We start from the raw sequence: 71,754 nt of genomic DNA, 5'->3' as shown, positions 1-71,754 counted from the left end.
TTATTTTTTAAAGATATTTTATTTATATAATAGAGTTTATGACATTGGTTTCTAGACACTAGACGGTGAGTCATCATATATGTGTGAAAATGATCATGTCGCACATACGAGATGCGTTGAGATGCGTTTAGAGTATATATGTAGCATAGTGTTCTGCGAGTGGTGCCGAAATGTACAAGGTGCCGGTGCTTGGGGTTTCAAGTTTGTAGTGCAGGCAGGATTGAGGCTTCTCGCAGGTGATTTTGCACTCCTGCCAGACAAAGGCTCTCCCTTTGGAAAGTAATCCATAGTATGGAAATTTTATTATACCCCACCTGAGTACCTGGCCTGGCCATATGCATGCAAAACTGACCAGAGGTGCCGGCCTTGAATGGACGAAGAAAAGAAATAAGGAAAACGATGAAACTTTGTCCATATAGTTACTATATATATATATATATATATAACTCTCTCTCGTCTTCGCCGCTGCTCCCCCCTGGCTTCCTCATTCCCTCCCTAGCTAGTCTCTCTCTTCCGCTCCTCTTCCCGCAGGCCGCGTACGGACGCCAGCGGCGATCAAGTGCGCGCGCGCGATGGCCATGGAGCTCCCTCTCTTCCTCGGGGACGGCCCGGACGCCGCGCTCTTCTCCTCCCTCTGGCCCTCCTTCCTCGACGACCTGCAGCAGCCCCCGCAAGAGGTACTCTCTTCTGTTCTTTTCTTCTTTTTTTTTTCTTTAGCCGGCCATCATTCTCTCTCTAGATTACTCCCTGTGCCGCCGCCGCATTTCTCTGTCCTTCTTCTTGGCCGGTAGCCGGCGGCCGTCACGGGACGGGGTGGGGCGACGCCGCTGCGGCACGGCCGCCGCAGGGGATCTCACCTCCCCGCACCGCCCCACCCCGCGTCGCATTTACTAGTGCTAGCTACCGCGGTCAAAGGCGGGTTAGGCAGGCCGCCGGCGAATTAGGAGGCGGTGCTGCTGCGCTCCGCCTCCATCCGCGCGCACGACTTGACGCTTGTTTAGCGTGGTGGAATTCTTCTCCTCCCTCCCTAATCTCTCTCTTTGTGTGTGTCTCTGTCTCTGTATGTCTCGCATGGTCTTGCATGTTCGGCTCGCCTCTTGGAAAAACCGCGTCTTCTTCCTCCTCTGACTTGTCCTTCCGTCTGGTTCGTTTCACATTTACTCTGTTGTTTTTTTTTCTTTTCCAACCGAAAGAAAAAGAAAAGAGGGAGAGAAAGAAACAAAAAGCTTGGCACTGGTGTTCAATGATGGTGTGTGTTCTGCCTTGGGCCCCCGCGTGTGATTGTGATTCGAGACGTTATTTTTTCCTCCTTTTTTGAGCGAAGCATGCCTGTTTTGCTACAAAAGAAAAGGTTATGTTTTTTTTGGGGGGTAAGGGTGGAGAAGAGGATGAGGAGCCCAGCACCAGCATGGGGCAGCATGGCCGCATGGGGTGGATTTGGACTCCCACAAGTCTCCAACGGACTTGAGTAGCCGTGGTGGTTGTATGGCGCAATCATTTGCAGGAATCCAAATCATTCGATCGTGCTGCCATGTAGTATGTCTCTGTTCACCCCACCACCTTGTGTTCCGCGACGCCTCGTTCCCTCTGTTGGCAATCTCCAAGCGGCCATGGAGACACTACTAGATTTTCGATTGTTTTTTTAACGCTGCAAACTGTTTGTGCACTCGCAGCAGAGCGTGGCGGAGCTGAAGCAGGCGCTGCTGGCGACGACGCTGGAGCTGGAGGCGGCGAGGGAGGAGCTGAGGCGCAAGGAGCAGAGCATCGCCAAGCTGGCCGGCCTGGTCCGCGAGGTGGCCAGGGAGCGCGACGACGCGCGGGACCAGCTGCAGAGCCTCCGCCTCCTGGCCGCGCAGGCGGCGGCGGCGGCGCCGCCGCTCGTCACGTCCAGCGTCACCGACTCCGACGGCAGCCTCGCCTCGTCCCCCGCCGACCCCTTCTTCGACCCCGTCACCTCCGCCGACCGGCGCTGCAAGCTCAGCCCCGCCACGCCCCCCGCGCCGCCGCCCAAGCCGGTGCAGCAGCGCCACTGCCAGCCCGGAGCCTGCGGCCGCGGGTCGGCGCCGGCGGCAGACGCCGTGCTCGAGACGCTCGCCAGCAAGCGGCCCCTTCCGCAGAGGGGCCGCCTGCTGGCCGCCGTCATGGAGGCGGGGCCCCTGCTGCAGAATCTGCTCGTCGCCGGGCAGCTACCGCGGTGGCGCAACCCGCCCACGGTTCGCGCCCCGGACACGACGCTGCCGCTAGGCGCCGCCACGCTGGCCTCCACCGCCTGCATGAAGCGGCCGGTGGCGGCGGCGGCCATGTCCGTGCTGCCCGCCGCCAGCTGCCCGCCGGCTTTCATAGCCAAGCGGCAGAGGCTGCTGCACTGACAGCCCCTGGCCCACTCGGCAGTGACGGCGGGATCGACCGCCGTTGATGATGATGGTGATGAGTGCAACGTTTCGACGAGAAAGCCATGGTGGAGGTTTGGCTGCTAACTGCACAGTTGCGTTGCTAAGTATAGTCAGTCAGGCGCTGAATTACGATAATGTGATCCATGTGAATAGTAGCAGGGTTCGTTTTATCACACTTGCTCGTTTTCTTCTTCTTCTTCCTCCCCTATTCTCTTCCATTTTACATTTTTGGGCGTGTCGGTGTGGTCTTTAAAGGCTGTGTTGATAGCTTGACATGAGAGTATGATTAGAGCCAGCATTTCTTGCTTTGTGGTGAGGGTCTTGCATTGGCTCAGCTGGTTTTCATGCCCACAGCAGATGTCTTGGCTTCGAGCCAGCAAATTTTATCCATGTATCTATATCCTCTACTGGAGAGCATGTTCTTGAAATGTTCTCTGCAAATCAATGTATGCTATATACCACAGTATGTCGGGGCGTTCCAAACCAAAGAAACTGCACATGACAGTGGATAAATTAATAAAGCAATTAGCCTAGACGAAAACCTGGCAGTATACTGGCCTTGCTCATCGGCATCTGCTTAGCAAATACACTAGAAAACATAAGTGCCACGACAGGTGCCAAATTAAGCTTGGTGGTTGAAGTGCTCCATTGACGAAGAAAACAAAGAATATATATTCAAACAAGCAGGCAGAAGAGACAAATGTTTTATCCTTTGGCAAAGCTCGTCCTCGAGACACGAAGCCTGTTCCCGCCTAATTATCCTACGTACTACGTAATAACTGGGCAGAACATGGGCGCCGGATTCATGACGCATATCTCTACTACTACTTAAATTTATAGTGTAGGTGTCCACACAACAGATTGGCGCACGGTTCTGCCGTTCTCTGTTCTCTCCCACGTAGTGCAGGGAATCTGGGCCGGGCTTTTCGGGACAGCACGAGCACGGCCCGAAAATAAGAGCCCAAAGCACGGCCCGACACGAAATAATATGGGCCAGGCTAGCACGGCCCGAAGTCGGGCCTGGGCCGGGCCTCAAATTCCGACCCGTCGGGCCCCCAGCACGGCACGCACAGATGGGCCGGGCTTGGGCCGGCACGGCCCAATTGAGCCCAATCTATTTAATTTCTTTAATTTAATAAGATATCGACTGTATATTGTTGTTATATTTGGAGTTTATGTGGTTAAATGATGTTATAATTGTTTAATATCTTTAATTTAGTAAGTTATGAATTTTATATGATTATAATATTTTGATTTTATGTGGTCAAATATACGGGCCGGGCTTGGGCCGGCACGGCCCAACGAAGGCACGACGTGGTTTAGGGCCGGGCTGGGCCACTGTTTTTACACTTCGGGCTGGCACGGCACGGCCCAAAAATTGTTTGGGCTTTTCTGGCCCGAACCCGTTTGGCACGAAGCACGATGGGCTTGGGCCGGGCTGGCCCGGCCCGGCCCTGATGTGCACCCGTTGGGTGATTGCCCGATCTTTCGATGAGAGGGTGTGGAATAACTCGATTGGGGGAGGAGACGACGTTCACGGCCCGACTACAGCCTTCCAAAGACGCTGCGCCTTAGCAACCGATACACCACCTCCTATGGCTGTCACGATCTTGTGGAGCGTGACACCCTGGCCACTAGGGCACTCGTCCTGCAAGCAATCGAAGAACTAGCAAGAACAAGTAGAACAAGTACTGAATTACCAGATCTAAATGTAGGTTTAAAGATCAAACTACAATATGGTGGGGTTCCGAAGACAAGAAGACGGGCGGCTGAACTAGCACGCGCGCTTGCAAGCAAGTAGCGAGAGCTAAACTTGATCTAAACAAAACCCGCTGTTCTTGGTGGCGGCTAGGGGGTTTATAAACATGGGAGGACGACCACAAGGGTATTGGGGTCGTGCTGCAACCCTAGGATGCGTCCCTAATGGACCTAACTTGATACACGACCCATTGGGCCAAAATAGGGTGACGCAGCACCATGGGCAGAAAAGGCAGGAAATGTCTCGGTAAGAAAACAATGATTACGGCGGCCTCAGAACAGATATGACTATAATTCCGGATCCATATGAAAGTAGACTTGATAAGCTTTCCATGTTGTGCTTGAACATTCCAATCCGAGCCCGCATCTGACCGTGGTGACCGTCACAAGTTGGTGTTCTTCTGCAGTCCGAATCCAGCATGTTCAAATCCTTTTCCCTTTCGGTCTTCTCCCTGATTCCTAAGCAAAACAAGAGTGCACGGGTCTCCATGGTCTAAATATGATGGACATGAACTCAAGAGTGTAATCACCTGATGGTTGAGTTGACGAGCACGAGCGCGAGTAATGGGACCAGAAATTGGTACTTGTATTGGTATAGATGCATCAGTAGTGTGGATGTCTTCATCATTCTCCCCTTCTTGCATTTGAGTCGTCCTCGACTCAAGCTCAACTTCCTCTCCCAAGTAGGGCTTTAAATCTGCAATGTTAAATGTGGGGCTAACCCCAAAGTCTGCAGGCAGATCTAGCCTATATGCATTGTCGTTAATTTTCTCTAGCACTTTAAACGGTCCATCGGCTCGAGGCAACAATTTAGATTTTCGTAATTCAGGAAACCTTTCCTTTCTCAAATGCAACCAAACTAAATCTCCAGGTTCAAAATTTATTTCCTTTCTACCTTTATCACTAGCAAACTTATATCTAGCATTCATACGCTCTATGTTTTCTTTAGTAGTTTCGTGCAGTTTTAACATCAATTCAGCACGCCTAGTAGCATCAAAATTTAGTTTTTCAGAAGATGGCAAAGGCATTAAATCAATAGGAGCACGAGGTAACAAACCATATACAATCTGAAATGGGCACATCTTTGTAGTAGAATGCAATGATCGATTATAAGCAAATTCAATATGAGGCAAACAGTCCTCCCACATCTTAATATTCTTCTTTAGAACTGCCCTTAACATAGTAGACAAAGTTCTATTCACAACTTCAGTTTGACCATCAGTTTGAGGATGACATGTAGTAGAAAATAAAAGCTTAGTCCCCAATTTTGCCCACAAAGTCCTCCAAAAATGACTAAGAAATTTAGCATCACGATCAGAAACGATTGTGTTGGGCACACCATGCAAGCGAACAATTTCACGAAAGAACAAATCAGCAATATGAGTAGCATCGTCAGTTTTATGACATGGTATGAAATGTGCCATCTTAGAAAATCTATCAACAACCACAAACACACTATCACGTCCCTTCCTAGTCCTAGGCAATCCCAGCACAAAATCCATAGAAATATCTTCCCAAGGAGCACTAGGAACGGGTAGAGGCAAATACAAACCGTGTGGATTTAACCGTGACTTCGCCTTTTGGCATGTCGTGCAACGAGCAACCAATCTCACCACATCTCTTCTCATCTTGGGCCAAAAGAAATGACCAGCAAGTATGTCCTCCGTTTTCTTTGCTCCAAAATGTCCCATTAAGCCACCTCCATGTGCTTCCTGTAACAACAACAAACGAACGGAGCTAGCTGGAATGCATAGCTTGTTAGCTCTAAACACAAACCCATCACTAACGATATATTTGTTCCATCCTTTCCCATCTTTACAATGCAGCAACACATCTTTAAAATCAGCATCATGAACATATTGGTCTTTAATCGTCTCTAATCCAAAGATTTTGTAGTCAAGTTGATTCAGCAAAGTATATCTCCTAGACAAAGCGTCAGCAATGATATTCTCTTTTCCTTTCTTGTGCTTAATAACATAAGGAAACGATTCGATAAATTCAACCCACTTAGCATGTCTACGGTTCAGTTTTCCTTGACTACGAATATGTTTCAAAGATTCATGATCAGAATGAATAACAAACTCTTTGGGCCACAAATAATGCTGCCATGTTTCTAATGTTCGCACAAGAGCATATAATTCCTTATCATAAGTAGAATAATTTAGAACAGACCCACTCAATTTTTCACTAAAATATGCAACAGGTTTGCCTTCTTGTAACAAAACACCACCCAATCCAATTCCACTAGCATCACATTCAAGCTCAAAAGTCTTATTAAAATCAGGAAGTTGGAGGAGAGGTGCATGTGTCAACTTATCTTTCAGCACGTTGAAAGCGTGCTCTTGTACTTTGCCCCAACTAAAATGCACTCCCTTCTTCGTAAGCTCATTCAAAGGTGCAGCAATGGTGCTAAAGTCCTTCACAAAACGGCGATAGAAGCCAGCAAGTCCTAGGAAACTCCGCACCTGTGTGATAGTCTTTGGCATAGGCCATCCATGTATCGCTTCTACCTTGGCTTGATCAACCTCAATTCCCTGTGGAGTCACAACATAACCAAGAAACGAAACTCGATCGGTGCAAAATGTGCACTTCTCAAGGTTACCAAATAAACGTGCATCTCGTAAAGCATTAAAAACAGCACGCATGTGATCAACATGTTCATCCATAGATTTGCTGTAGATCAATATGTCATCAAAGTATACTACCACAAATTTTCCAATGAAGGCACGCAAAACCTCGTTCATTAATCTCATGAAAGTGCTAGGTGCATTAGTTAACCCAAAAGGCATGACTAACCACTCATACAATCCGAACTTAGTTTTGAAAGCAGTTTTCCATTCATCTCCCAATTTCATACGAATCTGGTGGTACCCACTACGCAAATCAACTTTAGAAAAGACAATGGCACCACTCAATTCATCAAGCATATCATCTAAACGTGGAATAGGGTGTCGATAACGTATCGTGATATTATTAATAGCCCTACAATCAACACACATACGCCATGTTCCATCTTTTTTAGGCACTAAAATAACCGGAACAGCACACGGACTAAGAGACTCACGCACGTAACCTTTATCGAGTAGTTCTTGCACTTGTCGCTGAATTTCTTTTGTTTCCTCTGGATTTGTCCTATATGGCGCACGATTCGGCAAAGATGCACCAGGAATAAGATCAATTTGGTGCTCAATCCCTCGTATAGGTGGCAGCCCCTCTGGTATCTCACTTGGAAATACATCAGAATACTCCTGCAAAATGTTAGTAATAACAGGAGGCAAAGAATGCTGCATATCTTGAATTGAAATCAAAGCATCCTTGCATACCAAGGCGTAGGCAACAGTAGTGGAAGCAAATAATTCATTAACATCAGTTTTTGTTGCAAGCAAGCAATGTCCTTTCAATTTTATCCCATCTTTGTTATTACCAACAGCTTTAATATTCTTGTTGTTCTCAGTTTTAGCTTTGGTAGCTTTAGCAACATCATCACGCACAATAGCCTCAGGGGACATGGGAAGCAAAATAATTTTCTTATCATGGTGTATGAGAGAATATTGATTTGATCTACCATGATGCATACAATCTGAATCAAATTGCCATGGTCTACCTAGCAGAATATTACAAGCATCCATAGGCACAACATCACAGTCAACAACATCACGATATGAACCAATAGCAAAATTAATTCGTACCAACTTGGTTACCTTGACCTTACCACTATTGTTGAGCCATTGAATGTGATATGGATGTGGGTGCGGTTTGGTCGTAAGTGCAAGCTTCTCCACCATGTCGCTGCTAGCCAAGTTGTTGCAGCTACCTCCATCAATGATCAAACGACATGAACGCTCCTTAATGACACACTTTGTTTGAAACAATGTATGTCGCTGATTCTGCTCTGCCTTCTCCATTTGTGCACTAAGCACACGCTGTACAATGAGGCTCTCATAATGCTCTGCATCATCTGCACCAATCTGTTCTTCGGGTGGTTCCTTAGTGCCTGCATCATCAGCCGCAAGCAAAGCAAGTGTAGCTTCATCCAAATCACTAGCAGAAGAATACCCACCATCGTCTTTTACCACCAAAACACGCTGATTAGGACAATCACGCTGCACGTGTCCATAGCCCTTGCATCGATAACACAGAACATCTCTTGTTCTACCCGTGGAGGCTACTGAAGAGGCACTACCTGCTGGTTTCTGGGCAGATTTGGTTGCTGAATTTGTGGAAGATGCACGTGGTTTGTCGCCGGAGGAAGGCGGGGGTGCTGGTCGACTTGGCGAGGGAGTTGGTGCTAGTGTACGACCGGTCATGGACGTAGTCGTGCGCTGTTGCCATGGTGTAGATTTTCCTGCAGAAACATTAGACCTTGCACTAGCACGTCGTCCCTGCACTTCCCTTTCAGCTTTGCAAGCAAGATGAAACAATCGGGTTACATTAGCATAATCTTTATAAGCAAGGATGTCCTGAATTTCCCTATTTAACCCGCCCAAAAATCTAGCCATAGCAGATTCCTCACCCTCCTCTATGTTACAACGCAGCATACCCATTTGTAATTCCTGATAATATTCTTCTACACTTTTAGTACCCTGTCTCAATTGTTGCAACTTGTTTAACATATCACGTGCATAATAAGAAGGAACAAATCTAGCCCGCATGACCCGTTTCAACGCATCCCAAGTTTGTGGCATGTTATTAGGATTCTTCTTACCATGTTCTATCCACCAAACAGAAGCAAATTCAGTAAACTCACTAGTAGCAGCTCTAACCCGCGCATTCTCAGGAAATTCATGGCATGCAAACTTTTGATCAACCGCAATCTCCCAAGTAATGTAAGCATCAGGGTCATATTTACCATCAAAAGGAGGTATTTTAAATTTAACCTTACTAAAAGCATCATCATTACCATGTACCTCACGTCGGCGAAAACCACCCATACCTCTACGGTTAGTACGTAGTCGCCGGCGATTAGGTGCTTCTTGGTCATCTTGTTCAGTATCAGCAACATAGTCATCCCAGTTACCTTCGGCGCCCTCATCACGCCCACCATTGGTATTAGCATGCATCTCATCAAATCGCCTCAAGAGTGCGACAAGGCTCTTGTCAATATGAGCAACTGTCATTTCCACATTTGCAAGTTTGGTGTTTGTGTCGATCTGTGTGGCCTCCAATTGCCCCATCTTTTCATTCGTCACCTGCATGTCATTATCAAGACCTTCCGTGTGCGTTTTCACCAGCCTTACAAAGTGTTGTATGATACCCTTGGTGCGAGGAGAGTGTGGCATATTACGAGAAGCATCATCAACCTCCAATCCTGCCATGGTTAGATGAACAGAGGCAACAAGAAAAAAAATGTGAAGGAATAAAAACTCTACAACTATTAGGATGTAGCTACTGCAAGGCGCTCACTCTCAACCTGCCACACAAGCTCTTACCAATTCTTACCTTGCACAACAGGAGGGGTCAGCAACCAACAAGTCTGCAACCGTGGAATAAGTGTATCGGTGCCGCAGCAACACGACCTGTCAAACTGTAGTCGAAATATGTAGAGTTGTAGGTGGGCTGAAGCAAGGAATACACTAGTACCACGTTAGTTACAAAAGCAAGCTGAATAATCGTTCAACGGTGGTACTGTACTGGTCCTAGGCTAAACCAGGCTAGAGACGTGAGCCTAGGCACAAAGGTAGTCACTGAAAAAGAACAACTAGCACAGCACAAAGAGAAACAACAGATTTAGAGATTCAGCCCCCTTCTTCTTCTTTTCCTTTTTTTTCTTTTCTATTCTTTTTTTTTCTTCTTCTTCTGTTTTTTTTTGCAGGGGCCTAAACCCTTTTTTTTCACTATGACAACCCAAACAATAAAGATATTGCTAACAACCCCTTTAAATCAGATTTAACAAATCTTGTTAATATAGGAAGTCCAGAAATCTCTACGATGATTGCGGAGCGCTCAGAACGAATTTTGAGATAAGGTCAGATCCGTTGGAAAGAAGATAAGATAAGCTTTCCAGATTGTATTTAAACTTCCAAATCGGATATGATATGTATCCGTGGTGGCAAAAACGAACCAGAGATGTTTTTGGTGATGGTGGATTTCGTGGTGACCAAAACGTGGTAGAACTCAAAACTCTAAAGGAATAAACTAAGACCAGCAACTCGACACAACCGATGCAACCAAAAACTCAACAAGCCCTAACTAAGTAGTACTAGTAAATGCTCAATGGTTTATAGGATTGCGGTAAAACTAATCTACTATTTTTTGGCTTTTTCTGGACTATAGGAGATAAGAAAACAGCGAAGAAAAGTAAATCTCTCACCGATAAACCTTGCTCTGATTACCAACTGATGTGCACCCGTTGGGTGATTGCCCGATCTTTCGATGAGAGGGTGTGGAATAACTCGATTGGGGGAGGAGACGACGTTCACGGCCCGACTACAGCCTTCCAAAGACGCTGCGCCTTAGCAACCGATACACCACCTCCTATGGCTGTCACGATCTTGTGGAGCGTGACACCCTGGCCACTAGGGCACTCGTCCTGCAAGCAATCGAAGAACTAGCAAGAACAAGTAGAACAAGTACTGAATTACCAGATCTAAATGTAGGTTTAAAGATCAAACTACAATATGGTGGGGTTCCGAAGACAAGAAGACGGGCGGCTGAACTAGCACGCGCGCTTGCAAGCAAGTAGCGAGAGCTAAACTTGATCTAAACAAAACCCGCTGTTCTTGGTGGCGGCTAGGGGGTTTATAAACATGGGAGGACGACCACAAGGGTATTGGGGTCGTGCTGCAACCCTAGGATGCGTCCCTAATGGACCTAACTTGATACACGACCCATTGGGCCAAAATAGGGTGACGCAGCACCATGGGCAGAAAAGGCAGGAAATGTCTCGGTAAGAAAACAATGATTACGGCGGCCTCAGAACAGATATGACTATAATTCCGGATCCATATGAAAGTAGACTTGATAAGCTTTCCATGTTGTGCTTGAACATTCCAATCCGAGCCCGCATCTGACCGTGGTGACCGTCACAAGTTGGTGTTCTTCTGCAGTCCGAATCCAGCATGTTCAAATCCTTTTCCCTTTCGGTCTTCTCCCTGATTCCTAAGCAAAACAAGAGTGCACGGGTCTCCATGGTCTAAATATGATGGACATGAACTCAAGAGTGTAATCACCTGATGGTTGAGTTGACGAGCACGAGCGCGAGTAATGGGACCAGAAATTGGTACTTGTATTGGTATAGATGCATCAGTAGTGTGGATGTCTTCATCAGGCCCAATTCCCAGCACTACTCCCACGCACGCGCATGGAAGGCACCTTCTCCGCCGCCCCGGATCTCGCCCTAGCGGATCTCGCGCCAGCCCCCGCCCTACCCCCGCCTGCCCCCACTCTTCCCCCGCCGCCTCGCCGCGGATCTCGCCCCCCGCGGATCTCGCGCTAGCCACACAACCGCGCACCCTCCCACGCGCGATGGAAGCAGCCCACTTCGAAGTGCAGCAGCGGGCAAAACCAGGCACCCGCCCGATCCGATTAGGCTTCTGTCTCACCCATCTCGCCCCGCCTCCGCGGAGAGATCTAGCGGTGGAGGCGATGCCACTGGACGACGGCGCGGAGGCGGCGGACTTCGTGCTGCTGGACGAGCTCCTGGCGGCGCTGCCGCGGGACCCCTACGAGCAGCTGGCCTCGACGAAGAGGAGCTCCCCACTGACGATGAGACGGTCGGCTTCGAAGGGATCGTAATCTCCGGAGTTGTGCTGACGTGCATGGTGACCAGCCCTGGATCTTCGGCCTCCTCGACCTCATCCCTCGCCTCCACGCTGCCGTCAAGCGCATCCTTGGCACGTTTGCTTCAGCCGCCAGGTGCTAATCCCATACATGTCCATACGCGCATCTCCCATTCCTGCATATTCGTTGGTCAGTTGTTGGTTCTCTTGTTTTGCCTTGATATCATCTGTGCTTTGACTCTGATCTAGGGTAGGTAAACTGCCAACCCAAAACCAAACATGAACCTACGTAGGCAGGGAATCACTCAAGCAAAGCCCTTAAGTTAGCAGTCCTTAACAGTCCTCTTACAGTTTCTTCTCCAGTCCTGGATTGTTTCAGCAACTAAAGTCAGTGTGGTTTCTGCTTTGTCTACAGGAATGCTATGGCTTAATGCCCTAATCTTTATATTCCTCTTCTTATATCTGCACTTCCATGGACACTAGGTGACACTAAATTCACAAGATGTCTTCATTGATATAAGAAACCCTGATGCACAAAACTTGGAACTCGATAGATATTTGTGCTCTAATTTTATTATTGCATTTACATTTTTTGGTTATAGTATTAACGTCTAATATCAAAGGACTGCTATTGTGGGGGGCTCTAATGGCATTTCTTATATTGACAACATCCTACTTTTGTTGATGGTGAACAGTACTAAATCTCGTTATTGTGTCTTTTCTCTCAGATTAATGTATTTACTTGATTTCAATACTGAAAACATTGATGGACAGAAACTCATATTGTACTTAAAACAAGGTATTGAAATGGCATGCTTGACGCCAATGTGTTCAGTGTGCCATGTGCTTGTTTTCCTATAACTTAAACCATTGATGGACAGAAACTCATATTTCACTATAAGAGGCATGTAGTGTTGGTTGCTCTAAAATAACACGCATAACCAGATTTTGGGGGGAGCTTCTAATTACTGATTAGTTCACGTTTCTTGATTTTATTGTGTGCTGTTTCGTACATCTGTTCCTAGGTATTCCAGTTTTTTCTCATATAGAAGAACTACTAAAACATATAAGAACTCCAACGGGATAAACTGATTATTGCAAGGTAAAATTGCAGTATGTGGTTCTGAAATCTGGACCTCTTATATATATTTTTCTGTACAGGAGACTTGGGTTTCATGCATTAAAATCTGTTATGTTTTGTTTTCGCAGGTTTATGCTGATGGAGATAGCTCAGTGTCGACATATGAAAGGCGGGCAAGCCTTAGGGAATTCTATGGTAGTCTCTTGCCTATATGGGCGTGTTGTAACCCCTGCATCAATCTGCTTTGGACTGGAATTCTCATAAGCATTCTTCCATTGCAGCAGTTCTCTATCCGATTCTGCAGCAGCTTGAGAGTAGTTTGATCGAGAGCGACCTGAAAGGGAAGGGCCGATGCAAGGATATAGTGAGTAGGAGGAGGATGGAGGATTGGAAAAAGGTAATTACCTCTCACAATTTTCATTATCTGTATGTGAATTTGGACAGACTATGCAATTTGGATATGGATTTCGAGTCTAATTAAAGTGCTACATTTTAGTTATTTAATGTGTAGCCGATAAATTAATACTACAATATTTGCAGAACTCCACGCATGCCACACGCAACACCTCCTACGACAGTGTAGGAAACGGGTGACGCCTAAGAGGGGGGGTGAATTAGGAATTCTAAAACTTTTACTAAACTAGGCCACAATTAAATCCCTAGAGCAAAACCTATGCAAGTAATCAAACTAGAATGTGCAAACTAGGTTTTGTCTAAGTGTTGCTATCTCTACCGCAAAGGCTAAGTTTCAATCTACACTAAATAAGTATGACTGCAAGATTGAAACTTAAATGCTTAATGTAAATGCGGAATGTAAAGAGCTAAGTAGAGAAGCAAACTCTCGTGGATGACGCCGGTATTTTTACCGAGGTATCCGGAACCATGCAAGGTCCCGACTAATCCTCGTTGGTGCCCCTACGCAAAGGGAAGCCCACGCGAGGGCCAAGCACCTCGGTCGAGTAACTCCGTAGAGAGCCGCGGGCCTTCTCCACGCGCAAGTGGTGCTCCGCTTCCGGCTCCTCTCGGACGCTCCCCGCCGTCTCCACTATCGAGCTTCCGGCCGAAACGCCGCGGGCCTCGTTCCCTCCGGTACACGGTGGCGGCCGTGACACAAACGCGGTTGTCACGGTCTCGCAAGACTCTCGCCCCACTCGGTACACTTACAACGACTCACGCAAGAGCCGAGGGGTTGTGTGGTTTTACAAAACTCACTCAACTAACTAGGGTTCACCTAGAGCAAGCGCTAAAGCGGTCTAACTAACCTAAGCACTTCGCAAAGCACCTACGCTAATCACCGAGTGATTCTATTAAGCACTTGGGTATTTGAGCTCTTGGAAATATGCACTATGTGTCTTGGTATGTTGCTTGGGCTCTCACACTTGAGAATGGCCGGTTGGGGTGGTATTTATAGCCTCCACACCCCCAACTAGCCGTTGGACAGAAAGCAGCAGCTTTCTGTCGTCGGGTGCACCGGACAGTCCGGTGCACCACCGGACACTGCACAGTAGATGTCCGGTGCACGCCACGTCAGCCGACCGTTGGCGCCTGTAGCAGTCGACCGTTGGATCCGACCGTTGCCGTCTGCCTGTTGGCACACCGAACAGTCCGGTGCACACCGGACAGTCCGGTGCTACAGCCAGAGAGTGCCTGTCTGCGGCCTCTCTGCGCAGACTGTCCGGTGCCTCACCGGACAGTCCGGTGCACACCGGACACCAATGTCCGGTGCGCCACCAGGCGCTAGCTGACAGCCCTTATATTGGATTTCTTCGCTGATTTCTTTGGGCTTCTTTGTTCTTGAGTATTGGACTCCTATGCATCTTTTTATGTCTTCTTTTGAGGTGTTGCATCCTCATTGCCTTGGTCCAATTCTCTTTGCATCCTGTGAACTACAAACACAAACACTAGAAAACTTATTAGTTCACGGATTGTGTTGTTCATCAAACACCAAAACTCAATTAGCCAAAAGGCCCGGGGTCCATTTTCCTTACAATCTCCCCCTTTTTGGTGATTGATGACAACACAACCAAAGCAAGCAAATAATACAAGTATTTGAGTGAAAATATGCAATCTACTTGCTAAGATGCATGATTGTCCCCACAATGTGATATTATGGACTTAAGCCTCCCCCTAACTCCATAATTCACTTACTTCCTATTTTTGGACCAAATAACCAAAACCACTTGAAAAAGTCATTTGGAGATATAAAATTTTAAATTAGTGGTGTTTGGTGTTTGATATGTTTTCATTGCTTTGGTCCCTAAACTTCTCCCCCTTTGGCATCAACCACCGAAAAGGAAGACATTAAAAGCATGTAGGAAGTAAATAAAAGCTTGCCCTCATCAAGAATTGTATCAAATGATATCACCAGAAGGATATTAAATTAAACTGTGTGAATGATACCACTTGAAGGAGTCCTCAAAAGATTACTCCCCCTAAATGAGTTGTCTCCTTTAGAAAGAGTTTTTCTCCCCCTTTAGAGATGAAGAAATACTCCCCTTGACAGAGATCCTCTACTTAGGAAAAAGCATGTGAAAATTAGAGGTGCAAGTCATGATTTGAAAAGACTAACTTCCCTTATGCATAGGTAATAGAATATGAGTTAACTACTTATGCATTTTTAGCAACATGGAAGCATATGATATGAAATATAGTCTAATCAAATATTGGAGAAGACATGTAAATGATACTGAATGTAGTCTCAAAAGATACCAATTGAAGATCAATGGCGAGCTTGAGAGACATGAGAGTTCTTGGAGATTTTGCAGTGGAAGATTGTTGTCTTTCTCCGGAGACCTTATTTTCCTTACAATAAGACTATCACATGAAATAGACTTGAAAATGTGTTAGTCTCAAAGTGTTAGATTATAGAGTAACCTCCCCCTAAAGGTGTGCATACAAGTTTTGAATACTTGTAGGAGACATGCACTTTGATTTGATATCAAGAGGGGCAAATTATCCATAATCCAAACTTTGGCACATATAAGTTAAATGATACACTTTGTAGAAATCAAAATTTTCAATTGATGCATCATTTACTATGGAGTGATATAGAAGCTATGTGCCGTGCTTAAATAAACATTTTAAGCCATGTAGGTTTGCTTAAGTATATGAATTTAAAAACAAGCAATCCTACCATATGATTTACCTAGTATGATTTTAAACAAAAATACATAACAAATATAATACTAGGCAAGAAAGGTAAACTAGATAAAAGATAAATAGATACGCATATCTAAAAACGAGAAGTATAATAAAACTAGTTACCTTAGTCATGGGTGGGAAATTTGGGTCCACAATTTTTACTAATCCACTTGGCAATAAACTTGATCCAATATGATGTATCCCATGATATACATCCCAATTTTGCCAAGTCTCCAAATTTCCCGAGGACCTTCGGTCCACTCACTTCCCTTTTGGGATCCAAACCTTCTTGGTGCTTTTCATGGTTGAAATTATCTCCTTTGGCACCCAGATGCGTTTGGCCCCCTTTCCTTTGTTGGCTTGCTTGTTGGCCTTGATTGCTATCACCTTTCCGTTCTTTTTCTTCTTGATCAAATATGGTGTAGCATCCTTTTTGTTCACCTTTTTGATGTAGGTGTTAGAGATTTTGCTTGATGGCTTTTGCTTGAGCTTTCGCCTTTGTTTATCCCCGATCATCGCCTTGCATTGGAAAGACTTGTGGCCTTCCATGTGGCATAGTCTACAAATCACAGTTTCTCCCTCCATAGGCTTGTTCACTCCCGCAGTGGTGTTATCCTGTGAAGGTCGGATTTGTTTGGCTTTGCCTTTCTTGTCATACAAAGCCTTGCCAAGGCGAGCCACTTCTTGCTTTAATTGTTCATTTTCCTTTGCAACCTCATCCGAACATGTCTTTACAACAATATTCTCAACAACGACTTGGTTGCAGGGGTTAGAATCATCAATTAAATCAAAGCAGGAAGTAGAAGCATCTTTCTTAATTATTTCAGGTATTTCAACTAAAGATGCTGCTGGGGTGCTACCAATGTTTTCTAGCTTAGTAGTTAGCTCATTATTGTGTATGCTAAGAATTTCCATTTTCTCTAGCAAATTTTCAATAGCTTCTTGGGAGCTAGCTAACTTAGCCTTAAGTTTTTCATTCTTTTTAATAAGGCTATCATCGGTAGCAGTGGATGGAGCACTAGATTCTAATAGCTCAATTTTAGTTGATAGCTCACTATTTAAGTTTGCAAAAGTTTCAAATTTTTCTAGCAAACCTTTGTAATCATTTTGAGAGCTAACCAACTTATTTTTCAAAGTTTTAAGTTGAGCTTTTTGCTTAGTGCAAACATCCTGGAAAAATTCTACGGCTTCCGCAAGCTCATCTAGAGAGGGCTTTCCCTCACCTTCATCATTACTACTACTTTCATCACTAGAGGATGGAATGCTTTTGTTACCTCTTGCCATAAGGCATTTGTGTGATGACCGTGATGATCGTGACGAGGACCGGTGGCTGCGTGTCCTTGGAGGTTCATCTTCACTTGAAGAATCATCCCAAGTTCTAACACTTGTTAGCGCCTTGCCTTTGCTCCTCTCCTTTTTGGGTTTGGCCATATTTGGACAGTTGTCCCTGAAGTGACCCTTCTCCCCACATGCGAAGCATCCTGTCTTCCTTTGCTTTTTCCTGTCAATGTTAAAGAGAAGATCCTCGACCTGCAGGGGCACACCCATTAGATTAATCTTGCGGATCATCCCCATTACCTTTCCGACGCGTCGGATCGTTTCTTCGTCCTCGGAGGATGATGTGCATGGTTGATTATCTTCATCATCATCACTTTCTTCTTCTTCCTCTTCTTCACTTGAGGAGCTTGGAGTGGGAGCCTTCTTTTTGCCCTTCCTTTCATCACATGCAAAAGCATATGGTCTTGAGGAAGTTGGCTCCTCTCCCCGACTCATTTTTCGCGACATCTCAAAGGCCGCGATTTTCCCAATCACAATGGTCGGGGTCATGTTGCTTAAGTCCTCCATGTTGTGAAGGATGGTGATGATGCTCCCATATCTTTGTTGTGGTAGCAGGGAGATAATCTTCCTCACAATGTCCGCATCACCTAGCTTATTAATGCCAATAGAATTGAGCTCATTGATAATTAGATTCAAGCGAGAATACATGTCTCTAACAAGCTCATCATCTTTCATAGCAAAAGAATTATACTCATTTAAGACTAGGCAATGTTTTTGCTCACGGACATTGGATGTGCCGTCATGGAGCTCATGCAATTTTAGCCAAATCTCATTAGCAGTTTTTAGGGTAAATACTTGATTGAAAATATCCATGCTAAGAGATTCATACAAGCAATTTTTGGCTCTAGCATTTAAATGAATTTCTTTTTCTTCACTCGTGGTGGGTTTCTCGGGATTCTTGAGGGGTTTCATCCCGTCACGAGTGACTCTCCAAACACCTAGATCAACGGCCTCTAGGTAACAAGCCATTCTAGCACTATAATATGGGAAGTTAGTGCCGTCGAAGTGTGGTGGCCTATGGGTATCCATCCCTTCCTCTAAAAAGCGTCGGCTCTTTTAGCGGTGAAGCTAAAGCGTTTCAAATGAGCCAAACCGGCCTCTGATACCACTTGTAGGAAACGGGTGACGCCTAAGAGGGGGGGGGTGAATTAGGAATTCTAAAACTTTTACTAAACTAGGCCACAATTAAATCCCTAGAGCAAAACCTATGCAAGTAATCAAACTAGAATGTGCAAACTAGGTTTTGTCTAAGTGTTGCTATCTCTACCGCAAAGGCTAAGTTTCAATCTACACTAAATAAGTATGACTGCAAGATTGAAACTTAAATGCTTAATGTAAATGCGGAATGTAAAGAGCTAAGTAGAGAAGCAAACTCTCGTGGATGACGCCGGTATTTTTACCGAGGTATCCGGAACCACGCAAGGTCCCCGACTAATCCTCGTTGGTGCCCCTACGCAAAGGGAAGCCCACGCGAGGGCCAAGCACCTCGGTCGAGTAACTCCGTAGAGAGCCGCGGGCCTTCTCCACGCGCAAGTGGTGCTCCGCTTCCGGCTCCTCTCGGACGCTCCCCGCCGTCTCCACTATCGAGCTTCCGGCCGAAACGCCGCGGGCCTCGTTCCCTCCGGTACACGGTGGCGGCCGTGACACAAACGCGGTTGTCACGGTCTCGCAAGACTCTCGCCCCACTCGGTACACTTACAACGACTCACGCAAGAGCCGAGGGGTTGTGTGGTTTTACAAAACTCACTCAACTAACTAGGGTTCACCTAGAGCAAGCGTTAAAGCGGTCTAACTAACCTAAGCACTTCGCAAAGCACCTACGCTAATCACCGAGTGATTCTATTAAGCACTTGGGTGTTTGAGCTCTTGGAAATATGCACTATGTGTCTTGGTATGTTGCTTGGGCTCTCACACTTGAGAATGGCCGGTTGGGGTGGTATTTATAGCCTCCACACCCCCAACTAGCCGTTGGACAGAAAGCAGCAGCTTTCTATCGTCGGGTGCACCGGACAGTCCGGTGCACCACCGGACACTGCACAGTAGATGTCCGGTGCACGCCACGTCAGCCGACCGTTGGCGCCTGTAGCAGTCGACCGTTGGATCCGACCGTTGCCGTCTGCCCGTTGGCACACCGGACAGTCCGGTGCTACAGCCAGAGAGCGCCTGTCTGCGGCCTCTCTGCGCAGACTGTCCGGTGCCTCACCGGACAGTCCGGTGCACACCGGACACCAATGTCCGGTGCGCCACCAGGCGCTGGCTGACAGCCCTTATATTGGATTTCTTCGCTGATTTCTTCGGGCTTCTTTGTTCTTGAGTATTGGACTCCTATGCATCTTTTTATGTCTTCTTTTGAGGTGTTGCATCCTCATTGCCTTGGTCCAATTCTCTTTGCATCCTGTGAACTACAAACACAAACACTAGAAAACTTATTAGTTCACGGATTGTGTTGTTCATCAAACACCAAAACTCAATTAGCCAAAAGGCCCGGGGTCCATTTTCCTTACAGACAGCTTCCGGCCGCACAACACGACCGACAGCAGCGAACCAAACTGGATCTCTGAACAACAACAACCATTCAGCGTTGGTCCCTGTGAAGCCCGCGCCGAAACGCCGTGGCAGGAAACCGAAACGCATTGTGCACAAACAGCTGGACATCCCAGATATCTGCGACCGGCTTACATCGTCTGTGGCATGCGAAGAAATATTGTACTGTGAGGTAATGGTCTGCTATGACTATGATCAGAACTCCCTTCTCTTGAAACAGTGTAGTCGTGGCGAACAATCTGAAGTTTAAGACGCATGCACCATGTAATGATCCATCTAATCTTGCAGGAAGTGAAGAACCAGTCCGTTTCTGAAATCGATGCCCTGTACGACGAGATAAGGCCTGCGGTTGAAGAGCACGAGAGGGACAGCCAAGATAGCGTCTCCACAAGCCTCGCGGAGAAGTGGATCGAGGCTAGCTGCCGCAAGTATAAGGCCGAATTCGACCTGTATGCTGCAGTACTCAAGAACGTTGCCTCCACTCCGCTACGGTCGAAGGATGATGTGGCCCCAAGAGTGCAGAACGGGTTGAAGTACCTGGAGAACGGTTCATGATTTTTTTAGCTAGAAGCGTGAAATATTACGTATGCCTTCAATTTGTAGTATAAGGATTGCATTTTTTTAACTGTGGTTAGTCTTGTATTTAGGTAGAGGCATTGTAAGGATACATGATTTTAAATAGTGTGGAATCATGTCAAACGCACATTTGATCTCGTTCTCGTGTATATGCTGTTTTTCTTGATCAATAGAACTTTATATCTATGACCATATTATGACTGGAATATTTTTTTGAGAACCAAGTCACAATTTATTACATCCATAAAATTTCAATTAAGTACGGAAAATGTTTGTGCTGATAGAGTGCTAACAGCTTGTGATATTGTAATATAGGGGGATACTTTACGACGATGGAGAACAGAACCATACATCATGATCACAGGAAGTGGAAGGTAATAGTTTGCACAGTAATTAATGATATTCAATAGGACGAATATGCATGATATCTCCTTATTGACTTTCTTGACAAAAAATGAAATATGCATTTCAGGTGGGTCCCACCTCCTTTGTCATCCAACAGAAGCCCTGAACGTGAAAATGAATCCACATTTGCTGTTGGTAGAAGTAGGGTAAGTAACTGTTATATGTAAGCAGAGCATTAAATTGTTGTTCTGTTGATGCCAAAAGGCTGTTCTGTTAGAACACTATTTTTTTTATCTATACACCTAGTCACCCACATTGATACCAGTTAATAGCTTACTGATTATGTGTCAGCAACAATGAGCCTATGTAATATATAGTTAATGGATTCATGTGCCACAGACTCGTAGTTGACTGACTGGATGTTTGGAAGACAACCTTTGTGTTGACTGATAATATCTGATTTATTTTATATAAGAGGTCTCTTGTGAAGACAAATCTACTGTGGCACATAATATCTGATTTGTTTGGAAGACAACCCTTGTGAAGACAAATCTACTGTGTTTAGGCTTTTCATTTCCACATGATGTCTCTTCTGTAATCCCCATTGCATGAATACTCATTGTTCATTGTCTTGTATTTCAGATTGTTGAGGTTGTTACAGAATACTTACACTCAAGGAGACCTCGATTCCAACAAAGGTTGCTCGGCCTATGCAACAAAGGTGTCTGACATTCTTCATAATAGTAGCGCTCCTGTGAAGAACGCATCTGCATTCCAAACGAAGTTTGAAGCTTGTTTGCCAGATGTTATGGAAAACTTCAATGACTTGTATCACTGGAAGGATTACCGCTGAAGGTGATTTATGCTGCGCCATTTGTTGAATACTGGAGCTTATTTTTTATTCTTGATGCTCTTACATCCCCACCTGGGCCCCGACGTCGCCACCCCGCCCTGCAGGCCCAGGGTTAGGCTCGACCCCGCCTCGTTGTGGGGCCTGCCGCACCTCTGGACGCTCTCCATCTTCGGCTGTTTTCGGTGCCGCCCGCGCTGTTCACGTCATCGTCCTCGCTCGAGCAGATCGTGCTCAGGTCCAACCCCAGCCTCACCTCCTCCGTACCGGCGACGTTGGTTATCATTGTTTTTGAGAAAAAAATGGCGTATTAGTATTGACACATCACGTATCTATATGAAGTCTTATAATTGATTAATAACATCTTGTTGATCACAGGTGTAGCTATTAGACAATATATGGGTTTGATATATGAGCTTATATGGTGTTTAGTTGCTTCTACTTTGTTCTAATTGATGAATAAAAAATGAATGGGTCTTTCTCCTTTTCCTTCTGTCGGGAGAGCACATTTCATGAAATGATCCAAGATTAATTATTATTAATGCTTTTATCAACGGTGTTCGTGTACCGTCGCAACGCACGGGCAACTAACTAGTATACGTATATATCCCAACGGACCTTTTCAAGGAACCCGCAATCCTTGACCATGCCAATTCTTTTTTCAGAGAGACTCCTCCCCTAACTGCTGTGCTGTCCTATGCTGCTACTACTAACAGCTACTGATCTCGGTAGATTAGCCCTCTAAATTAAGCTAGGTCTCACTCTCACATTAGCTGATAGGCCTGTTTATTTCTATAGTGCTAAAGTTTAGCATCTACTAAATAACACATTCCACCACTACAGCCTGCCATGCATATCGGAGGCCGGAGTCCTTAGCAAAATGTACCAGATAACTAGGGACGTTAGATCAAAGATGAGTTTATGATTTAATATGTACACCATGTGCACTAAATTTTAGGGAAAAAAATGCATCTCTAAACTTTAGCAAGTATACAAAACTTCAGCGAGTACAACGTTTTGAGACTTGCAAGCCAAAACGTACGGACGGCAGCATGTCGTGGAACAGAATATACTGATACTCTGATAACCTGACACGAGAGCAAACCATACAAAAACAAAAAAACATACTAGACTTGCACGTACTGGAAGTGCACTGCAAGCACGGCATGCACTCAGCGTTTTTTCCTCCTTCCCTGAAACGAGCAAGCACCGTCCATATGCATCTCGTTACAGATCTAGGCAAAACTATATTTAACCTAGCTAGCTAGTTTGCTCATCACCCTTTTGCTTTTCATTATAAAGGGCAAACGTATGTAGAGGGAATCTACTTAATCACAAGTTTGAGTTATCATGTCGCCACTAAACGGCACTTTCTGCATCATTAACCTGGTCGCCAACGTACGTGATGATCCGCACGCCTGTAGATGGAACAATCATGCGAAAGGGCGCAGCGTCAGGAAGAGCGCACGCTCGCTGCTCCGGCTGGCACGTGCTCATGAGTGGAGTTTTCGTCAACTCCAGCGCGCGCCATTTGCGTGAGCGATGAGATGCACGCAGTTGTATAGCAGCGTTCTTGCTGGCAGTGCCTGAGAAGGCCAGGCCAGGTAGGCTGGAACTGGAGCCAAGTTCTGTGCAGTGCAGCTAGCCCCTAGCCTCGTGAAGCTTAAGCGCTCCCCGAGTACGAACAAACCTGTTTCGACACGAGGCGCATGCAGAATGTACGCTGAGTGCAAAAGGATGCGAAAAAAATACTGGAGAGAGAGATCAGGAACTGCAGCCTGCAGGTTCAGCACAGTTGGTCCATAGCATAGCCTGTAGCCGCAGAATTCCAGGTCTCGGTGTTTCTATTCTAGCATTGTTATTAGTAAACACAAGGAGTGGAGTCGTCATTCAGTTCAACACACATGCGAAAATGGAACGGAACGGAGCGCAGATGGATTCAGGATTCGCCTCGCCTCGCCTCGCCAGAAAGCGGAGGCTGCGGGGTGCCACAAGAGAAAGCGGTGACAGTATCCCCACTCAGGCCAACCCCAAATAGACAGTCTACTCTTGTTGTTTGGCAGGGCTTCAGAACAGAATTTAAAGGAGGAGTTGATAAAAGTCTATCAAACACCGTAACTTCAGAGTTATAAATTCTATAGAGTTTTTTGAGGTAGTAAAGATGTTTCGGAGCACATCTTTTGCTACTGCAAAAACTCTAAAAAAAGGAACCCATGTGTGGAGTTTAGAGTTATTTACCCGTCACTACAATGGGTTATGAGAAAACAATTTAAACTATAGAGCAGAGCTGCTCTACCCAGATTTTGAGTCGAGCCGCTCTGAGGTGGAGCAGAGCCACGTCAAACACGTCATAAATCTAACCTCGTGCGCACGTCATTAGGGTCTATTTGGTTCGTTGCCTGTTGCCTCAACTGTGACGGTTTGCCACACTTAAAGCAACTTCAACATATTGGCTAAAAAGACTAGCCAGATTTAATGATTTAGCTACTCTCAAAAATCAATTTTGCTGAAAAAATGTAGGCTAATCTAATAGACTTGGTAAACCTACAGACTAAATGCATAATGAAGCAGATTATCCAAAAATAGAGAGCAAAAGTGGAGAGATAGAGAGCACTAATTTTGAAGTACTATTTATAATGTCTATTGGAGAAACTTTTTTCATTTTAATATTAGCTAAATTTATCTTTTTTCAAAACCATATAGTTAGTCTTTTGTAGTTACTCTAAGGTTATGTAAGTTTGATCTTGTTTATAGTTATAATTATGGCAAGATTTTTTTTATATGTATGCCCACTCGATAAAGTTTGTGAAAGTGTGGTCGATTTTAGGCCCCGTTTGATTTGAGGTAATTAAAGTTTAGCCACTTTTAGTCCTAGAAAAGCAAATATGATTATTAAAGTGAGGTGACTAAACTTTAGTTTTTTGGTCACCGAGGGAATAACTAAAAGAGATTAAAGTATGATTTTTACCTTATTTGACCTTTTCAATTTCTTATTGTACCAAACATTCACTAATTAATAGAAGTAATATAGTCATTGTTCACCGTAATTAATGTTCTTTAGTCTGATTTAGTCACTGTAACCAAACATGATACTTTAGCGACTAAACTTTAGTCAATAACTAAACAGTGACTTAGGCCCCGTTTGGTTATGGGTGACTAAAGTTTAGTGACTAAAGTTTAGTCACTTTTAGTCCCTAAATAAGCAAACATGGTGACTAAAGTGGGATGACTAAATTTTAGTTCTTTAGTCACCAAGGGGTGACTAAAAGGGACTAAAGTAGTATTTTACCTTATTTGTCCTCTCCACATCCTTCTTATAGCAAACATCCATTAATTAATAGGGGTAAAACAGTCATTATTCACAGCAATTAATGCTCTTTAGTCCGGTTTAGTCACTGGAACTAAACAGAGTACTTTAGCGACTAAACTTTAGTCACTAAAATTTAGTCTAGTGACTAAAGGAACCAAACAGGGCCTTACTTAGACATGCTACTTAGGGGGTGTTTGGTTTCCACCTCCTAAATTTTAGTGATTAAAGTTTAGTCACTTTTAGTCCCTAAACTACCAAATGGTATGCCTAAACGAGGCATCCCAAATAGAAATTTTAGGGACTAAAGTTTAGTCCCTAAAATTTAGTTGAGTGACTAAAGTAACCAAACACCCCCTTATAATTTGAGGGTCTAGTAATATTAGACGACAAGTGTGACAGAAATTGTGCGACAACTTTTGGCAAGTATACACCAAACTGGCCCTGTGTCTTGTGCACGCCTGCACTCCTCGGCGAACCCCACCGGCCGCGCGTGCGCCCCATCCACCACCGACCGGGCCCGTCGCTGCAACAAAGGCGTTCAGTTTCGTTCCGTTTGGGTTGGTCTGTTTAGTGCGGCGGCGACAGCGACAGCGGAGGAGAGCGGGGACGGGAGGGGCCATGGCGGACGCGGCGGCGGACAGGGAGAGGGACAAGGGCAAGGACGACCGCCGCCGCTGGGCGGCTCGCTGCGGTTTCGCCGTCCTCGGCATCATGAGCACCCTCCTCGTCTACGGCGTCCTGCAGGTGGGTTGGGTTGCCATTGCCACCATCCTTCTTCGCCACTTCCCCCCTCGCTGTCCTATACCTACACTCATTCCGGCCCGAATCCTCCGCACACGCCATTGGACATGGCATCCACGAGGTGGGATCGCTGCGTGCCGTCTCTTATAGTGCTCCGGCCGATTCCACGGGGGCGCTGCGGATTCTGGTGATCAGCTTTCTCGCGAATTTCGCATTCCGTATCAAGCGCCTCGATACATTCTGGTTCCTTCTCCACACTGCGTGTGCTGACGACTCGAGTCTACTTACTACATCGTGTTCTCGTGTCGATGATGCTGTACAGGAGAAGATCATGAGGGTTCCGTACGGAGCGGACAAGGAGTTCTTCAGATACTCGCTATTCCTTGTTTTCTGCAACCGTATCACCACATCCATGGTGTCTGCAATGGTGTTACTGGTACGATGGTGACCCCTGTTCAGGTTACCCTCTCCGACTCGTCTGGATCTGCGGGCCTGTTGATCTCTTTATTTGTAATCCTGTGCAGGCAAGTAAGAAATCCTTGGACCCTGTGGCTCCTCTACACAAATATGGCGTTGTCTCCATATCAAACATACTGACCACAACCTGCCAGTATGAGGTTGGACTGGTCTCTGCCCTTTTGGTTCTTCTGCCATTGTGTTGTTTCGTGTTACTATGTAAAGTACCTTTTTCCAGGCCCTCAAGTATGTCAGCTTCCCTGTCCAAACACTTGCTAAATGTGCCAAGATGATACCTGTCATGGTAATCTTTTCTGCTATGCAGCAACCAGTGTTCAAACCATCTTTTTCCACTCTTTTCTAGCCTGCCACGGAAGCATCTGTGTCGTTCATGTTATAATGGTTCTTGGTTGAGCATTGGCTGTTGATCGAAGCAATTACACTGTCAGATGTTAAAATAATATGTGTAGTATTTTTTATATAATATGCATGTGACTATGCGAGGACGATTGCATCTGATTTAGTGCTGCTCATTTAAGTAATGCTGATGATTGATTGAAGCAATTACACTCTATGTCTGTGTATATTCTAGTTCGGTGCCAATAGTCACCGGAACTGATGTCTTTGGATCAGATTCTAAATACATAAAGGGATAATGTTTGGTAAGATGTATGTGAGAATTATTGTACGGCATGTCGACATGAATCTGGTGGTCCCAGTAATGTGCATATTACATGTTTAAATTTATTTCCTTGATAATCAAGATCAGTGTCGTCTTATAGATGTTATCTTTTTTTTATTGATTGGTAGATCTGGGGCACAATAATAATGAGAAAGAAGTATGGTGGAAAAGATTACTTCTTTGCTGTCATCGTGACTCTGGGCTGCGCATTGTTCATTCTATATCCGGTAATTTTACATTTCCAACTCTCTCCTCTTCATTATTGAGTATCATGTGTTTGCATCATCCTAAGAATCGTCTACTACTATAGAAAAAGAACTAGAGTGCATATAGCTTTTTCAATTAGTATTGATCTTGCATTACATTTTAAGTAGAACAAGGGTATGTTTGGTTGGACGGTGGCTGTGAAAAAAGCTGTTGTAGGCTGTGACTGTGAAAAAAACTGCTATGACTGTGAGTTGTTAAAAAGCTAAAAACCATTTGGTGGAAACAACTAAAAGCCACTGAAAGTTATTCCATATATATTTTCATAGTTCCATTCGAAAGCCGTTAAAAGCAGGTCCAGAGTTGCTTTCAATTTTACACTGTGAGAAAGTCGGCTTTTAGAAAAAGTTGCTTCCTAGATCTAGATCCTTGGTTTGGCTTTTAGGTGGCAAAAGCTAAAGCCAAAAGTGAAACCAAACACACCCCAAGTATAGCACAAATGCTAGGGCTTAACTAGTACATGATGGAGATATGGTTTTATCTTCCAAAAACATATTGGTTGATTAAAGTATTTCCACATGAGCATATGTAGGTTCCTCAGCCACTCCCCGACAACGAGGAATCCACATTGTTACTGTGCTTCAAGTAGCAGCCAACAAGAGGCTAATCAGCTAGATTTTCCTTCACTTAACCAGCATAGCAAATTGAGAAGGATTGAAGGAACCCCAGATGCTGACCTGAAGTCCGAGTCATCTGATGAGATAATGAGTCATAGGGCAATCAGCAAATCGTGCAAGCCACGAGTCCACAAAGGCAAAGGAACACCTGTGCATTTTTCTCACTGTGTTGTGGCCATGCACATCCTGCTGGGCGTATGGATTTGCTGAATTGCGGCTCATAGCCTCACACCTCATGTGTTGTGGACAGACCTAGTGTTTGGCTCAAATGAATGTGGGGACTGGGGAGATGGGGAAGAGGGACAGAGCCGCTGCCATTATGATTGTGTATTGCTAGAGATACGAGAGAGGCACACTGCGTGCTGGTGGGTGGCCTGTGTCCTGTGGGCTGCTGGTTCAAGTGGGACACGGGGAGGGTATTGGCCATTGGGGCAGTTCGCTTAGGCTTGTGTTAGGCTAAATTCTAACTCAGAAGAACAAGATTTGTCTCAAGATAACATATACATTTATATACTTGGTATACACCTATTCTTTTGCCAAAATAGTTGGGTATTTCTGAAGCTATTCATTTTCCTTCTGTCCTTCATTCATGCAGGCAATGATGGATGTGAGCCCATTTAATAAAGGCAGAGAAAGCACTATTTGGGGTGTTTCACTCATGTTTGGTTATCTTGGGTACGACTCTCTGCTACTTCTTTCCATGCCAAAGAAAACAACAAATAACATTCGTGAGTCCTGATGGCTGATGCACCTCATGAAATTCTGTAATAACTCAGATTTGTGCATCTTTACAATTCCTGGAAACCTATTTAATTTTCCATTATCGTTGCTGAATTATTCCAGATGGATTAAGTGATGTTGTGATTCTAGAGCTATACTCTTTATCTGACACTAATACATGTGTAGGTATGATTGTATATTTGTATGAAGCTTTAGAAAAATGGCTACAGAAAAGATAGAAATACCTGAGTTAATTTCAGAAGCTTTCTACCGTATGATTGGTAGTAAAATACTTGAAAATTTCCCAATAAGGGCTTGCACTACTATTCGTATATGTGTAGATCATACAGACAACTAGTGGCCGATAAACTCACAGGTTTGTTACATTGTTTCAGTCATGTTTGACACTGCAAAAACTACAAAATCTGACCCCATCTTCTTGTGTTCTGGATGTCCAGTTTTGATGGGTTCACAAGCACGTTCCAAGATAAACTCTTCAAAGGGTATGACATGGAAATACACAACCAAATATTCTACACGACAGTGTGCTCTTGTCTTCTTAGTTTAAGTGGTATGAATTATGATCTATGTGCTACAACCAAAGTTTGACTTAATTTTGTACTGGGCCCAATGTGCTGAAATTTGATTTGTAGTTCTGGACTTCCACTAATTCAGTTTTTTGCTACACTATATCAACATTATTAACAGTTGTGATGATTGTGCTTTTACATCTCTGTTATTTTTTCCTTTTACAGGGCTGATTCTCCAGAATCATCTGATTCCAGCTGTGGATTTTATGTTTCATCACCCAGATTGCTTCTCTGATGTTCTAATCCTGTCCAGCGTAAGACTTACCTCCTCATCTTTTAATATGCACTATTGCTTGCTCCTTGTTTCAGAATGTGTCGGCTCAGAATGTAAAGCAAAATCACTTGCGTGTAGATGCAAGTGTTCGATGCAGGGTTAGTATGACAAACAGACATCAACATCAACATCATCATAGCCTTTTAGTCCCAAGCAAGTTGAGGTAGGTTAGATTTGAAACCCAACAAGATGTCACCAAAAGAGAAAGAGAGAGAAAGGGGAGGAGAAAAAGCTTTTGAGAGCACTAAAAGGGAAAAGGCCTAATCACGGTTCGGGCACGTGGATAGCTTCTTTCCAAGCACTTCTATCCAAACACAACTCCATTGGGATATTCCATTCCTTTAAGTCCCTTTTAATTGCTTCCTCCTAGGTTCAAGCACGTGGATAACTTCTTTCCCAACACTTCTATCCAAACACTCCATTGGGATGTTCCATTCCTTCAAGTCTCTTTTAATTGCTTCCTCCTATGTCAAGTTTGGTTGTCCTCTAGCTCTCTTCACATTATTGACTCGTCTTATGATGCCTTTGTGCACCGGTGCCTCTGGGGGTCTTCGGTGGACATGCCCAAACCATCTCAACTGGTGTTGAATAAGCTTTTCTTCAATTGCCGCTACTCCTAGCCGATCGTGTATGTCATCGTTTCTCACTAGGTCCAATCTTGTGTGCCCGCATATCCAACGCAACATACACATCTCTGCGACACTTAGTTGTTGGATATGTCGTCTCTTAGTAGGCCAGCACTCAGCCCCATATAACATAGCAGACCTAATCGCCGTTTTGTAGAACTTGCCTTTCAACTTATGTGGCACTCTCTTGTCGCATAGGACTTTCGATGCTTGACGCCATTTTATCCACCCCGCTTTGATCCTACGGCTAACATCTTCATCAATTGTCACACCCGGATTTTAGGGGTCCAAAACCCGGGCGCGAACATAATCACCAGGTGTGCTGGGACCAAGTCTCACACATATGATGAATCATGGCACAGGATCGAATGTCACATCTTTACTATATAATAAGAGTTCTGTACAAAATAGATAATTACATTATAAGGAGACAACGGTCCAGCAACCCAAAGTTGACTGGGAGACGACGGCCTAGATCTCTCACGAACTCATCGCAGCATCCTCCATGCGCCTCATCTTGCGGTACCTGTTCTTGACCTGTGGGGGGGGGTGTGAGACAGCAAGAGTGAGCTCACATACGTTCATCGCTCAACAAGTTGTGGGGAATAATGTGCATGAACTCGCCAAAGGTGGGAGCTCACGTGAAGTGTAAGGCTTACCAAAGAGGATGGTTAGAGCCGAGCATCGCTTTTAAAGTTGGTCAAAATTTTATTAGCAGTTACTAAGTATAAGTAAATACCAACCCAATTAAGTAGTAGAACAAAAGTAACATCATCACCTGCGATGCAATGCATATGACAAATTGAATTTAAGTTCCATAATTTAATCATGTGAGGGTCCGAGCTGCTCATGACCGTGAGCACGGCTAGTATACCAGTTTTACACTCTGCAGAGGTTGCGCATCTTTACCCACAAGTCATGTTACCCATCTGCCAAGGGATCGCGACTTCCCATACACCTCTACCGAGGAGGCGAGGCAGGGTAACACTACGAGGCCTTTACAAAGTTCCACTAGCTTCAGAAAACCCGCTACAGTTTATAGGAAGCTCCAATGCAGGAATCCCTTGCAGGACCGCCATCGCAGCAAAATCCTCCCGAGGGCCTCCCTACACTGACCACTCCCCTACTGCCCTTGCCCCTTTCGGGTAAGGTAGTCTTCCACTAGCTTTCCTAATTAATCGGCCAAGGGCGTCCCATTAAACCCTTGTGGTAGCACTGTTTTCCCGGGTGGTTCTCCATGTTCCAATTAACATAATGATCTTATCATGAACAGTAATAATGAACAGATAATAACAGTGTGATCATGAATAATGTATCTTCATACCCAAAACCACATAAAAGCACTAGCAAGTACTACCCCAAAAAGTTCAGTGGTAAACAAGGTATAAAGATAATCAAACTAGGGTAACCTATTGGGTCCCATCAAAATTAACCTATGCAGATCATTATGATTAATTAGAACATGAGTGGGTAAAAGAAGTGATCAAGGGCACAACTTGCCTGGGACTTGAGATTCCAGGTACCAGGATGATCTTCAGATGACTCGTGACCTCACGCTAGTCGTAGCAATACAAACAAACATGGTATATGCAAAATTAACATTACATCAAACATGTAAATAAAATGTACAGTAATAAACTAGACATTAAAATATGATTACAGGAACTGGAATCATTAAATTTGGAGTTATATATTTTAAGTTATGGATTTTCTAATGTTTTATGTGCTTAATACAAGATTAAGTGCTAGATAAATTTTAAATCATCTTTCATGTTAAAACAGAGGCACTAATGGTTAGGCAATAATATTATAAAAATTTAGGAACTGGAATGGGTCAATTTGGAGTTCATATGCATTTTCTGTGAATTAAACAAGTTTCTGCCATTAATTAATATTAAAAATCTATTTATAAATTCATTTCTCTGGTTTTTCTGTTCTCTGGACTAGGCCTCAAATACCAGAAAGAGCAGGGGCGCCTGGGTAAAAGTTTCTGAGACACAGGCAACTAAGGACGGACTGCGGGTTGGTTTCCTAATTTTAGGAGGGCTCTTATGCAAAGTCGCCACAGTGAAAGGGTATGGTAGATTTCTGGCCACTGGATCACCACCGGACGGTCAGGATTAGATCCCAAACCTATGTGAACCGGTATACACGACTACCGTGAGATCAAGGATGTATGGACCGGATTTAATGAATCGGTCTTCCACCGGGACCACACGATCTCATCAAACGGCCCACATTCGATCTCGCGAAGGGGGTACACTCATCTAATCCCAGCCGCAGAATTAAGATCCAACGCCAGAGGAATCTCCCCCAACCTCCCGATGGAGCCGCGCAGAGGCGCCACCGCACGGCGGAGCTCTTCGCCGGCCACCCGAATGCGACCAATCCCGACTATCAATGCGAGTACGTTTGCGCGCAAAACGAAATTGAGGACAATGTGATCATGTAGAAGGTACCTCACGACAGATGGTCACGGCGGGGGAGCCGACCACGGCACGGGGCGGAATCTGCCCAAAGTTGGCACGGCGGCGAGCAATTCGTCACAAAGCAGTCGCCAATCGGGTCAGCCAATGGGATCATGCGCATCAGCGTTCCACTGCAAAGATCCGCGACCGCTACCCGAGGCCGAATCGACGACCAGGCCGCGAATCCCCCCTGGTGGCGGCGGCACTCAGCACACTCTCCCTCACTCGGTTCACGGGAATAGCTAGGGGACGGAGTAATACGCGGCGATTGAGTCCCTGGAAGGCATTTATACTCCACGCGGACGAGTCGGGGAAGAGGTTGTGGTCGCCGGACCCGCGATTTTGGCGGGCGCGATCCACCAGGCTCGGCAGAGCTGTTGCGCCAGGTTGCTCGGGGAAGACGGAGTCGGATCCAACGGACCCACCTGGCGGCGAGTTAACGCGAACAGAGGCAATGCGCGCGTGTGGAAGCCAGCGGCTGACATGCGGGCCCCACCGGTTAGTGAAAGGAGGAGTTGGGTGCGGGATTGAGCTGGGCCGCACGGGATGAATGCCCTGGTGGGCCAAATGGGGGATCTGCAGCCCGGTAAGTTCTCCTTTTCTTTTTCTTTTATCTTTTTTTTTCTTTCTATTTTCTTCATTTCTACGGTTTAGTTTGAATTCGAATTTAAATTCGTATTTGTGCCAAATTCCTTCTCATTTATTTGTGTGAGGTTAACTTACAATTTTAGAGATATAATTTAGACATGATATATACATTTTATATCATTTCTCTCCTTCCCATTTTATAAAACCCTAATTTTAATTTAGGGTTTGGTTTAACTTCTAGCATTTATTATCTTATTATCCTTATTATTTTTATTTAATGCACAAACATGTAAAACTCCAACATGATGCATTTTAGTTCATTTTAGAATCATTGGTTTTAATTAATCTCTCAATTATATGGGTGCTCTTTTTATGATGCAAATAAGACACATAAAATGAGGAATTCACTCTCTATTCTGTGTATACAAATTTGAGTATTACAAATCCTACCCCCCTTAAAAATAATCTCGTCCTCGAGATTTAGGAAGAAAGGGGATCCAACAAGTTTGGTTTGTAGTCTATGCTTTAGTTTCTAGTTGGTTTTAATACCAAAAGATTTGTTTTTTTTAATATCACAAATTATCATGTGATTAGGAAAGCATGGGTATATATATAGCTACTTTATTATGTAGGATAAAAGATGTATCCAAAGCATGGATAGGTTTGGATAGGGTAAGGAAGGACTCCATCCTAGATTGTGGATCTTGACTCATCTTGGTGATCCTGCTTGATCCTTGAAGACTTGAGTTGGTGCTTATCCTTTCTTGATGAGGTTGATCATCTTCGATCTTCGTTCTTGAAGTTGTTATCCAAATTAGGGACATGTAGTTAGGATAATATGGTTAACAGGCTGGTGGCATAAGATAAGTGTATTATGGCAACATCTAGGATGGGAGGGATGGTCACCATGAATATGCTGGTAAGTTATTTGTTCATGGGTGGTTTGGTTTGATGTATTAATTTAAGTTAAAACATGGCCCGCAGGGTCTAATCCATTTCACTAGTATTAACTAGTCCGTTAAGTAACTCACTTTAGATTAGACCATATTAGATTGGATGGGATCTAGATTAGATTGGTATGACTAGATTAGACTAGATAATATCTAATTACTTTGCATTAGATCATGGTTGTTTAAACTAGGGTGGATAAGTATGCTTATTAGGATAAGATGGATCCATAAAGATAAGATAGAATCTTTTGAGATCAGTTAGACCTATTAGGATGGGATAAAATCTTTTCCAGATAAGATGAGTCTATTGAGATAAGAGAGTATCTTTTAAGATGAGATGGATCTATTAGACTTGATATATTTTTGTGGGGGATATTCTAAGTTGGCTAGTTATTTTATCAACCTTTTTTTTTGCTATATGCATATACAGATGTAATTGTGGACATTACTCCACAACTCATTACACTCAATCAAAGATCTAAATCAGACAAGTATCATAAGAACAAACATTCAAGTTCAGAGATATCAAAAAAAAAAATAGTTTTGTTTTTGTTCCTAAGATTAGGTCTCCTATTCCTAAAAGTCACTTTAGGCACAGGATTTCAAAGTGTGAAATCCACATTTGTCTTTAGAAAGAAAAGGTAAGAATAATCAGAGTAGAGCGGAAATAGATGAGATAAGATTAAGAAAAGTTTAGAAAGAATCAGAGTAGCAAAGGTAAGTAGACAATGATTGTCCAGTTCTATCTAGGTTTCGTCCTACAGTCAACATTCCTCTGATACCACTTCTGTCACACCCGGATTTTAGGGGTCCAAAACCCGGACGCGAACATAATCACCAGGTGTGCTGGGACCAAGTCTCACACATATGATGAATCATGGCACAGGATCGAATGTCACATCTTTACTATATAATAAGAGTTCTGTACAAAATAGATAATTACATTATAAGGAGACAACGGTCCAGCAACCCAAAGTTGACTGGGAGACGACGGCCTAGATCTCTCACGAACTCATCGCAGCATCCTCCATGCGCCTCATCTTGCGGTACCTGTTCTTGACCTGTGGGGGGGGTGTGAGACAGCAAGAGTGAGCTCACATACGTTCATCGCTCAACAAGTTGTGGGGAATAATGTGCATGAACTCGCCAAAGGTGGGAGCTCACGTGAAGTGTAAGGCTTACCAAAGAGGATGGTTAGAGCCGAGCATCGCTTTTAAAGTTGGTCAAAATTTTATTAGCAGTTACTAAGTATAAGTAAATACCAACCCAATTAAGTAGTAGAACAAAAGTAACATCATCACCTGCGATGCAATGCATATGACAAATTGAATTTAAGTTCCATAATTTAATCATGTGAGGGTCCGAGCTGCTCATGACCGTGAGCACGGCTAGTATACCAGTTTTACACTCTGCAGAGGTTGCGCATCTTTACCCACAAGTCATGTTACCCATCTGCCAAGGGATCGCGACTTCCCATACACCTCTACCGAGGAGGCGAGGCAGGGTAACACTACGAGGCCTTTACAAAGTTCCACTAGCTTCAGAAAACCCGCTACAGTTTATAGGAAGCTCCAATGCAGGAATCCCTTGCAGGACCGCCATCGCAGCAAAATCCTCCCGAGGGCCTCCCTACACTGACCACTCCCCTACTGCCCTTGCCCCTTTCGGGTAAGGTAGTCTTCCACTAGCTTTCCTAATTAATCGGCCAAGGGCGTCCCATTAAACCCTTGTGGTAGCACTGTTTTCCCGGGTGGTTCTCCATGTTCCAATTAACATAATGATCTTATCATGAACAGTAATAATGAACAGATAATAACAGTGTGATCATGAATAATGTATCTTCATACCCAAAACCACATAAAAGCACTAGCAAGTACTACCCCAAAAAGTTCAGTGGTAAACAAGGTATAAAGATAATCAAACTAGGGTAACCTATTGGGTCCCATCAAAATTAACCTATGCAGATCATTATGATTAATTAGAACATGAGTGGGTAAAAGAAGTGATCAAGGGCACAACTTGCCTGGGACTTGAGATTCCAGGTACCAGGATGATCTTCAGATGACTCGTGACCTCACGCTAGTCGTAGCAATACAAACAAACATGGTATATGCAAAATTAACATTACATCAAACATGTAAATAAAATGTACAGTAATAAACTAGACATTAAAATATGATTACAGGAACTGGAATCATTAAATTTGGAGTTATATATTTTAAGTTATGGATTTTCTAATGTTTTATGTGCTTAATACAAGATTAAGTGCTAGATAAATTTTAAATCATCTTTCATGTTAAAACAGAGGCACTAATGGTTAGGCAATAATATTATAAAAATTTAGGAACTGGAATGGGTCAATTTGGAGTTCATATGCATTTTCTGTGAATTAAACAAGTTTCTGCCATTAATTAATATTAAAAATCTATTTATAAATTCATTTCTCTGGTTTTTCTGTTCTCTGGACTAGGCCTCAAATACCAGAAAGAGCAGGGGCGCCTGGGTAAAAGTTTCTGAGACACAGGCAACCACAGGACGGACTGCGGGTTGGTTTCCTAATTTTAGGAGGGCTCTTATGCAAAGTCGCCACAGTGAAAGGGTATGGTAGATTTCTGGCCACTGGATCACCACCGGACGGTCAGGATTAGATCCCAAACCTATGTGAACCGGTATACACGACTACCGTGAGATCAAGGATGTATGGACCGGATTTAATGAATCGGTCTTCCACCGGGACCACACGATCTCATCAAACGGCCCACATTCGATCTCGCGAAGGGGGTACACTCATCTAATCCCAGCCGCTGAATTAAGATCCAACGCCAGAGGAATCTCCCCCAAGCTCTCGATGGAGCCGCGCAGAGGCGCCACCGCACGGCGGAGCTCTTCGCCGGCCACCCGAATGCGACCAATCCCGACTATCAATGCGAGTACGTTTGCGCGCAAAACGAAATTGAGGACAATGTGATCATGTAGAAGGTACCTCACGACAGATGGTCACGGCGGGGGAGCCGACCACGGCACGGGGCGGAATCTGCCCAAAGTTGGCACGGCGGCGAGCAATTCGTCGCAAAGCAGTCGCCAATCGGGTCAGCCAATGGGATCATGCGCATCAGCGTTCCACTGCAAAGATCCGCGACCGCTACCCGAGGCCGAATCGACGACCAGGCCGCGAATCCCCCCTGGTGGCGGCGACACTCAGCACACACTCCCTCACTCGGTTCACGGGAATAGCTAGGGGACGGAGTAATACGCGGCGATTGAGTCCCTGGAAGGCATTTATACTCCACGCGGACGAGTCGGGGAAGAGGTTGTGGTCGCCGGACCCGCGATTTTGGCGGGCGCGATCCACCAGGCTCGGCAGAGCTGTTGCGCCAGGTTGCTCGGGGAAGACGGAGTCGGATCCAGCGGACCCACCTGGCAGCGAGTTAACGCGAACAGAGGCAATGCGCGCGTGTGGAAGCCAGCGGCTGACATGCGGGCCCCACCGGTTAGTGAAAGGAGGAGTTGGGTGCGGGATTGAGCTGGGCCGCACAGGATGAATGCCCTGGTGGGCCAAATGGGGGATCTGCAGCCCGGTAAGTTCTCCTTTTCTTTTTCTTTTATCTTTTTTTTTCTTTCTATTTTCTTCATTTCTACGGTTTAGTTTGAATTCGAATTTAAATTCGTATTTGTGCCAAATTCCTTCTCATTTATTTGTGTGAGGTTAACTTACAATTTTAGAGATATAATTTAGACATGATATATACATTTTATATCATTTCTCTCCTTCCCATTTTATAAAACCCTAATTTTAATTTAGGGTTTGGTTTAACTTCTAGCATTTATTATCTTATTATCCTTATTATTTTTATTTAATGCACAAACATGTAAAACTCCAACATGATGCATTTTAGTTCATTTTAGAATCATTGGTTTTAATTAATCACTCTCAATTATATGGGTGCTCTTTTTATGATGCAAATAAGACACATAAAATGAGGAATTCACTCTCTATTCTGTGTATACAAATTTGAGTATTACATCAATATCATTATCTCTCTTTAGCATCGATCCCAAATAGCAGAAGGTGTCCTTTGGTACTACCTGGCCTCCCAAGTTTACATCTTCATCCTCACTAATTGTAGTACCAAAGTCACATCTCATATACTCAGTTTTGGTTCTGCTAATTCTAAATCCTTTTGACTCTAGGGTATGATGCCATAACTCTAGCTTTCTATTTACTCCTTCCCGACTTCCATCTATTAAAACTACATCGTCAGCGAAAAACATACACAAAGGGATATCTCCTTGTATATCCCTCGTGACCTCATCTATCACTAAGGCAAATAGATAAGGGCTCAAAGCTGAACCTTGATGTAGTCCTATGTTAATCGGGAAAACATTTGTATCACCATCAGTTGTTCGGACGCTAGTCACAACCTTGTCATACATGTCTTTGATGAGCGTAACATATTTTGTTAGGACTTTATGCTTATCCAATGCCCACCATATGAGATTCCTAGGTATTTTATCATAGTCATTTCCAAGTCGATAAAAACCATGTGCAAATCCTTCTACTCCTTATATCGCTCCATGACCTGTCTTATTAAGAAAATTGCTTCCATGGTTGACCTTCCAAGCATGAATCCAAATTGGTTCATGGTGATATGCGTCATTCCTCTCAGGCGATGGTCAATAACTCTCTCCCATAGCTTCATAGTGTGGCTCATGAGCTTAATCCCTCGATAGTTGGTACAACTTTGAATATCTCCCTTGTTCTTGAAGATTGGTACTAATGTACTCCTCTCATCGGACATCCTGTTTGATCGAAAAATATGGTTGAACAACTTGGTTAGCTAAACGATAGCACTATCTCCAATGCATTTCCACACCTCTATTGGGATACCATCTGGGCCCATCGCCTTGCCCCCTTTCATCAACTTTAAAGCTTCTTACAATCCTTATATGTTGGGACACAGCACTCTCTGCAGGTATCACCTTACGATCCAAACATGCTTGTTTATCTTCTCTCCTTGTGAGAACGAAGTCGATCTGGCTCGAACGATGACCGCTGCTAAAAGTCACCAAACGAGAATCTCTCTTTCTGAAGAAAGTGTTGGCTATCTGTCATGTACGGTCAACCGTATATCCGTAGGGGGAGGCGCGCGCGGGACATTCGCCGCGCTGAGGAACGCGCCGACCACGTAGCAAGGGATCGCGCAGATCAGGAAAGGGCGCCAGTGATTGGCGGTTAGAAGGAAAGGGCTAGGAAGGAAACTAAGATTTGGCCAGGTCCTATAATCAAGGAGAGCTTCTCCATTTGCTCTGGCCGCCGGCCTTATAAATGGATTGTAACCGGACCCTTGAAGGCAAGCAATAATCAGTTGTCTCTCACCTTTCTACCTTTGTTAAGCCTGCGGTTGGGAGGCATAATCCCCACCGGAGAAGACGGCTGACGGCTACGAGCTGCGTAGCCGCGGTTCGGCGAGTCAAGGGTACACAACCCTTGATAGCTTGGTATCCCGAGTCAGGCGCTTCTCGCTCGACCACTCCCGGTCCACCGTGCCCCCCACCACCAACGCTCTGCCGCCAACAGCCGCTCCACCGTCACCCACTTCGCCACCCGCAACCACCACCATGGCCGAGCCCACCCTTGCCGACGTGATCCAGATGATGAAGGACATGCAAGCCGACATAGCCGGGCTGAAGGAGAAGTCCGACGCATCGTCGTCCAGCGGCGGCCGCACCGACGCTCCCCGCGACCTTGATCGTCCACCAAAGTTCCAGAAATTGGACTTCCCACGGTACGATGGCAAGTCAGATCCTCTCCTCTTCGTCAACCGGTGTGAATCATACTTTCGCCAACAACGTACCATGGGGGAAGAAAGGGTGTGGATGGCCTCGTATAATCTCGAGGGCATCGCACAACATTGGTTCATCCAACTCTAGGAGGACGAAGGGATGCCTCCGTGGGGTCGCTTCAAGGAGTTGCTCCACCTACAGTTCGGCCCTGCTCTTCGGTCGGCGTCGTTGTTCGAACTCGCCGAGTGCCGCCGCACCGGATTCGTTGAGGACTACTCCAACCGGTTCTAGGAGCTGCTCTCACGAGCGGGAAGGCTGGACGAGTCCCAGCATGTCCAACTCTTCACCGGGGGGCTCCTGCCGCCGCTCAGTCACGCGGTGCGGATCCACAACCCGGAGACGCTGGCGGCCGCCATGAGTTTGGCGCGTCAGGTTGAGTTAATGGAACTCGATCGACAGCCTCCGACTCCGGCCCGGCCAGCACCGCGAGGCCTACTACCGGCACCAAAGCAGGCGCTTCCGGCGCCCCAGTAGCAGCTTGCCCTCCCCGCGCCGCCGGTGGGCGCACCTCAGGGCCGCGGCGAAGGCAACAACAGGCGGTTGTCGATGGAGGAAATGGCGGATCGGCGCCGCCAGGGCCTCTGCTTTAACTGTAATGAGAAGTATACCCGTGGCCACAATCGTTTCTGCAAGTGGATTTTCTTCATCGACGGCGTGAAGGTCGATGACGCAGCAGACACGGCAGAGACAACCGGGGCAGATACGCCCTGTTTCTCCTTGCAGGCGGTGGCTGGGGTCGCAACAGCCAACACGATGCAGATCGCCGTCACCCTCGGCCCGGTGTCTCTGGTCGCGCTGCTAGACTCGGGCAGTACCCACAACTTCATCTCCGCAACAGCGGCGCATCGCTCCGGCCTCCCCATCCAACGTCGACCACGCCTCACGACAATGGTGGCCAATGGCGAGCGGATCACCTTAGCCGGCGTCCTCCGCAACGCGCCGCTCCACGTCGACGGAGAAGTCTTCCCGGCCGATCTCTTCGTGATGCCCTTGGCTGGGTACGATGTCGTCCTCGGCACCCGCTGGCTCGGCGCGCTGGGACCAATTGTGTGGGACCTCGCAGCTCGCCGCATGACGTTCCAACGAAGGGGTCGCTCCACCACCTGGGCAAGCGCTCCAGGCAACAAAGGGCCGGCGGTGCGCACCACGACCGCGGGCGACGCGCTACGGGAGGCTCTCCTGGACGCGTTTGAGGGGGGTCTTTGCGGCTCCTACGGGCTTGCCCCCCAAGCGGACCCACGATCATCGCATTCTCCTTAAACCGGACGCGCAACCGGTGCCGACCGCCCCTACCGGTACCCGACGGCCCACAAGGATGAGCTGGAGCGGCAGTGTGCGACCATGATTGACCAGGGGATTGTGCGTCGCAGCGACTCCTCGTTCTCGTCGCCTGTCCTCTTGGTCAAGAAGCCCGATGGGTCATGGCGCTTCTGCGTCGACTATCGAGCCTTGAACGCCCTCACCGTCAAGGACGCGTTTCCGATTCTGGTGGTGGAGGAACTCCTCGACGAGCTCCATGACGCCAAGTTCTTCACCAAGCTTGATCTCAGGTCGGGATATCACCAGGTGCGCATGCGGCCGGAAGATGTACACAAGACCGCGTTCCGCACCCACGACGGCTTGTACGAGTTCCTGGTGATGGCGTTCGGGCTCTGCAACGCCTCCGCCACGTTCCAAGCTCTGATGAACAACGTGCTCCGGTCGTTCCTACGCCGATTCGTGCTGGTATTTTTTGATGATATTCTAATTTACAGCAAGACATGGGCAGATCATGTTCGCCACCTCCGGACGGTCCTCGACGAGCTACGCCGCTACCAGCTCTTCTTCAAGCGCTCTAAGTGCTCTTTTGGCGCGCCCTCTGTCGCCTACCTCGGCCACATCATCTCAGCAGCAGGCGTGGCCATGGACCCGGCCAAGGTAGCGGCCATTCACGACTGGCCACCACCTCGCTCCGTCCGGGCCATGCGGGGCTTCCTAGGCCTCGCAGGATACTACCGCCGATTTGTGAACAACTACGACACGATGGCTGCCCTCACAACCCTCCTCAAGAAGGACGACTTCCTCTAGGATGACGCGACGAAGGTCGCCTTTACGGCGCTCAAGGCTGCCGTCACCTCTGCCCCCGTCCTCGCCATGCCAGACTTCACCAAGTTATTCGTTGTCGAGTGCGACGTGTCGTTGTCCGGGTTTGGCGCAGTACTTGTCCAGGAAGGACACCTAGTGGCCTTCTTCAGCCGACCGGTCGCGCCTAGACATCGGGCGCTCGCAGCCGACGAGCGCGAGCTCATCGACTTGGTCCAGGCGGTCAGGCACTGGCGGCCCTATCTGTTGGGGCGACACTTCATCGTCAAGACTGATCACTTTAGCCTCAAGTACCTCCTCGACCAGCGGCTCGCCACGATACCTCAACATCACTGGGTTGGCAAGCTCTTGGGCTTCGACTTCGAGGTTGAGTACCGCTCTGGCGCCACGAACACCGTCGCCGACACCCTGTCCAAACGGGACACCGAGGAGGGCGGGCTGCTGGCTGTAACAGCACCCCACTTCAACTTCATCGAGCGTCTACGTCAGGCCCAAGCCACTAACCCGGCCCTCGTCGCCATCTACGATGAGATTCGCGCAGGCACGCGCAAGGCGCCCTGGTCCATGGTGGGCGGCATGGTCGCCATGGAGGGTTGCCTCTACATACCAGTCGACTCACCCCTTCTGCAGGAGATCATGGCCGCGGTACACAATGATGGCCACGAGGGCGTCCACCGTACCCTGCATCGACTTCGGCACGACTTCCATTTCGCGGCCATGCGTCGTATTGTGCAGGAGTTCATCCAGGCCTACAACACGTGCCAGAGATACAAGTCGGACCACCTACGTCCGACCGGCCTCCTCCAGCCTCTCCCGATTCCCTCCGGAGTGTGGTCAGACATCGGCATCGACTTCATCGAGGCGTTGCCTCGGGTGCACGACAAGACGGTCATCCTCACCGTCGTCGACCACTTCAGCAAATACTGCCACTTCATCCCACTGGCGCACCCCTACACAACGGAGTCAGTGGCGCAAGCTTTCTTCGCTGAGGTGGTTCGCCTTCATGGCGTGCTGCAGACCATCGTCTCGGACCGCGACCCGGTCTTCACTTCGTCATTCTGGAAAGAGCTGATGACACTCACCGGCTCGAAGCTGTACATGTCCTCCGCCTTCCACCCACAGTCAGACGGCCAGTCAGAGGCCGCCAACCGCGTCATCGCCATGTACCTTCGATGCTTCACCAGCGATCGCCCCCGACAGTGGCTTCGGTGGCTTCCCTGGGCGGAGTACATTTACAACACCGCCTACCGATCTTCACTCCACGCGACGCCGTTCAGGGTGGTGTACGGCCGTGACCCGCCTTCCATCCGCTCCTACGAACCCGGCGAGACGCGGGTGGTAGCAGTGGCGCAAGAGATGGAGGAACGAGCCGCCTTCCTCGACGACGTCCGCTATCGACTACAGCAAGCCCAGGATTCCAAAAACGTGCCTATGACCAGCACCATCGAAAGGTGGTCTACCAAGTGGGCGACTGGGCGTTCCACCGTCTCCGTCAACGGTCGGCAACGTCGCTGCCACGAACGCCTACTGGGAAGCTAAAGCCCCGCTACGTTGGCCCCTACCGCGTCCAGGAAGTCATCAACGAGGCAACAGTGGGCTACAGCTTCCTGCGGGCGCCAGGCTCCATGACATCTTCCACGTGGGTGTCCTCAAGAAATTCGTGGGCACACCGCCCGCAGAGCCACCAGTGCTGCCAGCAACTCTCAATGGCGCGGTGGTGTCCGCCCCTAGTCGCATCCTTGCTGGTCGGTTGGCCCGTGACGTCCGTCAAGTGCTGGTCCAGTGGCAAGATGAGCAGGCTGCGTCCGCGACGTGGGAGGACCTCGACGACTTCTGCGCCCGCTTTCCCCAACTTTCAGCTCGAGGACGAGCTGGCCTTCGAGGCCGGGAGAGATGTCATGTACGGTCAACCGTATATCCGTAGGGGGAGGCGCGCGCGGGACATTCGCCGCTCTGAGGAACGCGCCGACCGCGCAGCAAGGGATCGCGCAGATCAGGAAAGGGCGCCAGTGATTGGCGGCTAGAAGGAAAGGGCTAGGAAGGAAACTAAGATTTGGTCAGGTCCTATAATCAAGGAAGCTTCTCCATTTGCTCTGGCCGTCGGCCTTATAAATGGATTGTAACCGGACCTTTGAAGCCAAGCAATAATCTCTCACCTTTCTACCTCTGTTAAGTCTACGGTTGGGAGGCAACCGGAGATTATGCCTCCCAACCGCAGGCTTAACAGAGGTAGAAAGAAGATTATTGCTTGCCTTCAAAGGTCCGGTTACAATCCATTTATAAGGCCTGCGGCCAGAGCAAATGGAGAAGCTCTCCTTGATTATAGAACCTGACCAAATCTTAGTTTCCTTCCTAGCCCTTTCCTTCTAGCCGCCAATCACTGGCGCCCTTTCCTGATCTGCGCGATCCCTTGCTGCGTGGTCGACGCGTTCCTCAGCGTGGCGAATGTCCCGCGCGCGCCTCCCCCTACGGATATACGGTTGACCGTACATGACAACCCAATCCTTACTCACTTGACACCGCATCCAGATCACGACACGGAGCGCCACCAAGGGGGTGGCGGCCCGGCCGTTGCCCATTTAACAGCATACCCGGGTTTCGATATGGCGCGTCGCTAAGAGGGTTACGCTCCAACGGTTTTCTATTGGGTTTCATCTCCATTTGATTGGCTAAGTTTTTATAGCTGGCTCGCCACGCCTAACGCAACCCTCCTCCTTGTACCTGGACTTGGGACCAGGCTATGTTGCACCCACATTTGCCGAGACAACATAGGCGGAGTTTAGCATGACAAACAGAAACGATATATATATATATATATATATATATATATATATATATATATATATATATATATATATATAGTGAGAGAGAGAGAGGGGGAGGGAGGGAGGGAGACAGGCAGACATTGTGAAAATTTCAGCAGTGGAAAAGGTATCTATGAAATATAACTCTTTTGGGTTGTCAAATGTTTTGGTTTTCCTCTCCTGTGCCTACAAAGTGAAGCTACTATTTTTTGTTTTAATACGTATGCATCTTACCCTTTCTCTGTGGGATTTACATTACGTACTATTCCAGGTTGCAACAGCTAGTCAGTTCTTTATATCCTACACCATTCGAACATTTGGGGCTCTCACATTTGCTACCATAATGACAACTAGACAGGTGGATATGGGCATCCTCAGTGTGATATTTCTCGCATACATAATATTCAACCTCTTTTTTTCTGATAATAGTTGTCTATCTATACATTGTTGTAGCTGGTAAGTATATTGCTGTCCTGCATCTGGTTTGCACATCCTCTCAGCTGGATGCAGTGGGTTGGCGCAGTAAGTCATCATCTACCTCCATCTCACCAGTCACCTCACAGTATCACCTGCTTCCATTTCAACCATGAATAAAAACAACAAATGCTCCGTGTTGCCAGGCCATTGTTTTCGGAGCTATATACGCAAAGAGCTTCTTGAGGAGTAAACCGCAGAAGACAGCAGTGGCAAGCCTGCCGCATGGCTCTAGCCCGAACCCTGCTAACAGTAGTTGACGATTGATGACATGATAACATTAGGAAACAATGGACTTGTTGCGGTACCGGGACGAAGATCAATGGCGCCATAGCGCCATGGTGAGGTAACTGGACAAATGGGTTCCAGATGTAGCTGTGTAAACTGCTCCTGACCTGGAGGTGATGGAGGTGATCTCCCTTTTTAGTGGAAAAAAACCAAGGTAGTCCTGATGTTAGTTTAGTATCCACTATCCAGAGACCAATTTTTCAGCCATCCCAGGCTGTGCTATGTTTTTTTTCTCGAACTCGCAAGAGAATTAAGTGTCAAAATAATAAGAGAAGGAAAAGAGTACAAAAAACAGGGGTAAACCCTGCCACACTAGAGATTACATTATTACAGCTCTAAACACGCAAGAGACAACTCCATGAGCTCTCTGGCACCTGCAGCACTTCACATAGTAAACTCTATGGAGATGAACTGTAGCGCCAAATTAACTGTAGGTTGAAGTCCATTAAAAAGGCAACTATTTCTAAGCTTCCATAGCTTCTAAGCAAGAAGAATAATAATAGAATCCATTCCTTTCCTTTCTTCTTTAGGAATCTTCTTCATTGTTCTGCTCCACCAGAATGAAAAATAGTCATCCGTGGGCTGTGGCACCAAAGATAAGGGACCCAACTTCTGAACGGCAGCAGCCCACACTTGTCTATCAAAGACACAAGAAAGCAGAACATGTTGGATAGTTTCAGCTTTCTGATCATAAAAAGGACATGCCGAAGGGTGGGGAACACCTCGTTTTGCAAGTCTATCAGCTGTCCAATATTTATTTTTTTATCACCATTCACGTAAAAAACTTTATTTTGGGGGGGGGGGGGTGCCCAGGTTTTCCAAACCATTTTCCAAGGAGCAAAATTGATTGCTCCCTGGAAAAATGTCGTATATGCTGAGTGGCTTAAATATGTTCCATATTGATCAAGTCTCTATCGATGTTGATCTTCAACCTCGGGCTGTAGCACAAAGTCATTTAGGATTTCCTACAACTGAAGATATTCTTGAATCATCTGGATTGTGAGGACGCCCCTAATATCCCTCACCCAATTCCTTTCTATAAGGCCTTGAGCAATTGTTCTTTTATTACCGATTCTTGTTGGAATTATTTTGGAGAGATTTGGAGTTAACACTTGTATGGATTGCTCTCCCAGTCAGCTGTCTTTCCAAAACGAAGTGTTGTTGTCCCCATTGCCAACCAAGGTCTCAACCATAGTCACAATGTTCTCGGGTCGATTGGGTCGAGAAACAGGGTCACAGGTCATGGGTCGACACTTGAAAAAAATATGGTACAAGGGGGTATACCTTTATGGCTTTATGGGACGTGAATCGTGAGTTTTGTACGTGAACCCAAGTCTAATGTGTCGATGATCCCTGATCGATTCCAAGGGTCGAGGGTGGTGTTCCAAAATCCCAAGGACCATATATGCTATGCCCCAGCGGCCTAGCTTAATACCAACTTAACAAAACCTAACACCAGCCCAATATCGACCCACTATAGCAATGAAACCGTATACTTCTGCTCTAGACCCACATAGGAGCCATAGAGCTCACGAGGCAGAAGCACCACCGCCCAACCAAGGACCTTTGCAACCTGTAGGAGGAGCGCCGACGCAGGAAGCCAGAGCGCCACCTCTTGCTGGCCACAGGAGGATCCTCATTCGCGCACCATACATGTCGCCCCGCCATCATCTGCGTAGCCTTGCCCCAATCCGCGCCACCCTGCTCCAACCTGCATGATCCTCCTCTATTACAAACGAGCATGAGTCGTTGTTCCCATCTGCATTGGTACAACGATTCCCTAGCGTTCGGGACGATGACCCATGGTAACCCCGACCCACGATTTGGGACGCCGATTGCAGGTAACGGAATACGGCATCGACCCTGTTTCTTGTGACTATGGTCTCAACTGCCACATGGAAGAAAGCCTTTTCCTTTTTTGAAACAGGAATTGGCAGCCCTGCCCAAGGTCTATGAGCATCATTTTTTCCAGCCAAAGCCATCTAATCCTTGGGGACCAGCCCATAACTTGGAGGTTAGGTATGAGGCCACCAAACTGCAAGGGTCTTGTAATTTTATCCCATGCCAATAAACACTTGGGCAAATAGACTCTTCTTTTGTCGATGCTTTGATGACCCATGTAGGCAACTCCAAAGCAAGCATTTGGTGAATTGGTATTGCAGAAAATATATCTTTTACTACAGCTAATCTTCCTGCCTTATCCATAAGTGTTGCTTTCCAATGTGGAAGGTTACTAGCCACCTTATCGATCAACACCTGCCAATCTGCCTTACTTGGCTTTCTTGGTGTTAGAGAAAGACCCAGGTATTTGCAAAGGAAGTCTTTCACTTCACAAGAGAGAACATTAGTCACCAAATTAGATTCTTCAGAAGAGCATCTAATTGAGATGACAGAACTCTTCTCAATGTTAGTAACTAGGCCTGAAGCTTTTCCAAAGACACTCAACAAGGCCTTTAAAGATATTGAGCTCCCTCTCATTTGGCTTGAGGAAACAAATGACATCATCTGCATGCATGGAGAACCTATGCTGCATCTGCTGGGTGGGGAGAGGTTGGATGAAACCTTGACCAGCAGAAAATCTGACTAAAGAATTCAATACCTCCATCACCAAAATGAATAGCATAGGAGAGAGTGGATCTCTCTGCCTAAGTCCTCTTTGATGGCTAATTGAACTTCCAGTCTCCCCATTGACTAGCACCTTGGGTAGTTGCTGTGGATAGTAAAATGCAGATCATGTTTTGCCACTTAGATCCAAAGCCAATATGTTCCATAAATTCAGTAAGAAAGGGCCATGAAACTGAGTAAAATGCCTTTGAAATGTCCAATTTTAGTAGACAGTAGGAGTCTCTCTTCTACTGCAGACATCTAGCCATTTGCTGTACTAACAGAAAATTATCATGGATCTTGCTCTCTTTCACAAAAGCACTCTGATTAATGGATATTAATCCAGGCAGCACTGCAGCTAGATGATTAGCCATCGCCTTAGCGATTGTGTTGGAATAAGTCTCGTGGTCTGTGGGAAGGACAACAGCAGTCCTTGACGGTTTTTGACTGCAGGGATAGCAGCATCTCAGTCTTTTTGACTGCAAGGACAACGTGGGACAGCAGCAGCAGCATGTCAGTCTTTTGACTGCAAGGACAGCGTGCTGCAGGCATCTCCTTTTCGTTTTTCTAGCTTTTGGAGGACAACAACTTGCTGCAGTTTTCTTTTGACTAGAGTACAACAACACCTAGTGGTTAGTGCAGTTTGTAGGACAGGTAGTGCAGCTTGTAGGACAGCATATTCGCATCTCTAGGAAGCATATGCTGCAGCCCCTTGGACTATAAATATGTATCCCAACCCTTAGACGGGTATGACATCGTGTATTGTTTGAGAAAATAAACAGAGAATCGCCCCAACCCATAGTGTCATCCTCTGGATGAGAGTAAGAGTCCCGTTGCTTACAATTGGTATCAAAGTCAAGTTATCTTGTAGCCTAAACATCTTTTGCTCATCTCCTTCCCACGCCTCTCCCTATACTCTGTCGGAAGCAAGAGCTCCAATTGTTGCTTCCTCTCCTGCTCGGACGAGCAGCCTTTCGTCTGAGACAACCTCTTCCACACGCAGCGACCCCTCTATAGCACACCATGTCCCTACGCTCGGTCACTTCGAGTGTGCGGCGCCAGCAGGAAGCCGAGGTCGTCGCGACACAAGAACGCGAGCGAGCAGCAGCAGCGGCAACGGCGAGGGCAGCACGACTGGTGGCGGCGGAACTGGCAGCAGCGAGAGCGGAAGTAGAAGCAACGGAGGCGGCGGATGCTGCACGTGCGACGGTGGCAGAGCTCGAGGCTCTGCTTGGCAGTAGCGTCGACAGCTCAGTTTCCGGCGACGGCAGCACCAACGACGAGCTCAGGCTGGCAAGGGAGGCAGCGCAAGAGCAGGCGGCTCAATGGGCAGTCGCGCACCCCCATGGGGATTCGCGCGGCGGCAGGCTAGATAGGCACAGACGCGTCGACGACAGCCCAGATGGGCGAGGACGCGCCGACGGTGCTCCCGGTGGCGGCGGCCGGGTCGATGGAGATCGCGGCCTCTACAGGCGGCGCAACTCTCCCTCCCCGGATCGGTACCATGGTCACCGTGGGGTCCAGGTCGTTGTCAGGGACATCGGTCCCGGCGGTGGGTGGCCTACCCTCACCAAGACCAACCACGTCGAGTGGGCCGCGGTGATGAGGGTACGGCTCCAGGTTCGCCACATGTGGGAAGCAGTTCGGTACGGCGACATCGACTACTACGAGGATCGACGAGCGCTAGATGCCCTCATTGCTGCAGTCCCGCCCGAGATGCAGTTTTCGCTTTCTCAGAAGCGGACTGCCAAGGAAGCCTGGGACGCCATCGCTGCGACCCGCATCGGCAACGACCGTGCCCGCAAGACCACACTGCATGCACTTCGCAAGGAGTGGGAGAACTTGGCCTTCAAGTCAGGTGAGGATGTTGATGACTTTGCTCTTTGCCTCAACACTTTGTTGTAGAAAATGGTGCAGTTCGGCGACGACACCTACGATGAGGAGAGAGCCGCCGAGAAGCTCTTCCGTTGCATCCCTGAGAAGTACAAGCAGATCGCTCGCTCAATCGAGTCTCTGCTAGACGTCTCCACGATGACGATCGAAGAAGCGATTGGTCGTCTCAAGGTCGTCGACGAAGATGAACCATAGGCCCTCTCTGGGCCTATCACCATCGGCGGGAAGCTACATCTCACTCGGGAGCAGTGGGAGGCCTGCCAAGGTGACAAGAAGAAGGGGGGGTCCTCGACACGGGGCCACAAACGCGACAAGCCGCGCGGAGGCGCCCAGGCCGAGGCGCGAGGACAAGCTGAGGGTGGTGGCCGTGGAGGCGCCCAAGCCGGTGCCGTCGGCAACAAGAAGCCGACACGAGATGACGGTTGTCACAACTGTGGCAAGCTTGGCCACTGGGCCAGGGAATGTCGACAGCCACGACGTGGCCAGGGCAACGTCGCACAGGCGGAGGCGGAGTAGGAAGCTCTGCTTCTAGCACACGCAAGCATCGAGATATCTCCAGCGTCACCGGCCGCAGCAGCACTCCTCCACCTTGATGAGTCGAAAGCACGCGCTTTCCTTGGCGACGGCTACAACAACGACATGATCGAAGGATGGTGTTGTTTGTCACTTGTTCTCAAATGTTGTGAATCAAGAATAAGACAACACAATTGTTAAGTATTAAGGACCTTCGTTTGCCGAAGCATTATCTCCCTAAGGACATAATGTTCATTAGACGAAGGTTATGAAGGACATGTCTTCATCACCTTATAGATAAATCAAAATACAAAGAGATAGAAATGGCAAGTATAACTTATCGATCCATTCATGTTTGCATTCCGTAAAGCATGCATGAGTATTAACAGATTGTATATTACATTGATACCTTCGGCTTGCTCGAAGGCGTTGACGTGAGGGCGAATACAATTCAGCGTGTACAGTACAGTGCTACTGTTCATCTATTTATAGGCGCGAGACGTAGCACAGGTAAAATTACATTTATATCCCTGGCATTTGCTTAAAACCATAACATGAATCATTAAGGACTAAGCAGTCTTTTTCCCTTTCGTCCAACATCATTTTTAGTCTTCATTACCATTATAAGCCGAAGCTGTTACTTTTTGGCAATAGCTTCGACGTTCGTTCTTATCATCTTCAGGTCACATCTTCATCACGTATGCCTTCATTATAGGGGGAGAACTTCCATTCTAAAGGCGAAGCTCCCTGTAACAATCTATATCATGCTGGAAACAAATGGTTAATCATGTTTTTGAGGACCTTCGGAAGAGAAAGACCCTCAACAGGTGCCTCGACGCCGACGCCACTCATCACATGACCGACCAACGGGAGTTCTTCACCGAGCTCGACTCTAGCATTCGAGGCTCTGTCAAGTTTGGGGACTCCTCCGGCGTAGAGATCAAGGGCACCGGCTCAGTCATATTCACCGCCGCGTCTGGTGAGCACAGGGTGCTCACCGGAGTCTACTACATCCATGCGTTGAGGAACTCTATCATCAGCTTGGGACAGCTGGATGAGAACGGTTCGCGCGTGGAGGTCGAGCAAGGAGTCATGAGGATCTGAGACCCCTCTCGTCGCCTTCTTGCCAAGGTACGCAGGAGTCCAAATCGGCTTTACATCCTCAACGTGAAGGTGGCACGAGCGCTTTGGGCATCTTAACTTCGAGGCCCTGAAGCGACTCAGTGCCAAGGAGATGGTACGAGGTCTGCCGTACCTTGACCATGTGGAGCAATTCTGCGATGTTTGTGTGTTGACAAAGCAGAGACGACTCCCCTTTCCCCAGCAGTCGAGCTTCCGAGCCAAGGAGAGACTCGAGCTCGTGCATGGGGACTTGTGTGGCTTGGTGACACCAGCCACACCAGGAGGACGACGCTACTTCTTGCTGCTCGTCGACGACCTCTCCCGCTACATGTGGGTGATGGTCCTTGGCAGCAAGGGAGGGGCTGCGAACGCCATCAAGCGCGTGCAGGTCGCTGCGGAGGCGGAGTGCGGTCGCAAGCTGTGTGCTGCGCACCGACAACGGCGGTGAATTCATAGCGGTTGAGTCCTCGTCGTACTGTGCGGATAAGGACGTTCAACGCCACTACTCCGCGCCGTACAACCTACAGCAGAACGGCGTCGTCGAGCGGCACAACCAGACGGTTGTGGGGATGGCTCGGGCTCTCCTCAAGCAGAGGAGAATGCTGGCTGTCTTCTGGGGAGAGGCGGTGGTGACAACGGTCTACATCCTCAACCGCTCGCCCACCAAGACACTCAATGGGATGACACCGTATGAGGCTTGGCATGGGCGCAAGCCGTCGGTCTCTCACCTATGGGTCTTCGGTTGCCTCGCGTTCACCAAGGAGCTTGGCCATATCGGTAAGCTCGACGACAGGAGCACCCCAGGGGTGTTCATTGGCTACGCGGATGACTCGAAGGCCTACCTCATCCTTGACCCAGGAACACTGCGTGTGCGCACGGCGCGCGACGTAGTGTTTGACGAAGGGCGAGGATGGGCCTAGGACAAGGCGGTGGACGACGACCGTCGTGCGATGACTTCACCATCAAGTACGTCCACTTTGAGGGAGCCGGGAGAGTAGGCGACCCTTCTCCGAGTAGGCCTACCCGAGCCCCCAAGTCTCCACCGACTCCAGCGCCACGCTCTCCAGCTCCGGCTACAACGAGCTCTTTGCCACCACGCAATCCAGCCACGACTCCGGCTCCAGCGAGCTCTCCGTCACCACGTACTCCAGCACCGATGGTACCCTCTCCGGGAATGTCCTCTCCGACGCCAGCTCGTGTCGAGCACAACCCAGTGGAGCTCGTGACCCTGCTCTCCCACGTCGAGGAGCGCGTCGACGCGTGCTACAACGGCGAGTCGTTGCGATATCGAAAGGTGGAGGGCCTTCTCATCGACCCGTCGATGTCGGGCCCAACGTCTCGCATTCTGGCGGAAGAGTTGCATCTTGCATGCGACAATGGCGAGCCTCGGTCTTTCGCCGAGGCCGAGAAACACGGACCTTGGCGTGCCGCGATGCAGTCGGAGATGGACGCGGTTGAGACAAACCGCACCTGGGAGCTCACTGATCTCCCTCATGGTCATCGCGCGATCATCCTTAAGTGGGTGTTCAAACTAAAGAGGGATGAAGCCGACACCATCGTCAAGCATAAGACTCGCTTAGTGGCACGCGATTTTTTACAGCAGGAGGGGATCGACTTCGACGATGCTTTCCCCCCGTGGCACGGATGGAATCCGTGCGACTCCTCCTTGCGCTGTCAGCCTAGGTGGGCTGGCACGTTCATCACATGGACGTCAAGTCGGCGTTTCTTAACGGCGATTTAAAGGAGGAGGCCTATGTATACCAGCCGCCAGGTTTTGCGATCTCTGGCAAGGAGGGCAAGGTGTTGCGACAGGCACCGAGGGCGTGGAATGTCAAGCTGGACTCCACGCTCAAGAGGATGAGCTTCATGCTAAGCCCGCATGAGGCGGCCATCTATCGGCGGGGCAATGGAGAAAATGCCCTGCTGGTAGGTGTCTACGTCGACGATTTGGTGATCACCAGCGTCAAGGATGCAGAGGTGACGACGTTTAAGGAAGAGATGAAGGCTATCTTCCAGATGAGTGACCTGGGGCATCTCTCCTTCTACCTAGGGATTGAGGTGCACCAGAGTGACTCTGGGATCACACTTCGCCATACCGCCTACGCCAAGCGCATTGTTGAGCTGGCTGGGCTCACTAATTGCAACCCAGCTCTCACTCCGATGGAGGAGAGGCTGAAGCTGAGCCGTGATAGCACGACGGAGGAGGTGGACGCTACTCAGTACCGGCGTCTTGTGGGGAGTCTTCGCTACCTCGTCCACACACGATCGGATCTGGCATACTCCGTTGGCTACGTTAGTCGGTTCCTGCAGCAACCGACGATGGAGCATGAGCAGGCTGTGAAGAGGATCGTCCGCTATGTTACGGGGACTCTTGACCACAGTCTCTACTACCCGAGGTGCCCTGGGGAGGCACACCTTGTCGGGTACAGCAACCACGCCGGCGACATCGACACCAGCAAGAGCACAAGCGAGATCCTCTTCTTCCTCGGCAAGTGCCCCATCAGCTGGCAGTCGGTCAAGCAGCAGGTGGTGGCCATGTCCAGCTGCGAGGCCGAGTACATAGCAGCCTCCACCGCTTCAACTCAGGCGCTCTGGCTTGCTCGCCTGCTCAGTGATCTCCTCGGGAGAGACGTTGGAGCAGTGGAACTCCGGGTGGACAGCCAGTCTGCCCTGACGTTGGTTAAGAACCCCGTGTTCCATGAACGAAACAAGCACATCCGGGTGAGGTACCACTTCATCCGTGACTGTTTGGCAGAAGGGAGCATCAAGGCGCGCTACATCAACCCCAAGGATCAGCTTGCAGACCTGCTCACCAAGCCCCTTGGGAGGATCAAGTTTCTTGAGCTTTGCTCTAGGTCCGGGATGGCCCAACAAGACGACACACAAGACTTAGGGGGAGAATTGTTGGAATAAGTCTCGTGGTCTGTGGGAAGGACAACAGCAGTCCTTAGCGGTTTTTGACTGCAGGGACAACAGCATCTCAATCTTTTTGACTGCAAGGACAACGTGGGACAGCAACAGCATGTCAATCTTTTGACTGCAAGGACAGCGCGCTGCAGTCATCTCCTTTTCGCTTTTCTAGCTTTTGGAGGACATCAGTTTGCTGCAGTTTTCTTTTGACTAGAGTACAACACCTAGTGGTTAGTGCAGTTTGTAGGACAGGTAGTGCAGTTTGTAGGATAGCATATTCACATCTCTAGGAAGCATATGCTGCAGCCCCTTGGGCTATAAATATGTATCCCAACCCTTAGACGGGTATGACATTGTGTAGTGTTTGAGAAAATAAACAGAAAATCGCCCCAACCCATAGTGTCATCCTCTCGATGAGAGTAAGAGTCCTGTTGCTTACAGATTGTGCCGCCACAGTCGTCTATCATCTTTACGATCACTTCTAGGAGAAGGGGAATCCGGTGGTGAGGAAGGAGGAACCATCAGCGGAGCTGATCCAGACATTAGAAAGACTGCAATCTTGATCGGGTAGAACAATGTGCGGGTCTCCAACGGTGCACCATCCAACTAGAGCATCAATTCTTCAATGTGTAGATTCACAGCCTGGTGAATAAGCTCAAGGTGGGCACACCAGACACTAAGCTTGAAGGAAGAGAAATCAGGAGAGGATTTTGTGTCTGAATGCAGCCTCTGGATCATGCAGGAGTCATGAAGGAGTAGCTCCACTAATTCTTTGCTCCAGACGTGCTCTGGGACTCCCAGTTGCTCAATGTCGACCAGGATTGGAAGCGAAGCTCCACGAGCCACACAGGATTGGCGCGTCCACCGCCGAAGGTGTAAGCGCAAAGTTGAAGTGATGAACGACCTTCCCCCGTTGTAGACTCGCAGCGCCATACTCTCGTTGGGGAGGATGAGAATGTAGGCGTCCGACGAAGCTCGACGGAGATTGAGTGCACCAACCTCTAGGTTGAACCTTGCGGCGAGCACATTAGAAATCTCTGGGATGTCGACCATTTGATTATCTCCGATGACCGTGATAAGCAGAGCGCGCCGTCTTCCATGTGGTTGATCGCGGTGGAGCGTTGGAGGAAATGCACTAGACACACAGGACGCTCTGGGGACACATGAACAGGGGAGTGCGGCACCGGGTTGGAGTCACCAGACGCCCCATGACTAGCTCCCTGCCGCCTGCGCCCACACCTAGTCGTCTTGCGTGGAGGATCGTTAGGAACAAAGAGGCATCCACCCTGTCCCTTGCGGCGTCACGACCAATGGCTGTAGAGGTCGTTGGGATGAGAAGTTGTAGAGGACACATGGCGCCAGACCATTACATGACGCGACATGGAGAAGTCTCGTCTAGGTGCGCGAGCTCGGGCCACTGGCTGCTCGACTACCGACCTCCTCGGGCACACGTAAGAACGATGCCCAAGCGTGAGGCAGCGAAAGCAGCGCGTACGACACTGGCAAACAACCGCACTGTGGGATGGCGAAGGGCAATTGAAGCACTTCCCTAAAGGTCTTCAGGAATCCTCTTGATAGGGTGCTCCTGTGGACGCCCAAACGACGAGGCTTCACACTTCTAAAGCTACCATCTCTCAAAAGGATCTTGTATTGCCACCAAGGGTACTATCGGTTTTTTGTGTTAGAGTGGACACACTAACCAGTTCAACCCAAAAGCTTGAGCTGATGAGAGAAGGTAGTCAATCCACTTATACACTTCAGCACCCCCACTCACGTGCAGCCAAAGAGAAAGACATAAACACCGCCAGAGAGAAAGGCACAACCGTGGAAATAAATGGGTGGAGGCACAAATAAAGCCTCTGCGGGGCGAGGCCGCGAGGCAGAGGCCGCCTAGGGCCTCCGTGATGGTGTCAAGGTCGCCGGGCGGAAGGGGTCGGTCTTTCGGGGCCCTGACCATCTCCCCTTCGTCGTTGATAATAAAGTCGAGGCTCCCGAAATGGATGGTCGTTCCGGGGGTCCAAACGACGTCGCGACCGACCATCTGGAGCTTGGAGAATGCGTCGAGATCGCGCACGAACCCCTACCTGGCGCGCCAACTGTGTTTTGAACCAGCTCCGACAAGTAAATTTGTTTGTGCGTGTTCTGGGGTCCGGTTGGTGAGCCCGATGGTCTCGGGATTTATACTGGTTCGGACAGAACGTCCCTACATCCAGTCTTTGGTGGCTCGCGCTACCGACACCTTTATTGCTCAATGCTTGTAGTAGGTGTTACAAGCGGGCGAGGGGGGAGGAGGCTCCCAAGTCTTGTGTGTGGAGTGGCCTAAGTACTACGAATCTGGTGCTCTCAACCTAGCTAAGCCTTGGGCTTCGTGGCGGCGCGCTCGACTCCGGCCTCTGTAGTCTTCCGACGTGTGGTTGTCCGCATATCGTGTGCGTCTCTCCTTTTCCTTCGTGCTCGATCCTCCTTTTATAGGCTAAGGTGGGGGTCGGTTACCAGTAGCTTCTTAAGGAAGAGCTATTGCGCCGTGGTAAAACGGGGCGTTCTACCTCAGTAAAGTTGTGCTTGTCCGTATGTGCCTCAGTTGTCTAGGCTTCTCTGGCCGCACTCTTTATAGGCTAAGGTGAGGGCGGCAGCAGGCGGCGGTGGCAGGCAATTGCGGTGCGTCCCGCCGCCTCCGCTCACCCTGCGGTCGATGAGCTCCAAGGCGCGGTCCTGCCTCCAGTCGTTGCAGCTGCTCGCCATCACCCGCCGCAGCCTAGACGAGTGGCCCAAGGCTGGCTCTGACAACGTCGGCGAGTGGCCCAACCCCACCACGCTCGACGCATCCAAGGCGGGCGGCGGACCATCCTCCGCCAGGCCCGGGGAGGGGCTCCGGCTCGACCTCTCCTCGCTCCGCTCGCAGGGACGCAAGGACCAGATCGCCTTCTTCGACAAGGAGTGCTCCAAGGTCCTCTGTGGCGACGCGGTCGTCAAGAACCGCGACATCCTGAGGAAGAACGACATCACCCACGTTCTCAACTGCGTGGGCTTCGTCTGCCCGGAGTACTTCAAGTCTGACCTTGTCTACCGCACCCTCTAGCTGCAGGACAGCCCCACCGAGGACATCACCAGCATCCTGTACGACGTGTTTGATTATTTTGAGGACATCAGGGAGCAGGGTGGCCGCGTGTTTGTGCATTGCTGCCAGGGGAGGGGCTCCGGCTCGACCTCTCCTCGCTCCGCTCTCAGGGACGCAAGGACCAGATCGCCTTCTTTGACAAGGAGTGCTCCAAGGTCGCCGACCATGTATACCTCGGCGGCGACGCCGTCGCCAAGAACCGCGACATCCTCAGGAAGAACGGCATCACCCACGTTCTCAACTGTGTGGGCTTCGTCTGCCCGGAGTACTTCAAGTCTGACCTTGTCTACCGCACCCTCTGGCTGCAGGACAGCCCCACCGAGGACATCACCAGCATCCTGTACGACGTGTTTGATTACTTTGAGGATGTCAGGGAGCAGCGTGGCCGCGTGTTTGTGCATTGCTGCCAGGGGGTGTCGCGCTCCACGTCGCTGGTCATCGCCTACTTGATGTGGAGGGAAGGCCAGAGCTTCGATGACGCCTTCCAGTTTGTCAAGGCTGCCCGGGGGATTGCGAACCCAAACATGGGCTTTGCTTGCCAGCTTCTCCAGTGCCAGAAACGGGTGCATGTGATTCCGTTGTCTCCAAATTCAGTGCTCAGGATGTACCGCATGGCGCCGCACTCCCAGTATGCCCCTCTGCATTTGGTGCCCAAAATGCTCAATGACCCATCCCCTGCCGCACTGGACTCTAGAGGCGCCTTCATTGTACACGTTCTGTTGTCCATCTATGTCTGGGTTGGGATGAAGTGTGATCCGGTAATGGAGAAGGATGCAAAAGCTGCTGCGTTTCAGGTAGTGAGGTACGAGAAGGTGCAGGGGCACATCAAGGTTGTGAGAGAAGGTTTGGAGCCACAAGAGTTTTGGGATGCATTTTCAAGTACGCTGCCTAATTCAGATACTAATACAAAGATTAGCAAGGACCAGATCGATTCAGCATCCAAGAGTAACCCAGGAAGCCGGATAATTGAGTCTTATGACGCTGATTTTGAGCTTGTCTATAAGGCAATCACCGGGGGAGTGGTTCCAGCGTTCTCAACTTCTGGGGCTGGGGACGAGACCCACCTTCCAGCCAGAGAGAGTAGCTGGAGTTTACTGAGGCACAAGTTCATCTCCAGGTCGCTAGCTCGTGTTTATTCATATTCTGCTCTAATCAGGGATTTTGATCCACGGGTAGACCGTGTACAGCACCTGGCTGCTGAGGCATCGACCTCACCTCCTTTCCTTTCTCCAAGCTCCTTCTCATCGGATTCAAGCGCCAGCTCGAAGTATAATTCAGATTCACCCTCCTTATCACCTACAACTAGCTCCCCGCCATCATTTGGCCTCTCGCCTGCTTCATCTAATCTGCCTCAAGCTCTTGTGCCATCGTCCAGGTCTCCTCTTTCTCAATCATCTAATGCAGGGGCTTCAAAGCCTTCTGGCCTGGAATCAATACGCCATCCTTCCAAGACCTCTTCTATAGCAGAAAGAAGAGGAGGCTTCACACTTCTAAAGCTACCATCTCTCCAAAAGGACCTTGTATTGCCACCAAGGGTACCGTCTAGTATTCGCAGAACTGACGAGGCCTTGGATAAGAGTTGTACAAATGGTGTCAAAAGGCCGACTGGTGATTTTCGCTCAGAAAAATGCACTGATAATAGTTCAAGCTTGCATTCCGAAACCAGATTAACTGAGCGTACTGACAGTAACTCAGAAGCTTGCAGTAATGTGCAACTGTTGGTTTACCAGTGGCCCAGCATGGAAAAGCTAACTACGTTTGCACGCAAGGATCTTGACTCAAACTCGGTTTTGATTTTTGTTACATCGAATGCCATCAGAAGAGAAGCAGTTAAAATGGTGTATGTGTGGGTAGGAGGCGAAATTGAAAGCAGCAAGAGTGTTAATGCTGTTGATTGGCAACAGGTCACTGGTGATTTTCTTCATCGAAAAGGCCTCAGCGATGCTCTTCCTATAAAGGTATGTGCATACTGTGCATCGCCTCTACTTTGCTGCACTTTATTCTGCGTCTGAGCTTTTAGCTTACCATTCCAGCTGTATTAACACCTTGGAATTTGAATTTAGGAGTTCAATGATTTCTTGCTTCAGATGGTGACTCTTTTAATGGTCACAGCACTCAAATAGTATAAACATTGCAACTGAAACTGAAATAGCAAACTCCAGTGAACTTCAATGTTATAGGAGGACCACATGATTCACCTACCTATCTTAGATTCTTCCCATCCTTTTCAATTATTGATATTAGTCAACATAGATTGTTAGTCTGTAACATCGATGTTTGGTCATCTAGAAAAGATTGGATTATATATTGCGCTAGTGATGTGTCAAAAGACAATACATAAGGCCAATCAGTTCATGTCGCGTTGCAGATATATGTTTCTAGGATTACTTTAGTTTTCCTGTACTTATGAACATTGATACTTGATTGAAATTTTTGTGGCTGAAGGATAATGGATCCTATTAGCATCTGGAACTTTACCGATGAACTCTATTTGTATTTTATTGTTCGTTTGCTTTCACACAATGGCTTGTTTATCTATAGATGTCATATCATACTACATAAACATATGCCAGTAGTTCCTAATTTTTGAAACATTGAACGTAGAATTGTTTGGTCCAATCAATGACTGATAAAAAGGTCGAAGTCAATTATCAGACAACAACTTTGGTTATTTTCATGTATCAGTAATAAGATAGGATATAATATTAGTCTGTCTTGGGCAGGAAAAGGCCCTGTGAGCTTGGCATCTGTACCTGATATGTATAATTTACAGTGCAGACAAGTTTGACTGGAAATGATATCTTTTTGAGTATATTGTTATCTTGGATCACTTATCTTTATTTTTTGTAATTTGGCATGCCTATATATAGTCAAGGACCCAGTCCCACAACATCTGATGACGATTGGTTGACTAATAAATCTGAATTATTTAGCGTCAGGTCAGGGAATAATGATGATTATGCCCCAGAGACCATTCCTTGATCTGTTCTAGCTAATGAAGTTGTCATGTCCATTCTGTTTTTAGTGTAAATTGAAATGTCTCTTGGTTGTTGCTGTTTGTTTGTTTGCGCACATCAGTGGAACTTCTTCGACTTGTCATAGATTTGCCATGTGTCACTCCAGGCTCCAAGTAATCATACTGCTAGTAATAGCGATTTTGTTTGGGATTTCTTGTGGAATCTCTTGCTCACACCAGAAAGCATGCTCTAGCTTGCTGCCGTCATGGGCTCATGGCAATGATTGGATTCAGATCCACAGCCTTGTCTTCCATCTTGAATCCTGCAATCCTGCTTGGTACTTATTGTTCTTGACTTATTTGGAGATACTTGGCTAAAATTGTGACTGTTTTTATGCGGATGCGGGCCTGTGTAACATGTTCTTTTTGTTTTCTTGAACACTATAAACTACATATCTGAATGTTCCCATGTGCCATGCAATATTACTTTGTGCTATTTCTCTCCTTTGTTCTGTTTGAATTTTATTATTACTAATTCTCGTTGGATTTTAACGATGCAGGTTTTCAAGGAGCATGAAACAGAGAATCTTTTGGAACTACTGAATTTTAGTTAACATTAGGCGGTAGCTATCAGGATATTGTAGTTGCTTAACAAACTCACCCACCCCACAAATTGTCATTCAACGAAGGCATGCCCTCCAGCATCAGTCGGTACCGATGATTGTCAGCGAGGTATAAAGCCTCTACCATCCCCTTCCCTTGAACATAACAGGCCCTACAGACAGATTCCATTTTAGTAGAAGCGGTGGATCGACAACTGCGCCTCGTTGGTCTATCTTTTGTCCAAATGGCAGGATGCTGCCAATGGGCGTTGTAAGCGCAATCAGCCAATTGGGTGGTAATGTAAGCTTTAGCTTTAGATACTGGGAGATGGTCTGTCAACAGTTACTTTTAGCCTAAACATTCTTGTACATCTTTGAAAGTGAACAGATTTGTAATCCTTGTGGCATATAAATGGTAACATTGTTCATAACTTTTAAACTGATATAGAACCCAGTTGTTAAATATAAATGGATTCTAATCTAATATCATAGCTTCCTACTACTAATCATTACGTACGTATGTGTAGAGAATCAACAAAATTAAAGGCGTAGGGAATGTTTTTACACCACTGTAATTTTATTTAGTATTTTGGTTGCCATCATAAATATCCTAAACTCTTCTATGCCATGCATATGCAGTTTTTTACTCTATACTAGTTCTGTTAGTCTACTGTTATTTTGATTCTGATGGAGCGGATAAAATAATGAAGTTATCCTTGGTTGTTCTGAAGTTAAAATTACAATTTCATATTGTGTAAAGTACCTCCTCCGTTCTAAAATTATAATCTCATAGTGTAAAATTATAATTTCATATCGTGTGAAGTTAAAATATAGTACCTCTTTTTTCAGTCCACGTTCGAGAATTAAATGATAACGAATATAGACATACATATAAATTATATTTATAGGTTCATTAATGAATAGGTGTTTAGTCAAACGAATTATATTTTGAGACGGAGTTAGTATGTAGCTAATAATGAAGTGTTCATGATTATTTGTCTCGTCATTTACCCATTTCGTCAGTGTCAAAGTAATTTTGACTAGATGCAGCGAACGCAATAATGATCGAGAGGTTTCCTGAAAACGAGAAGGTATACTTCAGTTTTTGACTTGGTGGATGGCGATACAAGGAATAATTAACCTCATAGTTTTTGAATTATGTTACGCCTAATGGCCTCATAAACTCTAGGTTACCCTAAAAAAATGTCATGTTAGTGTTATCCTACCACGTAACCTTGATCCTCACCATGCTTCTTGCTATGGAACTAGGTTGGTTAGAGGATTCCAAAACAATCTAATGGATACCATAGAAGAATCAGAGCATTTATACCAAGGATTCCCATGTCCCCCCTCAGAAGACATTTTGTCGCCATTGAATTGTTAGAAAGCAGTTTCTAATTAGTTCTTTGATGGGACTAACGGGGAGGGTCAAACAGTAGCTTTGTTTTTAAAATGGAGGGGTAAAATCAATACGATATCAATTATAAGGTCAGAAAAGGGTATAATTATAATTTCCTACAAGGATATCAAGTCCGACATCCCTGAATTTGATGAACAAGACTTCAATTACGCGTTGTCGTTTGGATCGGCTAAAATTAAATCAGCTTTAGTTGAACACATTTTGTTACTTGTTAGTTTATTTATAGGAAAAAATGTGTTTTAGGTTGTCAGTATTGTTACTTCCTCCAATTGATATAGAACCCGAATTTTGTGTAAATGATATTAGACGCAAGTGCATCACACACTTATTTATTATTAATACTATATATATATATATCGTTGATGAATAGGAAATGTTTTTTTAAACATCAATTTCACGATCTAAGCAATGGTCTGAAACGGCACGGCAAAGTGGGGCAATTGTGGTTCTACCCTCATATGATCTTGTAATTGTGATCTTCCTCTTATTTTTCAACTGTGATTTTATCTCTCCGTTTTGAAAACGAAGCTGCATCATACCCTTCTGTCGTTATGTGCAATTGACGACGTTAAACCTGATGCAAAAAAAACCCTTATAGAAAATTGTGATTATACCCTTCTCTAGCCTTATAATTATGATTTTACTCATTTTTTAAATTTATTATTTTATCTGTCTGTTTTAGAAATAAAGCTGATGTTTGCCCCTCCTCGTTAGTCACATTCCAAGAATTAGAAACTGCTTTCACTTAAACTTTAATGGCAACAAAATGTCTTCGACCTCAGTAAAGTCGAGCTTGTCTGTATGTGCCTCAGTTGTCTAGGCTTCTCTGGCCGCGCTCTTTAATTTTCTCAGTTGTCTTCGAATTTATCAGTTGTCTAGGCTCAGTTGTTTAAGCTGATTTAATTTTAGCCGATCCAAACGACAACGCGTAATTGAAGTCTTGTTCATCAAATTCAGGGATGTCGAACTTGATATCCTTGTAGGAAATTATAATTATACCCTTTTCTGACCTTATAATTGATATCGTATTGATTTTACCCCTCCATTTTAAAAACAAAGCTACTGTTTGACCCTCCCCGTTAGTCCCATCAAAGAACTAATTAGAAACTGCTTTCTAACAATTCAATGGCGACAAAATGTCTTCTGAGGGGGGACATGGGAATCCTTGGTATAAATGCTCTGATTCTTCTATGGTATCCATTAGATTGTTTTGGAATCCTCTAACCAACCTAGTTCCATAGCAAGAAGCATGGTGAGGATCAAGGTTACGTGGTAGGATAACACTAACATGACATTTTTTTAGGGTAACCTAGAGTTTATGAGGCCATTAGGCGTAACATAATTCAAAAACTATGAGGTTAATTATTCCTTGTATCGCCATCCACCAAGTCAAAAACTGAAGTATACCTTCTCGTTTTCAGGAAACCTCTCGATCATTATTGCGTTCGCTGCATCTAGTCAAAATTACTTTGACACTGACGAAATGGGTAAATGACGAGACAAATAATCATGAACACTTCATTATTAGCTACATACTAACTCCGTCTCAAAATATAATTCGTTTGACTAAACACCTATTCATTAATGAACCTATGAATATAATTTATATGTATGTCTATATTCGTTATCATTTAATTCTCGAACGTGGACTGAAAAAAGAGGTACTATATTTTAACTTCACACGATATGAAATTATAATTTTACACTATGAGATTATAATTTTAGAACGGAGGAGGTACTTTACACAATATGAAATTGTAATTTTAACTTCAGAACAACCAAGGATAACTTCATTATTTTATCCGCTCCATCAGAATCAAAATAACAGTAGACTAACAGAACTAGTATAGAGTAAAAAACTGCATATGCATGGCATAGAAGAGTTTAGGATATTTATGATGGCAACCAAAATACTAAATAAAATTACAGTGGTGTAAAAACATTCCCTACGCCTTTAATTTTGTTGATTCTCTACACATACGTACGTAATGATTAGTAGTAGGAAGCTATGATATTAGATTAGAATCCATTTATATTTAACAACTGGGTTCTATATCAGTTTAAAAGTTATGAACAATGTTACCATTTATATGCCACAAGGATTACAAATCTGTTCACTTTCAAAGATGTACAAGAATGTTTAGGCTAAAAGTAACTGTTGACAGACCATCTCCCAGTATCTAAAGCTAAAGCTTACATTACCACCCAATTGGCTGATTGCGCTTACAACGCCCATTGGCAGCATCCTGCCATTTGGACAAAAGATAGACCAACGAGGCGCAGTTGTCGATCCACCGCTTCTACTAAAATGGAATCTGTCTGTAGGGCCTGTTATGTTCAAGGGAAGGGGATGGTAGAGGCTTTATACCTCGCTGACAATCATCGGTACCGACTGATGCTGGAGGGCATGCCTTCGTTGAATGACAATTTGTGGGGTGGGTGAGTTTGTTAAGCAACTACAATATCCTGATAGCTACCGCCTAATGTTAACTAAAATTCAGTAGTTCCAAAAGATTCTCTGTTTCATGCTCCTTGAAAACCTGCATCGTTAAAATCCAACGAGAATTAGTAATAATAAAATTCAAACAGAACAAAGGAGAGAAATAGCACAAAGTAATATTGCATGGCACATGGGAACATTCAGATATGTAGTTTATAGTGTTCAAGAAAACAAAAAGAACATGTTACACAGGCCCGCATCCGCATAAAAACAGTCACAATTTTAGCCAAGTATCTCCAAATAAGTCAAGAACAATAAGTACCAAGCAGGATTGCAGGATTCAAGATGGAAGACAAGGCTGTGGATCTGAATCCAATCATTGCCATGAGCCCATGACGGCAGCAAGCTAGAGCATGCTTTCTGGTGTGAGCAAGAGATTCCACAAGAAATCCCAAACAAAATCGCTATTACTAGCAGTATGATTACTTGGAGCCTGGAGTGACACATGGCAAATCTATGACAAGTCGAAGAAGTTCCACTGATGTGCGCAAACAAACAAACAGCAACAACCAAGAGACATTTCAATTTACACTAAAAACAGAATGGACATGACAACTTCATTAGCTAGAACAGATCAAGGAATGGTCTCTGGGGCATAATCATCATTATTCCCTGACCTGACGCTAAATAATTCAGATTTATTAGTCAACCAATCGTCATCAGATGTTGTGGGACTGGGTCCTTGACTATATATAGGCATGCCAAATTACAAAAAATAAAGATAAGTGATCCAAGATAACAATATACTCAAAAAGATATCATTTCCAGTCAAACTTGTCTGCACTGTAAATTATACATATCAGGTACAGATGCCAAGCTCACAGGGCCTTTTCCTGCCCAAGACAGACTAATATTATATCCTATCTTATTACTGATACATGAAAATAACCAAAGTTGTTGTCTGATAATTGACTTCGACCTTTTTATCAGTCATTGATTGGACCAAACAATTCTACGTTCAATGTTTCAAAAATTAGGAACTACTGGCATATGTTTATGTAGTATGATATGACATCTATAGATAAACAAGCCATTGTGTGAAAGCAAACGAACAATAAAATACAAATAGAGTTCATCGGTAAAGTTCCAGATGCTAATAGGATCCATTATCCTTCAGCCACAAAAATTTCAATCAAGTATCAATGTTCATAAGTACAGGAAAACTAAAGTAATCCTAGAAACATATATCTGCAACGCGACATGAACTGATTGGCCTTATGTATTGTCTTTTGACACATCACTAGCGCAATATATAATCCAATCTTTTCTAGATGACCAAACATCGATGTTACAGACTAACAATCTATGTTGACTAATATCAATAATTGAAAAGGATGGGAAGAATCTAAGATAGGTAGGTGAATCATGTGGTCCTCCTATAACATTGAAGTTCACTGGAGTTTGCTATTTCAGTTTCAGTTGCAATGTTTATACTATTTGAGTGCTGTGACCATTAAAAGAGTCACCATCTGAAGCAAGAAATCAGTGAACTCCTAAATTCAAATTCCAAGGTGTTAATACAGCTGGAATGGTAAGCTAAAAGCTCAGACGCAGAATAAAGTGCAGCAAAGTAGAGGCGATGCACAGTATGCACATACCTTTATAGGAAGAGCATCGCTGAGGCCTTTTCGATGAAGAAAATCACCAGTGACCTGTTGCCAATCAACAGCATTAACACTCTTGCTGCTTTCAATTTCGCCTCCTACCCACACATACACCATTTTAACTGCTTCTCTTCTGATGGCATTCGATGTAACAAAAATCAAAACCGAGTTTGAGTCAAGATCCTTGCGTGCAAACGTAGTTAGCTTTTCCATGCTGGGCCACTGGTAAACCAACAGTTGCACATTACTGCAAGCTTCTGAGTTACTGTCAGTACGCTCAGTTAATCTGGTTTCGGAATGCAAGCTTGAACTATTATCAGTGCATTTTTCTGAGCGAAAATCACCAGTCGGCCTTTTGACACCATTTGTACAACTCTTATCCAAGGCCTCGTCAGTTCTGCGAATACTAGACGGTACCCTTGGTGGCAATACAAGGTCCTTTTGGAGAGATGGTAGCTTTAGAAGTGTGAAGCCTCCTCTTCTTTCTGCTATAGAAGAGGTCTTGGAAGGATGGCGTATTGATTCCAGGCCAGAAGGCTTTGAAGCCCCTGCATTAGATGATTGAGAAAGAGGAGACCTGGACGATGGCACAAGAGCTTGAGGCAGATTAGATGAAGCAGGCGAGAGGCCAAATGATGGCGGGGAGCTAGTTGTAGGTGATAAGGAGGGTGAATCTGAATTATACTTCGAGCTGGCGCTTGAATCCGATGAGAAGGAGCTTGGAGAAAGGAAAGGAGGTGAGGTCGATGCCTCAGCAGCCAGGTGCTGTACACGGTCTACCCGTGGATCAAAATCCCTGATTAGAGCAGAATCTGAATAAACACGAGCTAGCGACCTGGAGATGAACTTGTGCCTCAGTAAACTCCAGCTACTCTCTCTGGCTGGAAGGTGGGTCTCGTCCCCAGCCCCAGAAGTTGAGAACGCTGGAACCACTCCCCCGGTGATTGCTTTATAGACAAGCTCAAAATCAGCGTCATAAGACTCAATTATCCGGCTTCCTGGGTTACTCTTGGATGCTGAATCGATCTGGTCCTTGCTAATCTTTGTATTAGTATCTGAATTAGGCAGCGTACTTGAAAATGCATCCCAAAACTCCTGTGGCTCCAAACCTTCTCTCACAACCTTGATGTGCCCCTGCACCTTCTCGTACCTCACTACCTGAAACGCAGCAGCTTTTGCATCCTTCTCCATTACCGGATCACACTTCATCCCAACCCAGACATAGATGGACAACAGAACGTGTACAATGAAGGCGCCTCTAGAGTCCAGTGCGGCAGGGGATGGGTCATTGAGCATTTTGGGCACCAAATGCAGAGGGGCATACTGGGAGTGCGGCGCCATGCGGTACATCCTGAGCACTGAATTTGGAGACAACGGAATCGCATGCACCCGTTTCTGGCACTGGAGAAGCTGGCAAGCAAAGCCCATGTTTGGGTTCGCAATCCCCCGGGCAGCCTTGACAAACTGGAAGGCGTCATCGAAGCTCTGGCCTTCCCTCCACATCAAGTAGGCGATGACCAGCGACGTGGAGCGCGACACCCCCTGGCAGCAATGCACAAACACGCGGCCACCCTGCTCCCTGACATCCTCAAAGTAATCAAACACGTCGTACAGGATGCTGGTGATGTCCTCGGTGGGGCTGTCCTGCAGCCAGAGGGTGCGGTAGACAAGGTCAGACTTGAAGTACTCCGGGCAGACGAAGCCCACGCAGTTGAGAACGTGGGTGATGCCGTTCTTCCTGAGGATGTCGCGGTTCTTAGCGACGGCGTCGCCGCCGAGGTATACATGGTCGGCGACCTTGGAGCACTCCTTGTCAAAGAAGGCGATCTGGTCCTTGCGTCCCTGCGAGCGGAGCGAGGAGAGGTCGAGCCGGAGCCCCTCCCCTGGCCTGGCGGAGGAGGGCCCGCCGCCCGCCTTGGACGCGCCGGGCGTGGTGGGGTTGGGCCACTCGCCGACGTCGTCGGAGCCGGCCCTGGGCCACTCGTCCAAGCTTCGGCGCGTGATGGCGAGCGGCTGCAGCGGCGGGAGGCAGGACCGCGCCTTGGAGCTCATCGACCGCGGGGTGAGCGGCGGCGGCGGCGGCACGCGCCGGGACCGCCCGCCCGCTGCCCCGGGCCCCGCCGCGGCGTCCGGCAGCGGCTCCCGCGGCTCGGACCACGACGCGGAACGCCAGAACTTGCGGACCCCGGGCCCGGCCGGGGCCGGGCCGTCATCGGGGGTCGCCATGGACAGGCCACGTACTGGAGCCTCCCCAGGCGGCGACGGACGCTGCGGGGAAGACGGCACGACGGGCTCAGGCTATTTCCGTGCCCCGCGGGCAAAAAGAAATCCTCAAAGAAACGCGTGTGTTGGTGTTGAGGGGGAGGGGGATCCGGACCTGATCCGCCCACGGCGGCAAATCCGGCCGGGGCGCGGCGGATCGGCGCGGGCGCGGGGCACCAGATCGCTACCAGTTGGTCGCTCGCCCCTCCTCTCGAACGACGGGGAACGGGGTAGGGGATGGAGGAAGGAAAGAAATGAAGAAGGGGAAGCGGTGGCCCTAGTGGGTGAGGGTTTATAGGAGGCGCCGGGGCGATCCGGCCCGTCGGATGCGTGTGGCTGGGATCCGACGGGTGGCTGCGCGGTGGGCCCCGCGTTTGACGGGTGTGGTGGTGTTGACTGGCTGGCCTCGCAGCGGGCAGCGGCTGGTCGAAGGCAGGAGGAAAGACGACTGCGTGTCACGTCACCCCAAAAAACGTTAGGTACACCTGCTCTTCGCTTCGGCCAAACAAATTTCTGCGGATCGTTGTATGCCGAGATGTGTCTTATCTTGTGTTTTGCGGCGATTTTGGAAGATATATGTTAGTAGAGTTAATTTGAGAACTATATTTTCGCAAAAAAAAAAATCTATTTTTCTATAAGATTTAGATGTCGTTTGATTCATAAAATGTAACGTAAATGATAATGATAATGATTCACACTCGAATATCATTGGTAACAAGTTTGAATAAACCAATATCTATTTATAATGTGATATTAATTATGGTTGAACTTAAATAAACATAATTTAACGTTATAAATTACTTATTACGTTACCAATATGTAAATCAAATCGCACCTAATTCTTCCAGTTTCCAAACTAACTCTAACGAAATGCTTTTCCGAACTTGAGTTTATTGACGGAGCAACAACATGCTCAGACAATTGGTTGCAATAGATCACGGGTATGGTTGTTTGCTAGGATTTGGCTTCTCTCTCCGAGTTTCTGATTATGCCATCAACTACCAACAATTGGACAGTTAAAAGAATTGCATAAGAGTTTCACGTTAAATGAGGAATAGCAAAAACTCTTGCCTCTTAAATAGGGCTCGATATCGAGCCAGCCTGGTTCAGCTCATTCAGACTCGAGCTGTCTCGTTTAGCTCGTGAGCCAGAGCAGAAAAAAAACAATATATGTATAATAATAAATTTCTAGTTAATTTCAAACTGATTTAACAAAAGAAAATAATAATTATATTTATAGTTTCACATACCACATCAGTGTAAAACCAAATTAACACAATTTATTACTCATCAGTTCAATATTCACACACATGTCTAGCCGTTTAACCCGCACTTATATTCACATAGACTAATTTAACACAGACACATTTCATCAATCATTGGTTTAACTCATAGGCTATAGACACCACACATACATATAATATGTTTGTCGGAGAGGAAATTCTCCGGCCAGGTGGCGGAATGCACCCGCCCTAAATCCTTAGATGAGGAGGGGGCCTAAGCGTTTTGCATGTTACGTGGAATCGGGAAGAACACAAGAACACACAAGGGTTTAGAGTGGTTCGGGCCGCCAGAGCGTAATACCCTACTCCACTGTGTGCTGTATTGAGCTTGAGAGCTTGTATGAACTCGTGAGTCTGAGAGTCTAAGTGAGCTTGAGCCTAAGTTGGGTCTGCCTTGTTGAAAGTCGCCTAGAGGGGGGTGAATAGGGCGAATCTGAAATTTACAAACTTAAGCACAACTTCAAGCCGGGTTAGTGTTAGAAATAGAAACGAGTCCGAGAGAGAGGGCGCAAAACAAATCGTGAGCGAATAAAGAGCGAGACACGATGATTTGTTTTACCGAGGTTCGGTTCTTGCAAACCTACTCCCCGTTGAGGTGGTCACGAAGACCGGGTCTCTTTCAACCCTTTCCCTCTCTCAAACGGTCACTTAGACCGAGTGAGCTTCTTCTTCTCAATCAAAACGGGACACAAAGTCCCCGCAAGGACCACCACACAATTGGTGTCTCTTGCCTTGGTTACAATTGAGTTTGATCACAAGAATGGAGAAAGAAAGAAGCAATCCAAGCGCAAGAGCTCAAATGAACACATTAAATCACTCTCTCTAATCACTAAAGCTTTGTGTGGAGTTGGGAGAGGATTTGATCTCTTTGGTGTGTCTTGTATTGAATGTTATAGCTCTTGTAAGGTGTAGAAGTGTAGAAACTTGGATGCCATTGAATGTGGGGTGGTTGGGGTATTTATAGCCCCAACCACCAAAAATGGTCGTTGGAAGGCTGTTGTCGCATGACGCACCGGACAGTCCGGTGCGCCAGCCACGTCAGCGAGTCGTTGGGGTTCGACCGTTGGAGCTCTAACTTGTGGGGCCTCTGGGCTGTCCGGTGGTGCACCGGATAGGTCCTGTAGACTGTCCAGTGCGCCAACTACGCGTGCTCTGACTCTGGCGCGCACTGTAGCGCATTGAATGCGGTTGCAGACGACCGTTGCACACGAAGTAGTCATTGCTCCGCTAGCACACCGGACAGTCCGGTGTGCACCGGACACGGTCCAGTGACTCACCGGACAGTCCGATGAATTATAGCGGAGCGCCCTCTGATTTTCCCGAAGGTAGCAAGTTCAGCTTCAAGTGCCCTGGTGCACCGGACACTGTCTGGTGGTCCACCGGACAGTCCGGTGCGCCAGACCAGGGTGCCTTTGGGTTGTCTTTTGCTCTCTTTGTTTGAACCC

General features: G+C 46.9%; 2 protein-coding genes and 2 pseudogenes across 8 annotated transcripts; 3 read left to right on the top strand and 1 right to left on the bottom strand.

Annotated features, from left to right (window-relative positions):
• Positions 1-187: 187 nt before the first annotated feature.
• Positions 188-2,859, top strand: LOC103629223 (translation initiation factor IF-2). 4 transcript variants are annotated; one of them, XM_008650400.2, is made up of 2 exons: positions 188-677; positions 1,677-2,859. In XM_008650400.2, the coding sequence occupies exons 1-2, from the start codon at positions 573-575 to the stop codon at positions 2,367-2,369; spliced, it is 798 nt and encodes a 265-aa protein (XP_008648622.1). In that variant the 5' UTR covers positions 188-572; the 3' UTR covers positions 2,370-2,859. The 4 variants fall into 4 exon arrangements, with proteins under 4 accessions (XP_008648622.1, XP_008648621.1, XP_008648624.1 ...); XM_008650399.2 differs by having other exon boundaries at positions 1,674-2,859; XM_008650402.3 differs by lacking the exon at positions 188-677 and adding an exon at positions 697-1,536.
• A 22,725-nt stretch (positions 2,860-25,584) lies between these two features.
• Positions 25,585-61,653, top strand: LOC100280126 (adenosine 3-phospho 5-phosphosulfate transporter pseudogene; annotated as a pseudogene). 2 transcript variants are annotated; one of them, NR_153855.1, is made up of 10 exons: positions 25,585-25,798; positions 26,118-26,231; positions 26,320-26,412; positions 27,062-27,160; positions 28,410-28,489; positions 28,993-29,105; positions 29,290-29,378; positions 45,032-45,118; positions 45,214-45,282; positions 45,381-45,792. The product of NR_153855.1 is annotated as an adenosine 3-phospho 5-phosphosulfate transporter pseudogene, transcript variant 2 (transcript). The 2 variants fall into 2 exon arrangements; NR_153854.1 differs by lacking the exons at positions 45,032-45,118; positions 45,214-45,282; positions 45,381-45,792 and adding exons at positions 26,490-26,555; positions 59,587-59,640; positions 61,199-61,653 and having other exon boundaries at positions 25,612-25,798.
• Positions 53,210-61,665, top strand: LOC112081414 (uncharacterized; annotated as a pseudogene). Its single transcript, NR_153856.1, has 2 exons — positions 53,210-59,640; positions 61,199-61,665. The product of NR_153856.1 is annotated as an uncharacterized protein (transcript).
• A 3,024-nt stretch (positions 61,666-64,689) lies between these two features.
• LOC103629222 (protein-tyrosine-phosphatase MKP1) lies at positions 64,690-69,275 on the bottom strand. The gene is made up of 3 exons (XM_008650398.4): positions 69,142-69,275; positions 66,759-69,032; positions 64,690-65,200 (listed from the first exon to the last, which is right to left on the bottom strand). Exons 2-3 carry the CDS (start codon positions 68,988-68,990, stop codon positions 65,147-65,149), a joined length of 2,286 nt encoding a protein of 761 aa, XP_008648620.1. The 5' UTR covers positions 68,991-69,032; positions 69,142-69,275; the 3' UTR covers positions 64,690-65,146.
• Positions 69,276-71,754: the final 2,479 nt, after the last annotated feature.

This window comes from Zea mays, chromosome 6, assembly GCF_902167145.1.
Source record: "Zea mays cultivar B73 chromosome 6, Zm-B73-REFERENCE-NAM-5.0, whole genome shotgun sequence".
NCBI classification, from domain to species: Eukaryota; Viridiplantae; Streptophyta; class Magnoliopsida; order Poales; family Poaceae; genus Zea; species Zea mays.
This window is presented reverse-complemented; position numbering and strand designations above follow the sequence as displayed.

What these genes read in the sequence shown, in the direction of transcription:
- LOC103629222 (XM_008650398.4), bottom strand. Translation starts at nt 68,990, where the DNA reads ATGGCGACCCCCGATGACGGCCCGGCCCCGGCCGGGCCCGGGGTCCGC. An exon ending in GCGATGCTCTTCCTATAAAG is followed by an intron (nt 65,201 to 66,758) that starts GTATGTGCATAC and finishes TTAACGATGCAG; the next exon opens with GTTTTCAAGGAGCATGAAAC.
- LOC103629223 (XM_008650399.2), top strand. Translation starts at nt 573, where the DNA reads ATGGCCATGGAGCTCCCTCTCTTCCTCGGGGACGGCCCGGACGCCGCG. An exon ending in TGCAGCAGCCCCCGCAAGAG is followed by an intron (nt 678 to 1,673) that starts GTACTCTCTTCT and finishes GTGCACTCGCAG; the next exon opens with CAGAGCGTGGCGGAGCTGAA.